This window comes from Glycine soja, chromosome 15 (assembly GCF_004193775.1).
Source record: "Glycine soja cultivar W05 chromosome 15, ASM419377v2, whole genome shotgun sequence".
NCBI classification, from domain to species: Eukaryota; Viridiplantae; Streptophyta; class Magnoliopsida; order Fabales; family Fabaceae; genus Glycine; species Glycine soja.
The window spans coordinates 10,230,213-10,302,301 of NC_041016.1; the positions used below are offsets into that span (position 1 = coordinate 10,230,213).

A 72,089-nucleotide genomic window follows, 5' to 3' on the forward strand; every position below is an offset into this window, starting at 1 on the left:
AAATGAAACGAAATAAGACTTATCTTTGAAAATGACAAAATATTAAAAAATGAACGAGCAGATACATAAAAACATAACTAGTTTAATTTCCTGACACAATCTACATTATAGTCACCTAATGGGTATAAGAATCTTTCTAGATCATAGGTCTAAAACTGATTAAACGATTAAACCAAACTAGGGATGGCAGAAAAGCTAGAAAAGCAGACAAGGAAGTGTAGGAAAAAAGTGAAGAAGAAAGAAAAAAATATTTGGCCGCAGCTGAATGTCGGTACGACCGTACAATGCATGGAAGAGCACTTTTTGGGAGAGGGTGTGTATAGGGAAAGGCAGAGAGAGAGAGAGAGAGAGAGAGGTAAGATGGCAGGCTCAGACCACATCTTTGTGAGAGGCCCTACCCAGATTTTCCCTCTGACCCTCACACTGCTTATGCTAGAGAGGGCAATTGCCTTGAGCAAGACGTGTCATGGCCTGCGTCATAGCGAATCTCATCCGCAACATTCATGTCCAAAATATCAAACAAAAACTTTTCGCCTGGATCATCATTCTAATTTGCTAGAATTATAAATTTGGCTTCCTTTATATCCTAGAATTTCATCTTACTCTTCTTATAATTTAATTTACAAATTGTTTTTCAATTTTTTTTATCTTGTTATTTCAAAATTAGATATTAAATGTTACTTGACAACGTTGACCATCATATGTCATATTTTTATTGAATGTTAACTTTCGTGTGTCATGTGTTTATTGAACGTTAATTCTATACACCTAATTAATATCAAATTCTAATAAACTCATGACATGTGATAGTCAACGTCTAATAAAAACGTGACATGTGAGATTAAGATAAACAATTAATTAACGTTTAATTTTGAGACCGGAGATTAAAATAATTGAATTGTAAAAAATTGGAGAATTAAAATTGTGAATTAAATGATAGAAGATCAAAATTAAATTCTGAAACAAATAAAAAATCAAATTTACAATTTTATCTTCTTATTTTCAAGTTTTTTTATCTATTAGATTTATATTGAAACTTGTATTCCAGCATTTAAAAATGTAAATCAAATTGTACTGACATCTTTTTATTAAATTAGATTAAAATAATTTTATTTAAATCAAATAAAATTATTATTATGTGATAAAATCTTTTTTTTACTATTTAGTGTAAGTGCACCGGGAGGATGTACGTTAAGGGCTATGGGAGCAATGGCTTCCATAAATTAATTTTTTTATTTGGATATATTAAATAATTATTATTTTTGTTCCATAAAAAATTAAGAATGCCCCCATAAAATATATTTTTAATGAAAAAATGTAAAAAATTATTAAAGTTAAAAGAAAAAATAAATTTATACTAATTTTATTTATTTTATCTTTTTAAATTTGTAAAAACTTGAGTATTTTAATTTTTTTTTAAAAACTTTATAATATTTTTTGTTTGTAAAAATAGTATAAGCTATTTTTGTGCTTCCACTAAAAAAGTTGTATTGATCCCTCACAGATTACATGTTTAAAACTCAAACTTAAAATAATTGACTAATCTGAATAATCCCGTCCAATTAATTTACTCGTGCAATGGTTAACAACTATTAACACCTTTTCTTTCTGTTTGTTTGGTGTTAGCTGGGAGATGGATCTTAATGCCACGAACCAAATTATTAGATTTGTGCGTAGAAAAAACAAGGATAACAAACGAAGAGTGAGAGATCGAGGAATCTAAGGTAACACTACTCCGGGTTTTGCATCAAATGTTTGGATTCTTACTCTCGGGAATAAAAAATAATACTATTACCCACCACTATGCACTAACTAATATGGATGAATCTAACTTATTTGTTTTCTTTTTTTCAGTTGTTCGCGTGTTGTTTTTTACAAATTACACAGTTTTAAATTAAATTATAATATTAAATATTAATAAAATTAAATATTAACACAAATTAAATAGACAATACCAGAACAGCTAAAAAAAAACACATCAGCGAAGCCAATTTCTATCTTCACAGCTTTCTTGATCGATTCATTGAAAATTGAAAGTACAAATTTCGTAGAGTAGATTAAAGGGTCATAACTCGTAAGAGATTTTAATGTTACAAGATTCACTCCATTAATTTATTTCTAGTACTAGTATATATGGCGCACGATCATAATTCTTTGTCTTGCAACTTGTTTCTGCACGTTCTCTCATTAATGCTTGTCTTCTTCTATTTATTTATTTATTTTTCATATGCCTAAATACTATTTTTCCAAAATGGGAGAAAGGATTTTCTCAGATTTAACATTTACAAATATAGTTTAATTTTATATATTATAAGTATAAATATTTTTACACCAATTAAAAATAATTTCATGTATGAATTTTATAATAATTTTACAAAAACCAACCATCTTATTCACAATTGATCATGTAAAAGTTTTATACATCATCGGTACATTCTAATTAAATTCTTACAAATATTTAAATTAGTACTATACTATTTATGAAAATAAATAACTATAACGCATTGGGGTTGGTCTCATTATGGAAAAAGTTGAATAATTTGCATTTGATTTTAAATTTAAATTTCACTATTGTCATTGTAAGAAAAGAAAAATAACTATGGATCTCACGCACAAAGATGTAAGATTTGATTAGAAAGAAGAGAAAAACTTTTCAAAATATTTTGTTTAGGTATTTGGAAAATGTCAGGAGTCAAAAACCCTATCCTTTATTTTTACTTTCTCTCTAATATTAGGAATTCAAAATTCCCCATAGCCTTAATGACCGTGTTATCTCAGAGTTTCCTCCGGACTTTTAGTTGTGAGACATTCACCTGAGAAAGCTCAGTATTATTGACAATTGAGTATTGAATCAAAAAAGGGAACAAGTGGAAGGCGTGTGTGTGTGCATGCTTAATTTGCTAAAACGTTTGCGTCACCAGAAGTTCATTCAAATTAAGGGTGTCACTATGCTTTGTTTTTGTGTACAATCATATTTTCACAAATTTCTGCAAGTCAATTCTATGCTCTAAATCATAGATATTTTCACAAATGTAACCACAACCCATCTACCACCTTTGTGTAATAATATTCTTTTAATATTATTTGCAGATCAAAAAGCGATTTTTAACGAATATCTCCAAACAATATTACTATATGCAAAATCAGTTCATTTAAAAACTAATTTTTAATTAAAATTAATTTTACAAATACACACCAATTACAACACACACTAGATCAGTGTCTTTGGCTTTGCTCCCATTATTTCATAACCAACAATTGGCTTTTGTACGTTCATGTTTGGTTGCGAAGAAGGACCTAATGCATTTAAAACTCGACGTCAAAAGCAGCGTTGATAACTTTTTGGGCCAATATTTTTTAAATACAATGACATTATTTAAAATCTTAAGTAAAATATTACTCAGAATTCTTCACCATTAAACAGAACTTGCTAATATTTTCACGCTTGAATGGTTTGGGATTATTCCAGTGAAAAATAAAAATTATATGCATAACAGCCTAAATTTAATTGGCTGCATCGGTAGTCGCGTTTTTCAATTGGAGATCAACCACATCAAAGATGATAGCAGCAGCTAGAGACTTGAAATTTTTTATTTTTTTTTTGCTTTTGAAGATTAGAGACTTGAAACTTGAAAGTTGAAACAATCCAAGAAAGGAAAACGTAGAAACGATGAACCAAGGAACACAGTGGCGGTACTACCTTGGGCTAGTAGCCGCCGCAAGGGACCTGGTGGCTAGAGTGTCCAAAATATGTCTACATACACACGTGTGAGCATGACTAATTGCGAAAACATTAGTACTTATCCCTTACATTAATGAATGAATTTTGTTTTTTTGTTTTGTTTTTTACTCAAATCTGTCTATAATCTCTAACAGCTTCGTTTGGTACAAGGAAAAGAACTAGATGATATATGAATATATCAAAATAGAGAAGCAAGAAATAGGTTAATGGCATGGGATTAAATAAGAATAGAGTAAATTTAAAACTAGATGATATATGAATATTATCATATTTTTTTTATTGATAGTGATATTTGATTTATGAAAGATAGAGATAGGGTGACAATTCTCGTTCTTCAAGAATAAAAATTATTCTTTTTGTATTATTTTTTACTTTTGGTGAAAAAGAATCAGTCTTTTTTATTTTCGTTCTTCAAAAATAATTTTTTTTTCTTTACTACTTTCTCACTTCCGATGAGAAAGAATTAATTTTTTATTCTCATCTTTTAAGAATGAAAAATTCTCCCCTTTTGTTTGTATTGTTTTCCCACTTTCGGTGAGAGAAAAAAAATCTTCAAAATTTGTTCTTTGGTAAGATCTTCAAAACTTTTTACAAAAATATTTTTAGAATTTCTTTATTTGATAGTGTCTTCAAGGTACATTATGTATAAATAAATTTTACATTTGTGTGAAAAATATAACTATACATATCATAATTATAAATAATATGATTGAGGAGGTCAAAAAAGTCTTATCTTGAAATGTGAATTCAAAATAATGATTTTCTCTTGTGCAATATTAAATTATAATAAAATTCATATGCCTCAATCATTATGGTATTATTTTTTTCTTTTCGAGTGAGAAAAATTATTCTTTTATTTTCACTTTTGCATTATTTTCTCGCGTCGGGTGAGAAAAATATTCTAAGAATTTCCTTCTATGATAGAGTTTTCAAGACTCTTAAATGGTTAAATTCACAATTACATAAATAAAACACAAATATTCTACCGAACTCATAGTATGAATAACAAAACTAGAGAAACGAAAAATCCAACCTTGATAATGAATTTAATAGAACAATTTTTTTCAATTGATTTTCTTACATGACTTTCCCTTGCAAGTTGCAATACCAATTGTTGATGACCCATGAAAGAAAAACAATTATGTTAATAACGCGTTAAATAACATATAACTTGAAGCGGAAAAGTAAAAAGAAAAGTAAATAAAAATATAATACAAGAGTTTAGAGATAATGAGAATTGTGTATATATTTTCCAATAAAAGTAACCTATTTATATGTTCAAAAGATAATTGGGGAATTTAAAAAAGATAAATATAAATAAGAAAAGATTATAAAATATAATGAAAGATATAGACAACTACAAATAGATTATTTATAATAATTATTAGTTTATTAATTTTTATTAGTGAAAGAAATTCAAACTCACCATCTTTCTCTCACCCCTTCTCCTTTCAACTACCAAACTAATCTTATAACTCTCAATAAAATGAGTAATGGGTTAAAGGAGAACAAATTTATATATTTTTAATGTTTTATATATATTTCTTTTATTTAATATTTTTAGGGAAATTTTGACGAGTCAATCCACCAACTTGTCATTTCATGACCCACGAATCCACCTTTTTATCTTTTGATGAGTTACACAACCCACCTCTAAACGAGACATATAGGAGTGAAAATAAGTTGAGTCGAGCTAGGCTTTACTAGGCGTGGATTTGACCTTAATTAAAAGTATACATGGTCTAAGTATGACTTGTTTGCATGTCAAAGACCTATTTTAGGGCTTGAGATAGACCTACTAGTTTGGCCGTCAAACCTGTTTAAGGGCCTAATTTATGACAATTTTTAATTTTTAATATCAAGACAGAAGTAAAAATATGCATGTCAAGTTTTATAAGAATTGAATCTAATTTACTTATATGATATAAACATATTTTAAGGTTTAATTTAACATTCATAATAATTTATTTTAAAATATATTTTGCGTTAATAAGCCATTTAAATAAGATATTAATTTATTTTTAATAAAATTAAATAAAATTTATAAATTGACTCTTTACATAGATCAACATGCTTAACATTTAAGAAGAGAATTAAATGTAAGATTTTAATGTATTATAAAAAATTTAATATAATAACAATGAATATTTATTTATGTTTTTTTTAAAATAGGTCAATCTTTTATACTTAGAAGACTTTTGGAATGACAAAGGGTTTGACCTGTTTAACTGAATAGGTTTCAATAAAAGCCTTTTCCTAACTTATTTTATGAAAATTTTTTGCTTGGTCTAGACCTTATGTAAATTAGGCTATGATCTTTATCAAACAGTCTAACTTATTTTCATCCCTTGAGGCAGGTTGTATTTTTTAACTCACTTTCCATTGATAGCCAGCTGATCCCACCCCACTCTAGACAAATTGATGGTGGGCCAAGTTGTCTTGTTTTGTCACTCCTAAATAGAGATGGGTCAATCTTAAATAATAATGAAATTAATGTAGTTGATGTGCTTTTATGTTATGAAGGGATTATAGAAATTAGGTCAAAACAAGTGACTTTAGAATTTTGAGTTCATCTAGTGATATATGATAAAAGTGGATGCGAGCTAGTAGCTCATACATATTATGTAGTTGATGATTAGGAATTGATGTAAAATCTATTATAAGTTGTGAAATTGATTATATATTTTTTCCATTTTTACATGGAAATAAATTCAATTAAGATACATCATTTTTAATTTATTTATTTCTACACCCTATTGTGTATATATTAAATGGACTCATTTTTGTCGCTCCCTCCTATCTCCATGCTACCAACTACCATGCCCCCTCTTTCCATTTCTTTGGCATTACTTCACCACCAAATACAGTATTTTTAAAATGATATAATGTTATGGTTCAATTTGGGTAGCCTTTTATTATAGATACCTATAAGAGAAGAAAAAGAATACATTGAACTTCATAAATTAAATTAATTTATGCACCTTAACTTTTGAAAAAAAAATGAAATTATTTCTATAAAAGTTTAAGTGTATACATTTATTTTAATTTATGAAAAAACTTAATAATTTTTCCTTCTTATTTTCTTTACTTATAAGTACTTGTGGAAGAGATTATATAAACCATCCTACCTGTGTCTAAATTAATAAGTCTAAGCATAAATGGTCACATAAAGTATAATTATTTAATGATTATCTAAAGAGAATTTTATTTGATTGTTAGTATATGAAAATTAATCTCATTCCACAGTTATTCATAAAAACTTCTCAAAATCGTTTTTTTTTATCAAAAGAAACTAATTACACTATATCTTTATTAAGAGTAATTAGATCAAATTCAACAAATGGTCATAATTCATAAACACCTACAAAATAGTAGTATTATTTATAATGATATTTTTAAAAACCTAGTGTGCCAAAACACTTTCATTTAAATAATGATAAACACAACACGATAGTTATCAAACATTAGAATAAGAAGAACAGAGTTCCGTAACTCCATGACATTCCCCCCACTAAGTTTTAAATTTTATAATCTGAATAAAGCAACAGCACGGAAGAAAAGGGTGCAACACACAAAAAGAAGAAAGAAGAAGGAGAGACTAACGAAAGAGAAAGACTCTACCCACCAACAAAATTTTAAATTCATACTATAAAGTCGTTGAATCGCAACTTTGTTTGTGGTCTCGTAATTTTACTTTCTTTTCAACGCCTCGCTTTTGTTTTCATTTTATTTTAAGTACCATCAGTTTCACCCATCTCAAATACAATTCCCTCCATCACTCCTTAACACCCCAAAATTCCACAATATTAAGAGGGAATTCAGCTACTTAAGTGTTTTTTTTTTTGTCTTCTTTAACTAGAATTAGAGTGTTGGTAATTAGCATAATATCTTTTTTTCGGTAGTGGTAATTTGCATGATATAAATTTGTGTTGAAAATTAATATAATTTACCCAAGTGTCAAGGATTCAAGATCACCTACAATTTAAAATGAACTGCAAAATCGTATATGCAGTTTTAAATCAAACGGTCGAATTTTTTTAAACTTACATTTCGCATTATAAAACTTAACGTATAAAATCTGTTTTTATGATTGGAAATCAAGCAGTTGAATTTTCAAATGCGGAAAAACACTGATGCTACAGAAGTGACACTCTAATTCAGGTTAAAAAGTAATACCGAAACCATCTAAACAATGGGTAAATAGTTCATGCAACATGCAAAATGTCATCCAATAACAAATTTGCCTTAAAAAAAGCAGTTTTCGAAATGATAAAATTATATAAATAATTCTTCACATATTCAATAATTTAAAGAGTTTTCGAATATTAAAAAATTACTTTAAAAAATATTTAATAAAAAAAAAACTTTTTTTGGTGAATAAAAATAACAATAATGCTTAAAACAAACATGAAATTTTTGGTGAATAAAAAATACTTTTACTGTAACTTTTTAAGTCCCATCAGTTTCATCCATCTCAAAAACAATTCCCTCCCTCACTCCTTCCCAATATTAAATTCAGAAGAAAAAGAAAAAGAAAAACACAAATCGCGTGGCGATTAATCGCCCACCATAGGAATGTTCTTGGATCACTCTCTTTCCTCACTATATAAACCCACTCTTCCACTCCTTTCTTCGTCATCACAATTCCTCAACAACACAACACACAAACACAAAATCCCCTTCAAAACCTTTCGCTTTCTCTCTCTCTCTAAAGCAAAAACAAAAAAGCTTCCCTCGAATTGCAGAAAATGGCAACAATGTCCGCATCTCCAATGAACCTCAACATGATTGACTCTAACTTCGAAGTCGACAAGCTCACCTACGAAATCTTCTCCATTCTCGAGAACAATTTCCTCTTCGGCTACGGCGACACCGAAAATCGCACCAATTCGATTAATTTTCCGCCGAGAGACGCGAAACCGGCGAAACACGCCGCCGGCAAGGTCCGCATCCTCTGCATTGACGGCGCCGGCGCCACTGACGGCATCCTCGCCGCGAAGTCCCTCGCGCACCTCGAGGCCTGCCTCCGCCGCAAGTCAGGCGACGCGAACGCGCGCGTCGCCGATTTCTTCGACGCCGCCGCCGGCTCCGGGGTCGGTGGCGTCCTCGCCGCGCTGCTTTTCACTCGCGGCAAGGACGGAAGGCCGCTGTGCAGCGCCGAGGGGGCGCTGCGGTTCCTCACCGACAACCGCCGCAGGATTTCGCGGCGGGCGGGGCTCCTCCGGCGAGTGCTCCGGCCTGCGGCAAAGGCGGAGAAGCTCTTCCGCAAGACGTTCGGGGAGTGCACGCTGAAGGACACGGTGAAGCCCGTGCTGATCCCCTGCTACGACCTCGTCACGCGCGCGCCGTTCGTTTTCTCGCGCGCCGACGCGCTTGAAGTGGACGGCTACGATTTCAAGATGCGCGATGTGTGCGCCGCCACGTCAGCGGACCCATCCTCTGCCCCCACAGAGATGCGGTCCGTCGACGGCAGGACCAGGATCATGGCCGTCGACGGAGGCGTCGCCATGAACAATCCAACGGCTGCCGCCATCACGCACGTGCTCAATAACAAACATGAGTTCCCGTTCTGTAACGGCGTTTCCGACCTCCTCGTACTCTCCCTCGGTAACGGAGAGTCAGACTTTAACGCCGTTAAGTCCTCCTCTGGCTTCGTAAGGATCGCCGGCGAAGGAGCTTCCGATATGGTAAGAAACCAAGAATTACCAAATTTAATTATTTTCATCTTTTATCTGCATTCTCATTTTATAAATTAAAATGCATAATTTGAGGTTTTTGTATTTTTTTTTTAATTATACTATGCATTACACATTACAATACATTATACATAATTTGTTTTTAAAATAAATATTAATATTTAAAAATAACATTATATGCTACTCTATTACCACAAGTAAGGTTTTAACTATCAATCAAATTTTTTGATAGAAAATTAATATAGACTTTTATTGATGATATTCTGTATCAATAATGCTATAAAAAAATATATGCTACAATACTGATTTTATTAAAATAGACTTGGTGGTAGTTAGGGTGTGAGTAAATTTGTTAACTACCTAACAAACCCATGCGATATATTTTACAATAAAAAAGAAATTGTATGAGTTTGTATACTTTAATGATTGGTATTGATATTGAGTCTAATGGGAATGAAAATAAAATAATGCAGGTGGATCAAGCCGTATCGATGGCATTTGGTGAGTGTCGGACGAGCAATTATGTGCGGATTCAGTCAAACGGGATCATGGCAAACAAGAGCACAGAGGCCAAGTCCTGCAAAACGGCGTCGGATTTGTTTGCCATGTCGGAGGAGATGTTGGCCCAGAAGAACGTTGAGTCCATTTTGTTCAGGGGGAAGAAGGTGGCGGAGAACACCAACATGGACAAGTTAGAGTTGTTTGGGGGAGAGTTAATTAAGGAGCAAGAGAGAAGAAAAACAAGCATTTTAGCAACGGTGGTGTTGAAGAACAATAATGCCTCACCCTCACCCAGCAGAACTTCCTCTGCCACTACCTTGTCCACTTTGTCCTCCAGTAGTTAAAACCAGAAACAGACAAGGGAGATTAGAGGGAAGAAATCCAAAGTTAGATTTTTCATTGTGGGGTTGAATTTTTATGCCAGTTTTTCTTTTTTATTTTAAGTTTGTGGTGTTGGGGTAGCTGCCGCTTGGGACCAAATTAAGGCAAATTGAGAGACTGAGCTGTGCAGAGCCGAATCCTTAATTACTACTATTACTATTACTACCTACATTATATTTATTTTTTTTATTTTTCTTTAGTTTTTTTGGGGGTATATATTACATTTTTATGTAATGATAGTGATTTGTGTATATGGTTATTGCCATGGCATGATTTTTGGTTTAATGTTAGAGCTGTGCTTGATTTGTGAGAATTGTACTGTTCGGTAAGAACATCATCATCTGATAGTTAAATAGTATTGTGACTGAATGCAGAACACTAATTCTGGAAATTGGCACATTTCATAGATGTTTTTGATCATTTGCAAATAATTATAATTACATATATTTGAGAAGAATCAGAAGTAGAATTCAAATCAAAGTTTGAAATGAAATGAAGCCGTTTCACTTCACCATTAATAATTATTATACCAATTTAAAGATTAGAGTTTCTATTATGACTCAATAATTTGGGAGGTTTTGATATTTTTAATTTTTTAACCAATTAAATTTTATATTATTTTTTTGTTTTTTCAAATTAGTTTGTGATTATTATTTTTTAAAATTTTAAAATTAGAAAATTTGATTAAAGATAACTCTAAAAGTCTGAATCCTAAAATTATTGTAGTTACTTTTAATACTTTTTATAAAATCTATGCTTAAGAAACAATAAAAAAAAAAATTAGACCCTAGATTCCAAAAGAATTTTTTATGAAAAGTGTTGAAAGTAACTAAAAAGTTTTAGAGTTCAGACTTTTAAAACTATTTTTAATCATATTTGTCTAATTTAAAAGAATTGTAATTTTAAAATTTTAAAAATAATAATCAAATGCTAATTTAAAAAATAAAAAATAATTAATGAGAAAATAACATATAATTCGATCAGCTAAAAAACTAACAATATCAAAATACCTAAAATTATTGGGTCACTGTAGAAAGTCATTAGAAACTTTTTTAGTTGTAGACTTGAAAGCATGAATATCGTAGCACGATTAAATATTAATACGTGCGCATGACACTAGTATTGACGTTTTGTGTAGGGCTTGTATCCCAAAAGAAGGCTCTAGTAGTAGTATGCTGAAATCAAGTGGTCACTAAGCACCACGTTAAAATTGAGTATGCTGTTATGCAAAGAAAAAAAATGAATGCTTGAAATTTACGAAAAGATTTTTCACTAGATTTTTCGTACAGGACCACCATTTGGTACGGGGCAAGCAGTACAAAAATAACAAATACCTCAGTTCTTATTTATTGTGTCGTTAAAAAAACCAATATTCATATCTTTTTACTTAAAAAAGTACATGTCTTAATTGTAAATTTACGACTGACATTAATTTCAACATCTAATTATATTCAATAATACGAAATTAATTTTATTAAAACTATTTACATTTAACTTAAATAATTAAAGGTTTACCTTAATTAAAAAACTTAAATAATTAAATAAATAAACCCTTCTTTTGCACAGTTTGGATGCATCATAGTACATGCATGGTGGGTTTGCAAGTGTCACATGAACTGTTTTGGTCGGTGGAGCCTATAAATGTTGAAAGGGTCATTGTGGGTGTTGTGGGGGTGCATTTGCACAAATTTTGTTGCTAGTTTGGCATAATAATGATATTTATAATGTAGAATAATCAAGCATACCTAGTAAAGGTAGCGATGGAGATATATTTATAGTGATGGGAATAGGTGATGTGTTTGGTGGTTTAATATCATCCTCTTGCCATGCCCGGTGAGGAGATCAATTCTGAATTATGTTAAACTGTCTTTAATATGCATGCATGTTTGTGTCAATGATGCTTGCATGATTTCAGAGATTGGACGCTAATTGACTACTGAATATGGTAAATGAACTTACGGTTGCAGTGTGCAGCACCCTTGTTTTATCATAATCCAAGGCACTCATACGATTCACTCTAATACAAGTCATATTGTGTGGAATCATATTCCTAGAGAGGCCAATGGCTAAGAATTCTCTGATGAAGGAGGAAGATTACCATTTGTTTGATTTTGTCCTAGATTTTATTTTATCTGATAGGGCTCTAGTTTGTTTCCCTAGAGGCTTCTGGTTGTCTTTTGGTCTTGATGTAATTAATCCACAAAAACAAAACAAGTTAGTATCGAAGAATCGATCTGATTGAATGGTCAGTCTTCAAGCAATGTTACTTAAGTGTGATACCATTTTAGAACAAAAATTTAAGATAATTTCCGATATAGTCTTGATACATATCTTTTATACTTTTTCGTCAAATATATGTTCATATCATTTACCATCATTTTGTCTTTTTATTTCCTTTTATATAAAACTTAGTCTGAAAGTATTTATTAATTTTTGTCTTTTAGTGTTTCTTAATAACATTTTTTTGTTATCAATAGTTACTGATCTTCCTGTAAATTCTCTTAATACTTCATAAAGAAAATATTAACTAAAAAAATAAAGTATTTAATGTCTTTAGAATATATAACATTTAGAGAGTAAAAAATTTTAAATTTGACCATTTAAAATTTATGAATTTAAGGTATGAATTTTATCCACTTTGAAACTTTAATTCTAGGAATTTAAAATTTTTCATTACAGGATATGTTTAATGAATAATATTAATGGAAAATACTTAGTTGGAATGGTTATTTTAATTAGATGATATAGATTAATCATTGATAAAATTAACATATACTTTATACAATGTCACGTAAAAAAATAATTAAGTTTTATATGATATTGAAATTGTAAGCCCATTATTTTATTCTTTAGATGTTATTATAGATGTTAAATAGACTTATTCTCAATCTTCTGAGGTTGAATTTGAGTTGTTTTTTCATTCCATGGCCCAAGTCACGCATACAACCCATTGTTTCTTCTGAATTATATGTTTCATTTTTTTTAATATATTAGAGAACGAGTATTTCGTTTGAATATATTACAGAATGAGTACTTCGAAAGTGTGATGTTTTGGTTACAAAATAGATGTTCTGAAAAAACAAAACCTATCCATAAGGTGTTTCAGAATATTTCTTCCATGATTATTTCTTAATGTATTAAAGAATAAGCATTATGGAAGTATCATATTTTGGTTAAGAAATATGTATTTCAGAAGACCAATACCTATTTTAAGGTGTTTTAAAAATAATCATTTTTGGATGTATTACATAATAGACATTTAAAAAATATGATATCTTGATTATGAAATAAGCGCGCGTTTGATGTTCTAGAAGAATAACAACCATAGGTGTTTTAGAACACCACTTTCATAACACATTTATACCGTTATCAAATACAAATTCCTACATTTATGTTTATCAAAATGTTTCATAATAAATAAATTGTTTATACTGAATCACATTGTGGTCATGTTTAATTATCATTGTTAAAATGAATTATTGTAAATGCAAAACAATAATAATGTTTGAAAGTATTTGATTGGAATAAATTTTTTCATAGCCGAAAATCATGATTTCTAAAAATTAAGAATAAAATTTATATGATTGGATATTAAGAATTTTTAGATAAATTTTTTAAAAATCAAAGAATTATGTCTATTTTTACTTAATATTTTAATTTTTTATCACATTATATAATTTAATAAAGAATAACATAACGTTTAAATTGTAGTAAAAGAAAAATTAAATTTAGAAAATTAAGATTTTCACCTCTTCGATGAAAAAGTTTTTGTGAGAAATTGATTAAAAAATATTTTCAGAAAACATTCTTTAGTTTTTTAAAATGCATGCTAAACATGAAAAACTAATACTCTGTTTGGGGTGATTTTTAGGTGAATTTTAAAAATAACAAACCAATTTTTAGTTTTAGTTTCAAAAAATTCAAAACCAAGTTTTAAATATATGATTAATTTCAAAATAAATTCATTTTTGAAAGTTTTATATTCTATTAAAATTATTTTAAGAGTGATTTTGTTTGGGTGATGATAACGGTGATAGATGTGGTGTCAGCAACGACGACAGTAAAAACACTAATGATGATTACATTAACAATGACGATAAAGATAATGATAGTGATGGTATCGATAGTGTTGGTGGTGGTGATGATAGAGATAATATTGGTGGTAGTTATAGTAATAATATCAGTGACATCGACCATGGTGATGATAGTGATAATAGTGACAATAACAAGATCGGTATTAACAATCAATAATGATGGTATCAGTGACATGGTGACAATGATAAGGACACTACAACGATGATTGTAGTGATATGGTAAGAACAATAAAATGTGCAATTATCAAATGTAAAAAATTGTATTTTTTTAAAACTAAACCAAATTTACAAACCTTTTTTCTTAGTTTTGAAAATGAGTGTGAATATGTTTAAAAAATGATTTAAAAATTATTTTAATTCTATTTTTGTCAAATACATTTTATTTTAAAAATTACATTTAAAAACTAAAAATAAAAAACTCACTACCATTCCAAATAGGTCCTAAGTTTGAAACTAACATAAAAGTATAAACTTTGACTCATTCTTTATATTTAAAAGGATAAACTATGACTATTTTTTATACTTAAAAAAAAAAAAGAAATTACAATGACAATATAAGTTTTTAATTAACCTTAAAAATACAAAAACTAAAATTTAATTTTCACCGACCTAAGTCTCATCTTTACCCTTGTTATTATTATTCCCTTGTAAACGCAACCAAAGATGCTTCCCGAAGAAGGAGTAGCGTAGAGGAAGAGTGCGAAAGAAAGATCGTTCTCGATGACAGAGGGGAACGGTGACAAAACTCTGCGAAAGATCGCAGACGCATTCAATGACCTTGCAAACGTTTTCACCGATTCTCAGAGCGCAGAAACAGAGGTCAAGGTTGCTCCCTTCTCTCATGCCTGCTCTCTCGTCTCCCCTCTCTTCGGTTGCTTGGGCGTCGCCTTCAAGTTCGCCGAAATGGATTACGTCGCCAAGGTATTCTAATCCTTTGAGCTTTTATAATTCAGTGGTAGAAATACTACTGAGAATCCTTGATTTATACTTGTTTTCAGTTTGTGCCGTTTGTTTATGAATATGATGATTTTGAAAATGGATCGTGGTTGATGTGGTGATGATGGTAGGTTCATGATCTGGCAGAGGCGTCCAAGTCTATTCAGAATCTGCAGTCTCTGATTGAGCTGGATGTGCAAGCTAACACTGTTAGGAAAGGAGGTAGCCATACGCGGAATCTGCTCAGAGTGAAGCGCGGACTTGACATGGTCAGAGTGCTCTTTGAGCAGATTCTAGTTACAGAGTATGTGCATCACTTACTGATTTACATTTTGCTTTGTGCTAAGTATATTCTTTTTATCTAAAATGTTGGTACATTATGATATGAATAATTTAACTAAGATACCAAAGAGCAAGGTTTTGAATTGTGATTGTTGATATTATCGAAAATTGTGCATGTGGTTGCAATTGTGGTTGTTGAGACCTCTAAGTGTGTGTTTGGATTACAGTTGAAAAAGTGGAGTTTGAGTTTCATTGAACTCAACTTTGTAAACTTAAGTTTAGTTAAAAAGTATGTTTAATGTAACTTGATTTATGTTTTGAATTTTCTACGTTCAACGAAAAAGCAAGAGAGGAGTAACTTTGGACTCAACCTTAGATTGGAAGAAAATCATGTTCAACCGAACTGGGAAAATGATTTGCCAAACATGCAGGCACAACTTTCTATGAGGATAAACCTTGCCAAAGACTGGAAAATGGAGATAGAGTGCAATCGAAGTATGAAACCGAAGGGATGGCTTCTGCCTTTCATCCATGGGAAAAGGGAGAGTGACAATTGAGGTCTTCCCCATTTGATTTATACGAAAGAAGCCATAAGGAATAAGAATTCCACCTTTACTACTTATTTTTAGTTACTTGTTTAGTTTGTGTTTGCGAATAATGGGATAGGGGAGGAAAGTAAGGGGCCTGCCTAGTGGTGAGTCGAACCTTCAACTTCATCACAACTTGATCTTAAAGGCTGGTGTTGGTGCCAATTTAGCTACTAGCTTGTTGGCATACTGCTTTATTGTTATTATAGCCTATGTGTTTTTCCCTTAAAACAAATCTAGTCGAACAATATGTTCATTTGTGGTTGTTCTTCATACCTTATCATTGTCAATGTTCATTCCATAAAAAAAAAATAAAAATAGGAACAATCTGTTATGGTTGGTGACTGCTCCAATTATCTTCCCTTCTTTGTTACCTTTATAACTAGCAACTAGTGACCAGTAAATGTAAGCCTACTCCAGTACTCATCAACCAATTGGCTTAGGTTCAATCTTCTGATCAGTTTCATGAAACAGAAAAATTAGTAGAAAATTGAAAACTGGAGAATATTCTCCTGTTTATTATTGTTTATGTCTCCAGCCTTATTGTGCTGAGGTGGGTTGCATTATTGATAAATATTAAAATTAACAAAGGTTTGTTTCTTATATTAAGCGATCTGCACAGCAAATACACCTATGTGTAAGAAATATATGGTGTTAGATCTGATAGTAAATGAGCTTAGTTACTGTATGTCTTTTTGGCAGGGGTAATTCCCTTAGGGATCCAGCTTCCAAAGCTTACGAACAGGTGTTTGCACCTCACCATGGCTGGGCGATCAGGAAGGCTGTTTCTGCGGGAATGTATGCCCTTCCTACAAAGGAACAGCTTCTGAAGAAACTCAATGAGGATGGTAAGTCTAGGATTAAGTTTGCTTGCACTTTTATTGAACTTTAAATCCTGAAAAAAGATTACTTGAAAGTATAGTTGGTTCTAGAGCTTGAGCAGGGTGGCAGACAGGGAGAGAGATGATTTATGTGAAACCTATTTATGATGAATGTGGAATGGTTAATACTTATCATTTTTCCTTACTTTTCTAAGTTAGCAGTTGCATCTCTGGTTTAACCTTGAAGTTTGGGGCATAGTAATGTTAATCTGCCACCCATATTTGATGATATAGCTTTTCCTCTTTAAGATCCCACATTTGAATCTATGTCTTTAACAGCTCGTAGAAGCATAAAACACTATGATATAAAATTCCTTGTCTGTGTCCTTTGCACACTGTTATAATAGAGAGAGAATATCAAATCTATTATGTTTAATCATATTGTTTCTTACTATTATCCCCCCCCCCCCCTTTTCTCAATGGTAAATCAAGACAGTGTAGAAGAATAGGAAAAGGGAAAGTTATTGACAGATTATTTTATTCAAATTTTGACAGATTATTTTATTCAAATTTGTCTCGAAAATTGAAGTTAATGTGATCATGATGTTCATTTTTCTTATCTTTTTTATTTGTTGTTGGCATCTTTGCTTCAGAGGCATCGGCAAAAGACCACATGCAAAGTTATGTCACTGCTTCCGCACCTCTAATCCAATACATTGACAAACTCTTTGTTTCTAGAGACTTGGGAATAGATTGGTGAAACCTTGGGTTGTATTTCAGATTGTACAATGTAATTTGCTATTATTAAATTTATATGACATAATTGATGCATTTATAATTAAGAAGTATTCATTTGTTATAGAATTTGCTTATATTGCAATAGATGTTAGTGCTAATTTACAGGCTATTGAGATGCTATGTGCAATGTGTTACTGAATGGTAATGATGGGTTAAGAGTAAGACTTTCTTGCAGTCTTTGGAGGATTACATATTTGCCAATTTTATCTTTCCACTTCAAACTTTTGGCGTAGTCTTTGAATCCTTTGATGTTTTATTTACTTGAGTCTAATGTGCAACAATACAACAACAATAAAGTCTTATCTACCCACTAGATAAGATCGACTACATGGATTAAACTATCTCAATCTACAGGTTGAAAACCATGGCTTCAGAAATATTAGATTTAAATACCAAGTGATTTTATTGTGCCCGATACCGTATTATACTGCATATTGTCCATGAAACAACATCAATGCATTGTGATAAACATGTGACGAAAGAGATAACGAACCTAAAATGCAATTTTGGGCGTGCATATCAATTTGGTGCATCCTTTGTGGGAAGTTTTGACGGTTCAATTGATAATATGGCATTTTCTTCAATTAAAGTAAATAAAAATATTAAGAGGAGTACATATTTTTTTAATACACTCCATTATTAGTTACGATTTATTGAAACTATAAAATCAATAAAGACTTGTTAAACGAGAAGTGAAATAAAAAAAAATTGTGATTTTTAATAAATTTTAATCTATCTTAAAGAATGTGTTTAAAGAATATAATAGAGTGTGTTGCTTTCAAATAATAAAGGTTTTTGTTAAAAAAAAAAGTAGATTTGTTTAAGGTTACGCGATAGTTAAAATCAAACTTGTTAATTTGATGCCACATGTATGCGTTTTTTAAAAAATGTGTCTAACTTCCGCTGACATCTAATAAAATATTTAAAAATTAGGTAAAATCTTATATATGGTGGTTGCAAAATAAATTATTTATTATTGACTAAAATTTATTAAAAAAAATTGTGCAAAAATATATATTACAAACACTTATTACATTGTACCTAAGCTACAACACAATTTGTATATAACTGAGTTCTTGTTAATAAGGATTGCATTCTCTGAGCGTAAACATGTTTACGTAAAAAATAAATAAATTAGTCTCATGACTAAATGCCGTTTCTTCAACAGTGTAAAATCTAAAATGAGTGATTTGATCGAATACACTGGCTCACTGCGTGTGAAAATTAAAGTCTTATATTTAAACCTAAAAACCAATAGAAAAAGAAAAGCCCAAGTGCCTCCTACAAAACCACGAACAAGCGAGTCCTTCTGTTTGGTCTCTGCAATTTGCGTTTATTCTTCCCCTCCGAATGCACCATATTCATATTTCCCCTTCAAATCCCTAATCCGCTTCCAATCCCAATGGAGGATTCCGAGGGAGTCCTCAGCTTCGATTTCGAGGGCGGCCTCGACGCCGCTCCCTCCTCCGCCGCCGCCGCCGTTCCCTCCGGCCCCCTCGTCCAGCACGACTCCTCCGCGGCAGCTTCCGCCGTGTCCAACGGAGGCCACGCCGCCCCCGCCCCGTCCACGGCGGACCCCGCCGGCGGCAACGTCCCGGGGCGGCGGAGCTTCCGGCAGACGGTTTGCCGGCACTGGCTGCGCAGCCTGTGCATGAAGGGCGACGCGTGCGGGTTCCTGCACCAGTACGACAAGGCGAGGATGCCGGTGTGCCGCTTCTTCAGGCTCTACGGAGAGTGCCGAGAACAGGATTGCGTCTATAAACACACCAATGAAGACATCAAGGAGTGTAACATGTAAGTGTGTGTATATATATGTATATGTTTGTCCCTGTTTAGATTTTGATGATTGATTTTCAGTCTTTTCGTTTTTTTTTGGTTGAGTTCGTACTTACATGTTGCTTGATATATGTACACTGCTACACTTGTAACTTTTGATTAGATGAATCGAGTGATGTTTTGTTATAGGTTTGATGGAGTATTGAAAAGTAGTGATTGTGCAAAGAGATTAAACTTTGAACAGACATTTTTAATTCTAGTTTCTACTTTCATTATGCATTGCATTCTAGCTGCTGGACTGTTTGTTTGGGATGATGACTTAAGCTTGTTTTCTGAGCGGTGTGTTGACTGGCCCATAATAGTTGGAGAAGCATTGTGACTTGACTGACTTCATTCAGGGGTTGTGAGGGAAGGAAGGGTGAGATTCTGTGGAGTTGTGTTGGGTGTTTGTGATATTTGGACTTTGGGAAATGAATTTTTTCAAAGAAGTTTCTACCTTATTTGTTATTGATGTAGCATTACTAATTACTTCTTGGCATCGTTGTTATGTTCGAGTAATGAAGTTTTACATGGAAGGATTTATTGGTTTGTTGTGCTTGGATTATGTGGGCAGTCCTCTATTCTGCCTTTCGGTGTTGTCTGGGAGGATTTGCTATTCTTTGGTTGTTTCATTTGTGTTATTAACCCCCCTCTTTTATCAAAGAAATTTTTTTCATTCTGATTATTTTGTAGTGTCTGACTTTAACTTCTTTACTCAAGTTAAGATTGTCAAATTGTATGCTTATAATTTTAAAACTTTTGCATCTGCAGGTACAAGTTGGGATTTTGTCCTAATGGACCTGATTGTCGATATAGGCATGCAAAATCTCCTGGACCTCCACCTCCTGTTGAAGAGGTTCTTCAAAAGATCCAACATTTATTTTCCTACAATTATAACTCATCCAACAAATTTTTCCAACAAAGAGGTGCTAGTTATAATCAACAAGCTGAAAAACCCCAGCTTCCTCAAGGAACTAATTCTACAAACCAAGGGGTGACTGGAAAACCATTACCAGCAGAGTCGGGAAATGCCCAGCCACAGCAACAAGTTCAGCAGTCCCAGCAGCAGGTTAACCAGAGCCAAATGCAAAATGTTGCTAATGGCCAGCCTAATCAAGCAAATAGAACTGCAACCCCTTTACCTCAAGGAATATCTAGGTGTGTTCAGGGTCCTGTGTTTTTCAATTGAGCTATGTAAAATCTGTTGAGTATGCTTACAGTTACATAAATACTATAAGCGAGGTACATATTTATGTATCTTTTGTTTGGGACATTATACCATTATTTGCCTCATGTTGCTAGTTTCTTTCAGTATTACTGCTACTTGACAGTCAACACATGCATTTCATGCTGTAAAATGTTGGCTGGTTACACACATATGCTTTAGTTTATTTCTTTCATTTTCTATTTTCTTTTACCACTGACTGACTTTGAACAATTTAAACTTAATTGGATGAATTTTACAAACTACTCATTCTATTTTCTAGTTCATCTTAGAAATATGATAACCAAACAGGCTAAGCATCAAGTTCTTCACTGCTGAATGTTAAAACTTTGCAGGCTACTAATTTTAATTACCTTTAAAAAAATTGATGGGCCGTTGACCCATCTATATATAACAAGAGAAAACATAAAGATGGGCCTAATAGTAGTGAAGGCTTGTGGTGTAAGAAAGTGAGGGTTGCATTTGAGACTTTTGGGGTTGTGAAGGTGGCCTTGGCTTGGAAGAGTGTGCCCTAGTATTCCTATTTTTCTCTTTGGTTCTATGTTGAAAAGAAGAGAAAGCAAGAGACATGACTGAAACTAAATCCGTGCATGTGGTGAGAGGGCTGAAGGGGACAAATAAGTTGGGATTAAAGGTGAGTTAGAAGTGTTTCCAACGGAGGTGGATTCTCTTGCGGGTTAGGTGACCCAATAAATATATCTGGTGGGGTATAGGCAATGTTGTCAAACTCGAGATTAGAAGGGAGGGGGGGTGTAAAAAGGTCACTACTCTGGGATTGTAACTCATCGTAAGATCCTCTCTAAAATGAAAAATTATATTTATGCACATATATACACATAAAAAGTAACAAATAAAATAACTCAACTCATAATATAAATCATAAAGATTAAGAACACAACATAGGAAATAGGCTAAAATAGAAGAAGAGCCAATAGGACAACACACACCAAACACCTGCCACACACCAGCCAACACCCAACGCGCACTAAAGTCCAAATAGCTCCAAGCACCTCAATGCGCAACAAATTAAAGGCCAAGTCTGTTGGTGTGAGCATGGATGACAACTAATGATGGCATCGACGACGACTGATGGCGATGGTAGTGTCGAGGGCAAACAATAGAGAGGAAGGGAGAGGCTGAAGAGGAAAGCACAAGTGTCTGTTTTGTGATTTCTTTGAACCCGATATGTATTTTTTTCTTTTTTGAACTAGGTCTACACACTGTTATTAAATAGAGGCCATGACGCCACCAGGAAGGAATGGCGTGGTGGATTTTTTTGCCAACCGCCATAGGCTATTTGTGAAGGGAGGCCTGCCATGGCGATGCCATAAGGCTCAATGGCAAGTTGATATGGCGAAATTTCGGCTTTTCACCATTGATAACACTGGGTCTAGATTGGCTAGACAAGAGAGAAGCTCGCTTTGCCAGACTCAAAGCTGATCGACAATCAAACAATTTTTTGCGGAAGCTTGCAATCCACAAACGATCTGCACAAGTAACGATCCCTTGTGTGAGTTAGCACGACAACCCACCAAAACTCGTAGTATTGAATGAGTTAGTGAGTTTACTCGTGATTTTGACAACATTGGGTATAGGTGACCGAAACAATAGAAGGAGGAAGGAAGGCAGCAATATACTCAGACTCCAAGGTGCAACTGAGAAAAGGAATAGACTTAAGTAAGGTAACATTCGTTGAGACTAGGTGATGACCAAGTGAAGGAGAATAACATTTATAACCCTTTTGAGACTAAGTAACCAAGGAAGACATACTTGTGAGAACGAATAGAAAGTTTATCAGGACTAGGACTAAGATTATGGACAAAACATGTTGACCCAAAGACACAAGGAGGTAAAGGGATTGGATAGGGAACCAAACAGGTTTGGGTTTGGGCTTAATATACACTATTTTGCCTATTTTACTAGTCAATGTGGGAACTCAAACATCTCTGCTCATGTCAAGAACTGGACATCAAAAGTCAGACTGATTTCAGCAAAGTTTTGGATAGGTTGCTTTTTCTACCGTTGATTTTGTGTTTGCAGAGAAGTTTTCTGTTGTAAGGAGCTGAACTTCATTCATTTTAGTTCAATACTGTCCAGATTTTTAGTCGTGACACCTTGAAGGTGAGAAGGAAGTTTTTTAATATATAAAAAGGTTTGACATGTTGAAAGGAAAATTTGTCAGAGCTCTCTGTTTTTTTACTTGTTTATTGAGTCGTGTCTATTACTGACATAAATATTTTTGGTGTTGGTTCTCTGTTTTTAGAGTGTAAACTAGCATTACCTGCTGCATGATTTTAATCAAGTGCCCATTACTAAACATGAGATTAATACAAATGTACTGGTCCAGAAGTTAAAAGATGGAGAAGTTTCCATGAGGTGTTTGGGTTCAAATTTTGAGTATTTAAACAAACCTATAAAGTATTGCTTCAGTTGAATCTCTATTTTCTCACCTGTATGAATTGCTCTAATATACTTCTCCACCAAAACATTAGGTATTTTATTGTTAAAAGTTGCAATCGTGAAAATTTGGAGTTATCTGTACAACAAGGAGTTTGGGCAACTCAAAGGAGCAATGAATCCAAACTAAATGAAGCATTTGACTCTGTGGAAAATGTGATATTAGTTTTCTCAGTCAACCGTACTAGACATTTCCAGGTATGTTTTGTATCAAGCCCCCCACTTGGCTAGGTTCTAAATTTTATGGATTTAGGCCAAGATCTCTTCACTATCCAATTGACTGTGGAAATGAAAATATTCAGCTTTACAGACTTACTACTGGCTCAATTCTTGGCTAAGAAATCCCTTGTCAATGTTAGTAACTAAAAAATAATCTTGAGAAGATTTCCTATTTAATATGGTGATTGAACCATGCTACCTGTCTGGCACTCATGTTTTAAATCTTCAATCCAGCCTCTTAATGTAAGTTACATCCATGAAAGTGTTGTTGGTACTGCTTTTAATGATTAGAAGCCTAAAAAATTTGATGTCAATCACAGGTAGTTTAATGTTGCATATTGTGCACTGTTTTTGGCCTTTTTATCTCTAAATTTTCAATGGCACATCAAGTTCTCTGCTGCTATCAATGCAATATACAAAAAGTATTGCCTTTTTGATTTGGAGACTTCTAGAAGTAGATCAATGATTGATTTTAGAAGCTGCTATGACCTATAATACTTTCTATATAAATCATGAGTATTTTGTTTAGCTTACAAACCAACAATAAAAATCACAGCTCTTCCTCTATCTAACAATTTTTTGTTTGTAGGTTTCTTTTGACATTTAATCAACCCCAATGTTCGTGTAGATGGTTTTTCTTATTTATCTATGCATTTGTTTATTTTTTAATGGAAACTTCTCATAACAGTCCTGTATAAGAATGCAAAGTAACTTGCTAACGTTGTCTTTAAATACCTGGGATAAGTTCATCGTACTGGATTAGTGGGAGAAACGGAGAGATAATTGATGCTTCTTCTTTGATTTTGTTGTGATGTTTAAATTTGATATTTTAGGCATGAAGAAATGCATTAACCCAACTAATTTTGTATTGTTGATTGATTTTTAATTGGTCTTCTGCTGACAATTTAATTCCACAAGAGGTATAGTCATATAATTTTCAAATCTGCATTATGTTTACCCTTTAGGTTACTTGAATTCATTAACATAATCAAATGCTGCCTGTCTGAACTTAACATTTTTTATTTATTATAAAATGAAAAAGAACCCTTAGATGGCTTTGCTGTGGTTGTGGCCAAGATCCTGAACTTGAAGGTATCTATGTTTTGGCAGGGTTGTGCAAAGATGACATCCAGAATTGGTGGTTCTGTTGCTGGGGGGAATTGGAAATATGCTCATGGAACTGCACATTATGGACGAAATTTCTCTGTTAAATGGTTGAAGGTATGAAATCTCTCCCAACAACTTCCATGAGTTTATTTATCTGACGGATAGTAATAGTGTCATAGGAGAAACCAAACACCCTGGAAGCAGACTTAAATAGGACCATAGCTAAAGGAAAACTAAAATTACAAACGTTGGAGAAATTTATTACCTTTTTGTGTTTTTAGTTACAATACAGTTTATAATATTTGGGACAGTCCCTTTGTCCTTTATGGTGAGCAGTTGCCCGTATAATTTGAGGAGAATCCTGATGACTCTTTTTAAAGTTAAGGGTGCAAGATGTTAGATTGTGTGGAGCAATGCCATCTATGTTGGAATGGAATTCGAGAGCTTACTTGAATCTGAATATTTTTATTGATGCAAGATGAATGATTTGAATACACACACACATGAGAATGGGATCAATAACAGAATCAATTCCTAATTGGATTTGAATCAACAAATTAAGGAAACTAGAAAGTAGGAACCTAGCAAAGAATAAATGAATATTTCATATTTACACTATTTGAATTTTGAATAATCCCTAAACTTATAGGGATTGGAGTCAACTAAGGAAAATAGGAAAAGATTAAAACATTATTACTCTTAGAATTTGTGCTTAGGGCCTAACTCAACCCCAAAAGTTAACTTAAGAGGTGTTGCCCCCCACTTATTTACACTATTTTGGGCATATCATTAGTTGATGTGGGATTTCCAATACACCCCTTCAGACTAATGATTGAACATTTTGAGTATGAAGTTTGCAAGACTTGACTAATACGAGTGGTCTGATAATGACCCAATAATGGGTGACTTGATAGGCCCAACAATAATTATTAGAATATGCTTTGATACCATCTTAGAATTTGAGCTTTTAGAATGTAACTCAGCCCCATAAAGTTGGCTTGTAAGGTGAGGATTGCCTAAGCTTTATAAGCACTTTGTGAGTTCCGTCAAAATTCCTTTACTTTTTCCTTTTTTATTTAACTGTTTATCCAATGAAAAGAAAACTATTGTTTTGTACATACTTTCGTAGAGAATAATTTTGTAACATATAGCATCACTCTTAGTTTAAACATTGATTTCAAAATAATTTTCTAAAGATGCTCACTGCTGTCACATCCTTGAAGAAGCTTTTCAATTGAGAAGCTGCTTCAATTATCTGTCTTCTAGCACCCATTGTTTTCATACTCTATCCAGATGCTGCAATTTAATTGTCCTAAGAGCTTTCAGATTTCTCCTCTTCCATTCCTCTTTCAAATGTTCAAACCTCCCATCAAATCAAGCATCCCATACCTAACCATTCTCTCGCTACAAATTGATCATCCATTGCCTTCCTTTATCAGTGAATATTATTGGACATCATTAATGGTTGTCCATTAGTTAGTTGGTTTGAGATTTTAGGATTGCTCAGTAGTTGAGAAGTAAGGTTCAACCTTTCTCCCAAAGTGAAGAAAAAGAAGTTTGGTGGGGTTATTCTGGTGGAAGTCAATTTTCTTATTTATTTTTCTTGGGTTGCTAAAGAGAAGGGAGAAAGAAGAAATCTTTCTCAAAATTTCAAATAACTCACTACACCTAAGCAGCCGTGAGCTGTCTAATTAACCAATAATATAATTTTCTTTTTCATTGTTTACTAGAGTTTCCTTTGTTAATGGTTTTGTGTCTTAGCTTCAGCTACTGGTAGAAATTTGTATACATGAACTAGCATTTGAAACTGCATAATGATATAAGGAAATCTTCTGTACATTAAATAATCTGTCTAATAACATTTCTTATTTGCAGTTATGTGAACTGTCATTCCACAAAACTCGCCATTTAAGGAATCCATACAATGAGAACTTACCAGTGAAGGTATTAAAGCTCGTTGATAGTTGTTTTCCTGCTTTACTCTTGACTTGGTACTCAACTCTTTTTCGAGTGGTTTTTATATAAAAGAAATTGTGTTTTGAAATCACTTCTTTCTTGAATATGTCATGGATTGAATCCATCTGGCTGTTGATGTGATCCTTTGTGAAAATGTTAGTTGGTCCACCTCTCCCTTAGCTATACTTTGAATTTTACCTTGTTTTCTTGTTTAAAATTTTTTATTTGCTACCTTGGTTCTTTTTAGTAGCCATTCTGCATCAACACTTATTAGGGAATCCTAGATCTACCAAACAGTTTTGTAAGGGAACTAGAGCAGGCTACCATGAGAGAGAAAATTTTCTTTCTAATATAAATAGGTGCAGTCTTATGTCACTTTTGACCATTGTAGGATATCATTATTAACTGCTTGGCATTTAACAAATGAGGGTTGATTTATATCTGGCCACAGCTGTCAGTCAGCAACATCATTCACCTTCCTAATGATGAGACACAATGTCTATTTCTTGCTACACTGGATGTATGCTGATTGTGGAAACTAAAATTAGGTATTAATCTTTAGGTTAAATTTTTATGGTGCTGTATTACAGAAAAGTGGTAATGATATATAACAAGACCAAGAAAAACCATTTTTTACAGGTCTTATGGCTGCTCAAGGCTATTTGAAGTTTTATTTTTGTGTAGATGTTGCATGTTCTGTATTGTGAAAATGGGATGTATTTTTAAATCATTGAGCCGTGTGTGCCCACATATTTTATCGCTATACATGTATTGGTTGTTTTTCTTGTTCTTTGTTATGTTTATTCACCAAATTGCACCTCTGATTCACTTTATGAGCTTTCACCTAACAGCTTAAGTTTGTTGGAGAGTTTGTTCGTGACAAGTACTAAATATTGTGCTTGTGCATGCAATTGCAGATAAGTAGAGATTGTCAGGAGCTGGAGCCCTCTATTGGAGAGCAGCTGGCATCCTTGCTTTATCTTGAGCCAGATAGTGAACTTATGGTATATTCTCCTTTGAGTCATCATCTTGCTTTGTGAATAAAAACTGATAAGCAATAATCATGATGTACAAATGGGAAAAAACCAAATTGTTCTGTTATGTTACTGTGAGAAATTGAGTGACTCTGGAATCTGGATTGATATGGTAATTGTTTTACTTGATATAAAATGGAACTTTCTTGCTAAGAAATTTTATACATGATTATTGGTTGGTCTCAACAAACTTATGTAGTTGAAAGTCCCTGAAAAGACACAGATATCATCATTAAGCTTGGTTCTAAGATGTTACAATAGTCACATGTTGTCTGAGCTGTCAACCTTCAGTATTGAACTGAGATGTTTTAAGAATTGGATTAATCCCAGCTCTCTTGTTTTTACAGGCTATCTCGGTTGCAGCCGAATCTAAACGGGAAGAAGAGAAAGCCAAGGGAGTGAATCCAGATAATGGAGGAGAAAATCCAGATATTGTACCATTTGAAGACAATGAAGAAGAGGAAGAAGAAGAGAGTGATGAAGAGGAGGAGAGCTTCAGTCATGGTGTAGGGCCAGCTGGCCAAGGCAGAGGTAGGGGAAGAGGTATGATGTGGCCGCCTCATATGCCTCTTGGGCGTGGAGCCCGACCCATGCCTGGAATGCAGGGCTTTAACCCTGTAATGATGGGTGATGGGTTATCGTATGGGCCTGTTGGTCCTGTTGGACCTGATGGCTTTGGTATGCCAGATCTTTTCGGTGTGGGACCCCGTGGTTTTGCTCCATATGGTCCTAGGTTCTCTGGTGATTTTGGAGGTCCCCCAGCAGCCATGATGTTTCGTGGGCGACCATCTCAACCTGGGATGTTTCCAAGTGGTGGGTTTGGGATGATGATGAATCCTGGACGTGGTCCTTTCATGGGTGGGATGGGGGTTGGAGGTGCAAATCCACCAAGAGGTGGTAGGCCAGTTAATATGCCTCCAATGTTTCCACCACCTCCACCGCTACCACAGAACGCAAACCGTGCTGCCAAAAGAGATCAAAGAACTGCTGATCGGAATGATAGGTTTGGTTCAGGATCCGAGCAGGGTAAGAGTCAAGACATGCTCAGTCAAAGTGGCGGACCTGATGATGACGCACAGTATCAACAAGGATACAAAGGGAACCAAGATGATCATCCTGCTGTGAACAACTTCAGGAATGATGATAGTGAAAGTGAGGACGAGGCACCTAGGAGGTCAAGACATGGAGAGGGGAAAAAGAAACACAAACTATAATCATTAGCTAGTTAATGCTTTCACCAAGCACGACATATTGATGATCAACTAACCTGGATGCCAGTTTCCAATGCTTTTTATTTTTGACAGATTTCTTTGTATGAGTTCTTTTCTCCCCCCCTCTCAAGAGACCCGGGGGCTGGGTTGCTTCAGAAAAGATTTAAAACTCTGTTCATCGATCATATAATTGTTACATATTGTTCATTGGACATTTAATGTTAATGTATCAGGATCAAAACGGTAATTTAGTATGCTCGGTAAATGTACACCTATGTATTTGTAAAGGGATCGTAACATTTGAGTTCTGAATGAAAAAGGTGGGATGATTCATACCTTGCAAGTTACAAAGCACGAAGTTTATGGCACCGGGTCACTGGTTAAGATTCAATGTGTCTGGATAAAGCAGTTGTCAACTGTTTTACCTCTTTAATTAAACCTAAATTTGATCGAGTCTTTAAATATCCTAACAGGGCTTTGTGGAAATTTCTCTAAAATCATACGAGAAGAATTTGAGATAAAAAAGAAAACCAATATGTCAACACAAGATATGCATGTGCTTGACCAACAAATCCTTTGTATGGTATTGAATTTGGTCTCTCTAAGTGAAGTCTGAGTTTTGATTCTTATACATAAAAAATTATAATTAGGAGAAATGATTCCTTAATGATTGTCATTAATAATAATAATAATAATAATAAATAAATAAATAAATGTAAATAAATAACGTGTGCTTGTGAATTAAAAAATGTAACTAGAAAAAAAAGGTTTAATATAATAGTTCAAAAACTTGGCTCAAAATAACTTAAAACAAAAAATTTCTCCTTGACGATGATAATAAATAAATAATCAAACAGTATTTATGTTCCTGTATCTCTCAAATAAATATGCATCCCCTCATCGCCTATTCTCCTGTACCACTACACAAACAAACAATGTATTTGAGTGAGTTCAAAACATTAAAAAATAAGAATAATAATATACTCGAGTAAGTTATCAATCTCTCGGGCAAAGGAAATTGTGGGCTCTTGTGTATGTTTGAAATTTTGGTGAATGAAATCTTTAAAACTAAGTTGTTCGTTGGCAATGCACCCACCTACCTGTCTTCTCCTATTCCTCGTTTTATCTACTATTTTCATTACAAGTAGATTGGATCAAATCAATTTAATTAGTATTTCTTTTACATGTACAATCGGAATCTAATGTGAAGCAAACTAGTGAACTTATTGGTTAAGTTCTTACACGTACAAGAGGTGGTATCCCCAAAACATAAATTGTACTTTTCTTCCAGGCATATAACTTTAAATTTATGTTAGCTAAAATTATCCCCCATTAATATTTTGTTTGTTTTATAAGATATCCACTTAAAGTAGTTCAATTTATCTATTAATTTACAGTTCCATTAGGAAGAAGGGATAGCTTAACAGCAAACCGAACTCTTGCAAATCAAAATCTTCCAGCACCCTTCTTCACATTGGATAAACTCAAAGCTGCCTTTGCTGTTCAAGGTCTCAACACCCTTGATTTAGTTACACTCTCAGGTATACATATATAGTCAAATTCATATTTACTAATATAGGCATATATAGATAAATTTCACCATAAAAATTTATAATAAATGAAATAAGAAGATAAAATGAATTAATTAAGCTTCTCATATAAACTAATTTAAGGTGCATCAATGGATTTCATCTTATGAATTAATTTAAGAAGAGGTAAAATAAATTGAACTTCTCGCATCAACTTATGTACTTAAATTTTATATATAGAAGCTCTTTGCATTCGACTTCTACAAAAATCAAGGCGCATCGATCAATGTAGAGGTTTATCTGATCTAAAGAGAAAAATGTACAATTACACAACATGTAGTAAGCCTAATTTCAAACTATGTTTGACATATATACAGGTGGTCATACGTTTGGAAGAGCTCGTTGCAGTACATTCATTAACCGATTATACAACTTCAACAACACTGGAAACCCTGGTCCAACTCTGAACACAACTTACTTAGAACTATTGCGTGCGAGATGCCCCCAGAATGCAACTGAGAATAACCTCACCAGTTTGGACCTGACCACACCTGATCAATTTGACAACAGATACTACTCCAATCTTCAGCAGCTAAATGGCTTGCTTCAGAGTGACCAAGAACTTTTCTCCACTCCTGGTGCTGATACTATTCCCATTGTCAACAGCTTCATCAGTAACCAGAATACTTTCTTTGCCAACTTTAGAGTTTCAATGATAAAAATGGGTAATATTGGAGTTCTGACTGGGGATGAAGGAGAAATTCGCTCGCAATGTAATTTTGTGAATTACTGATGCTAATATGTGAAAGGAGTTATTATAGTACTACATCTTGTTCCATTTTGTTTCCTTTTATGGTGGGTTTTTTGCTTATGGCGTTAGCGTCTGGTGTTTCTTGTTGATGTGGGCCAGCCTTTTTTTCATTTCTTCTACTACCTGTGTTGACTCTTTGTGTTGGTGCTGAACTTTTGCATTCATTCTTTGTTCTTTGGTTTATCGGCATTTACTTTCTTTCTGCTCCTCCAATTTTACTTTCTGCACTTTTTTAAGCTTCCAAAACACTTAATTCAAGAAAGACATTTCCAGAATGTAAAAATTTATATTCTGGAAAGACATTTTCGAAATGTAATTTTACATTTCAGATTAAGTGTAAGGAAGTGTTGGAAGTATTCCCTAGTTTACTGGCATGTCTATCTTTTATATCATGAAATCACTATTAAAGTTTCCACTTTTGACAGTGTATGAGCGAAAATTATAATATATAACACTTAAATGGAGTATCAAAATAGTATACATATTTTCTATTATTAAATAAATCATATATATCATAAAACCAAACTATCAACTTATTTTAAAATGTAGGAACCCAAAGATTATGTTAAATTTGGAGGATCAAAAGTGTAATTAAGTCATTTTTTAATTATACTAATAATTAAATGAACACATTTCTGACAAACGTGTTTTGAATGTAATCTAAAACTTTTCAAATTTTCAAAAAATATTAGTTGAAAATAATGAACAAAACATGTTTGAGAGACGACTTAGAGGTTAGCAAACTTCCTCTTGTGTATAAGTTGGCACCACGATGGATGAAGGGGGAAGAAGATTCTCACCATTTTTTTAAAAAAAATGGATGAAATCTCAGCTCTTGTTTAATTTTAATATATAAAATATTGGAAAAATATGTATGAATTGTAAGATATTTAATCTGGACACTCCACTTTATTTATTTTTTCTTAAAGTGGAAAGGATCCGTGATGGAAGAAAGTAAAACGAATTTTAAAAATCAGAACTCAAACAAGACTTTGGCTTAATTTGTAAGTCCTTTAGCATATAGTATATGTTGCAGCTGAATTGCATGTCTATTTAAAAACAAGTAGAATACATGAGGGATCTATAATTTTAAAAATGAGAGACAGAGAGAGAGAGCAATCAGAGAGATCAGAGGGATAATACCCAAGAAAAAAGAAAGAAAGAAAAGTATTCAACATTAGTTAACATTGAATGGGTTATATTAATTAACTTGAATTTAAATTCTGTTAGAAGTAACAATGACTTATAGTACAAACTGATTAGGGTAGTAGCATTAAATTGAGAGTAATCAACTAAAGCTTATAGTGGTAGTAACAAAAAAGTTTAATGCATGTATACATTCTCATTCTAAGAGGATTTTATATTAACATACGAAATAATTTTTTATCATATTATTATTTATTATGATAATTTTTTTATTAATTAAAATTTAAATAATAAATAACTATAGTAGCATAAAAAACTATTATAATATTATAAAATATCAATATAAAACATGCACGGTCAACTCCAAGTAATTAAGTTCTAAACCAAATCCTTGCTTCGTGCTAAGTGCTACGTGTTAGATCAAAGCTGCCCGTATGCTAAATAAAAGGGCTTAGTTAAAGAAAGCCTCATAAATAATAATGTTAAAGAATTAAAATTAAAATATATAGCTTGGATCGTTTCTCTTGTCGTTTCACTAATTTCCTATTGTAATATTAATTGTTTCCCATTTTTTTAACATGTCATAAGGAAATCTGTATAATAAACGTGGGGTGCAACAATCTTAATATGTTGTTATTAGCGCAGTGTTCCACACATATTACAGAATTTTACGTGTAATCTACTAGCAGTATTGGATTAATACTACTTTTAGTACTTTCTACTCTATCTTACACGGATCTTGTCTTAGATCATCGTGCTTCCCATCGCGCTAACCAGAGAATCTGTACATATAAATCCCAGACATAGACAAATATGGCTTGAAATTCTATACAGAAATGCAATATATAATAAATGGTTAATCTTGTTTTTTTCCCTCATTTTTTTCGAGTTTTTACTTTTAATTCCTAAACAAAAAATTAATGAATATTCCTAATCCCTGAAATTTATGCTCGTTAACATTTTTTGTCTATCCCGTTAAGTGTTGTCATTAATGAAAGACGTGACTGTAACTATGAGTGTTACGTGTTAATTTTTTGTCACGGTTTATTTTGTGGCAGTTTAACCACTAGAAAATTTTAGTGGACAAGTTTGAAAAACATTTAACATTTTTTTTGTCATTAAAAATTGTCAAAAATTACTTCACCAGAAATTTAACAAGAAATAGACCATTAAAATAGGTGAGCGAGTCACCTGACCCGTTCAAATTAATAAAAAAATGCAACAAAAAAAAAAACGATTTACATCGGGTCAATAAAAAAATGCTTAATATAACATCGATCATTTTCTTCTTTTTTTTCTTAAAAAAGTAAGAAAAAACCTAAATTATTTGCCATGTTCTTTTTTGTTCCAAATATAAACTTGTTATTATTAATCAATGTTTATGTATATTGTTAAAACTTCAACTTAAGTATTACAACATATTTTATTTGAACGTTTATATGTACTCTAGATGCTAATTAGAACCTATAGACTACGTTATGTTTTTAACTTTTAGTATTATAAGGTTATAATATGATGTTTTATAAATATTATTTTATATATTATTTGATTGTTATCGGTATTTTATTAAAACCAATTTGATACTGGTTGAATCATTGAATTTTAAATTATTGTTTTGACTGGTTTAATGATAAGTGTAATTTCGAAAACATTTGTAGTTTTTTACTAATAAAAAATTTAGTGTCAAGAAGTACGGTACTTATTTCATTTATAATTAATTTGCATGATGTTATATTATTCAACATTTACTATTTGTTTAAAATTCATTAAACTTTATTGTTAATTTTGTATGGCGTTATCAAATTTAAATAGTGAAATTTTTTCTCATATTTTAATAATTATTTTAATGAACATTTTATTTAAAATTGAACCTTCCATATCTTATGTGGATTAGTCTAATCCAACGTCAATAAGACGTTAATTACATTCTCAGTAAAATTTTAGAAACAAGATTGAAGTTGTCTCATATATATATATATATTATGTAACTACTTATCGACAACTCCCTTTTTTTATTATTAATCCATACTCTCATTTTTTTATACAAAAAAAAACATAAAACAAACATTTACTTAAAAATGTTAAAAGTTGTTAAAGAGATGTAGTGAAAAAAACCAATCCAAATACAACCGACAATTAGTTTTTTAAATATAGAAGTTTCCTATTTATAATTAATGTGTCAACTATTTTTTTTTTTAATGGAAAGAAGCAGCCAAAGCCGCCATGTATCAACTTATAATTTAGAGTTGTTTTCTCTTGTCCTTTCGATACCTCATCTGTTGTTTACCACAACATATAATAGTTAGACTTTTATAATTATATGGTCACTAGGATATACATATAGTCACTACCGGAAAATAGTGCTACTATCATGGTTATTTTAAGTGATTTTTGATCGTCAGTTGTATCTAACGTTATAAAATCTATTTTCATTTTTATGATAATTCTAAAAAACTGTATTAGAAAGTTATCCTTTTAATATTTAAAATGATATTCTTTTAAGACGATTTTATTTTAAAAATCGTTTTAAAATGTGTTTTCTTTTTATTTTAAGATAGTTTTTTAAAAAATTGCATCTTAAAAAATTGACTTTTTAAGATGATTTTTGGAAAATCATATTTGAATTCTCGTTTTTTAAAAAAAATAAAAAAATTTAAAGATTCTAAAATGATTTTTCAAATAACTATCTTAAAATCTACACTTTCTAAGACGATTTTTCAAATGAAAATCTTAAAATGTCTTTTTAAAAAAAAGTTAAAAAAGTTAAAAATATTATTTTTGTTATAGATATAATAAAAGTAATATTATTAAAAAATATATAGATATAATAAAATATCAAAAATATTATTTTCTTTATATTTTTAAACAATAAATAAAATAAAAAAAGATTATTATAAGAAAAAATTAATAAAACAAATAAAAGCATGATCAGGTGAAGTAAAAAGAGAAAAAAAATGAATTAACTTCCCTCTTCCATTTTGTTTTTTCAGCTCATTATGTTATTTCCAAAATTGCATTCATGTTTTTATAAATAAAAATATTTCTTCTCATGTTTAAGATAGTGATAAATACAATATTTATTTATTGGAAAGGTTATTAAATTAAAAAATTTTCCATTAATAAAATAATCTTATAAAAAATATAAATATATTTTCTTTTAATTATAAATAAATTGTTTTCATATTTACTTTACTTTATTTTTACGTATGTCCTGAAGGAAGTAAATTTAAATCATGGCAACTTCTATCTAAAAGAAAAACTCAAATAAGGGAAAGTTTAAAAAGTAGAATAAATAGTTAGACAGAAGATGTTCCACTAAGTAAACAGTTAGACAAAAGATAAGAAGCATATGCTTGTTCTATTAGAAATCCAGCTAAACCAATAAGATGCAAATTAGCCGATTGATCAGTCTAATGCTGATAACTACTACAGGACCCCACCTGAGTTAAGAAATAATTAAGTTGCAAAACATTCTAATGCTGACTTCAACATTCACTAATAAGCATAAAAAATTATTAATTTCTTTTAATTATAAAATTGTCACATTGTCGTTAGGAGGATTTCTGGTAAAAAATGAATTTTTTAATAATGAATAAAGCAATTATGCTATTATTAATTATTATTGGAGAGGGGGAGGGCTCTAATCCAAATCAACACAGACATTATAATAAAGTATAAAAACCTTAAATGTGTTACCGATTTATGAATATAGTGAAGATATCTTTGCTTTACATATGGTATCAAGCAGAACAGCTAGCTCTATTTTTTTGGCATATTCTCTCGTGCACTAGAGAATATACATGGTTGCGTACGTTGGCATATATAACAAATTTGTCGTGGACAAACGACTGAATAGTCATTTCAGTATGTATTAAACGACTGATTAATTTATATTTGTATGTTTTTATCATAAAAATAAGTTAAAAATAAAATTTAGTATATTTTTTTTATCTAATGCATAAGTTATCTAAAATTGTTTCAATTCAGAATTAGTTTTAGACTAATAATTAATTATGAACTATTCTTCCATGTGAAATTAAGCATCTCAAAAATAATCTAAAATCAATTTTCTAACCTAAAATCAATTACTTAGATATATTCTAATTTACTATTAACGTTTACTTTTATTACACTTGTAACTTTTAAAGAAATATTTTTTTTAATAATTTAATAAAATATTATTTAGATTAAAATATGCCCGGTAATATATTAAAAAAATTTATTTTATCAATTGAAGAAAATTAATTTCTAAAGAAATTGAATAGTTGATTTTGTATGGAAAGGATTTTTTTTAAAACATATTCCATATTATTAATAATGTGTTTTTTTTGTCTAAAATCTTAAGTACTTTTTAGCCGAACTTCGCTATCAATAGGGGTGGCAAAGGGACAAGTTAGGCCTCTTCTTAAAATGAATCCAACTAAATTTAGTCCATTTCTATAAATTAAGAGTAAATTCGGTTGGATTAAAAAGTTTTCCTTTTAAAATAAATAAATAAAAATTTGTGTTTACTGTAACCCATTATTATTTTTGTAGTTTCTTTTAAAAATAAGTTAAAGTTTAATGTTTCTGATATTTGCTTTTAAAGTCAATTGTGGATGCATTTGATATTTTAAGCGTTGAATGTTTTGATAGATTAATCAATATATAATTGTTATAATTATGTTTTTATAATTAAATTCATGTTTTTTCTTTCTAATTTTGTTTATTTTTTTGGTCAACTCATGGATCATTCTTTTAAGTTTTTTTTTCTTAAAAAGTTTCGACAAGCTAACCTAATTTAACCCGCAATTCACCTATATAGGATTATTGAGTTGGGAAAATCCTAATTTATTATCAAAATGAGTTTAATCTAACTTAACAAAATATTTTGACAAGTTAAAAAATGTTGAATTAGTCTATTTAACTACCATATCAGCATGTGGTAGGAGCATTACAATATTGAATATTACATGACTATTTCTTCAATTCATATATCAAAAAAGAAGTCTCAGTTGTCCAAGTTATCTGTATGAAGCAAGCAACTTACCACGTGATGTCCTTTTCTGCAGACAAAAGTCAGCTCTTGTACGAACTGCCTAGAGTTAATATCCATATCTCTACGATGAGAAAGTTAAATTGTATTCATCGGCTACATTTATAGAGCATATGCTCTAAATATTGTTTTGATTTTTAAAAAATCACCAATTTTATTTAAATTTAGTAAAAAAATTAAAGAAAAAACAAAGAAATAATATTTGTCAATTAGGTATTCATACTTTTCTCTTGGTTCATGACTTGCAAATGTTTTATTTAGTTATAAAATATATCATGGTTACTACTTAATTTAAATAATCATTCTATTAAACAAAATATTTTTTTTTGGGTGCAAATAGCATTTATCCTTTTTTAAAGATAATTTTGCTCAAATCAAATACTTACATGTCAATTGATTTACCCATTGGATGGTAAACAGAACAATAATTTTGATGGCCACTTGCATAGAATATATAAAACTTGCTAAACCCAATCTACCTTCCAAATTTGACTCTTCAACGTTCACGTTCTTTGATAAAATGAGTTAACTTTGAGATATATTAATTTTAAGTAAAAAGTAAAGATCGACAAGCTTATTTTTTATTTCATACCACATGTTTTACTTTATATTGTTATAAATGGCTTCACCTGATGTTTAAAGTTGGCAATAATGACTATACCAGAAAGTAAGCAGCGGTTGAACAAATAATGCAAGAGAAGACCAAGAGAAATCCATGGAAAAAACATCGAAATAAATGGGTGGAAAAATTTGAAAACTCCATAGACTAAACCATAACTGGTTATTATTAGAGCTTGCAAAGCACGACTTACTTTATATACAACACTACTAATGCTTTGTTGAATAACATACTCCCACCATGCCATTTGGAGCAAATAATTAATGACGTAAATGCCAAGAAAATTTAGATTGTGAAAACAAATCCTGGTCGTGCCGCCCACGTGTCACCTCATCAGGACCACTTGATTTTATTATATTATTAATTCATATACGAATATATATATATATATATATATATATATATATATATATATATATATATATATATATATATAGGAATACTAAACTTTATTCGATTTTGTGCCAATCAGCAATAGCGGGCTTCGCTTTTATAGGGTCCACACATGACACTAGCACTAGCTACGCACTGCAACAGACTTGGTAATATTTTAAGGAAAATTGTTATATTCATAAAATATTTTTATTAGATGGACTTTGTTTTTATTAAATACCAGTATACGACTTACTGATTATTTTTAAATTAGTGAAATTCAGAAAATATTAATTAATAAAAAATACTATTAGTGTTGAATATATTATTAGCACCTACACTCCTCGAATTTTCCATTAAAAAAAACACTCCTCAAATTTCAAACCAAAATTAATAATCAATAATACACAATTTTTATTAAAAACAATGTATTATATTGTATATAAAATATTTTTTCTATTTATAAATACATACAAATATAAAATATTACATGTAAATAAATATTTTTATAAAAAAAATTGAAATTTCGTTAGCTTTAATGCTTAAAAAAGTTAAAATTTAGGAACTGAAAGAGTTTTAAGGAAAATTGTTATATTCATAAAATATTTTTATTAGATGGACTTTGTTTTTATTAAAAATCATGTAATATATATATTCTCGTGTCTTTTGTAGCTTTCGTTGAATATGTTTAAATTACTTTAGCCCATTTTTTGTTATCTTTTTCTCATGGAGTGTTTTATTAATCTCTTCTTGTACAAGAGAGAGGAGAAAAATATATATAAAAGAAAAATGATAGATGTAAATAAAAAGAAAACTAAACGAGATAAAGACAATACGAAAGAGAGAGTGAAGCATCGTTTCAAATTATTCGTCCGTAGCCGACGGGAACATGCAATATCCATTATGGTGAATTGGGTCTATAAATAAAGGCTGGTCAAGTGTGGCAAAAACAAAGAACAAGGCAGAGAGAGAGAAAAATGAAGTCTTTCCATCTCACAGTGACAGCTTTGTGCTGTGTAGTGGTTGTGCTTGGAGTGCTTCCACTCTCCCTAGATGCACAACTAGATCCCTCCTTTTACAGAGACACTTGTCCCAGGGTTCACTCCATTGTTCGTGAAGTCGTCAGGAACGTTTCAAAGAAAGATCCCCGTATGCTTGCTAGTCTCATTAGACTTCACTTTCATGACTGCTTTGTTCAAGTACGTTTACTCATCATCATTTTTAACTAAGTTTCAAGTGACTTCTTCACTTTTATTATTTCTTTTAAGTTTTATCTGCTAATCATATAATATGTATGTGTATTTGTCTATCCCTTGCAAGTAATTTTCAAGGGAATAAACAACAAAAATATCTATATCAATGGGTCATACATAACTAAATTTGACCGTGCACTTTAGCCACATGTCTTTGTTTTAGCAAGATATACGTGAAAATCATACACTATAAGATATCAGAAAATACCACCATTTCCCTGATCTTAAAGGACAGGTCTTTTGGAGGCCTCCACTCACCACTTCTAATAAATAATAGTATTATGCATGATGCAATGCATGATGCATGGGACCACTTTCATTCTCAACCATTGGTGCTTTGAAGGGTTTAATTTATGGAGGGAGTACTGGTGGGCTATGTTATATAACCTCCTTTTCCGTATGATTCAATCTCATCTCATTATGACCTCCTTTTTTTTCATGATTCTTAAGAATATTTATAACGTTTGATTCCCGGGCATTCATAGAGAGAAAAACAAAGATAAACGTAATAAGTGAAATGATAGGATTAAAAAAATAACATAAGAGAAGAATAAAGTATGAAAAAGTGTCAGATGAGATTTTCATAATGGACAAGCTAGTTTCCAAAATTAAAAGCTCCAAATTTTTTCTTTTTTTACTTTTCCTCACTAATTTTATAATATTTTTTTTACAATATTTCTTTCTCTGTCTTACTTCACTGTATCATTTATTTTATATTCCACTTTTCTTCTTTTCGATCCATATTGTGAAAATTATTAAGAATTACATCACTTATTCTTTACCTATATATTATTTTGAACCCTCTGTCATTGTTTTGTTTTTTTTTTTGTTTGAATAAATATAGTTAAAGAAAAAAGAGTGATGTACTATCAGTGTAAAAAGTCTTCAAGTAATTAAAGCAGTAATTTATGGTTGAATAATATATAAATATTAAACTCATAGTTGAAAATTAAAATAGTAAAATTCAATTATCTTCACGTCAAGGAATGTCATCTTCTGTGAGAACATGTTCCCTTTTTCAATCACTCTAAAATCTGATCAATCAGAAGTTGATTTACCAATTGATGTCGATCGATCATATATGTAGTTGTTGAGAATGAACAAGAAATATGAATTGATTATGTTATTGATTTTTGTGGCATGCTACAGGGATGTGATGCATCAGTTTTGTTGAACAACACTGCCACCATAGAGAGCGAGCAACAAGCTCTGCCAAACAACAACTCACTAAGAGGTTTGGATGTTGTGAACGACATTAAGACAGCAGTGGAAAAGGCTTGTCCCGGCGTGGTTTCTTGTGCTGATATTCTTACCCTTGCATCCGAAATATCTTCTGTTCTGGTATAAATTAATGCTATCTCTTATTCATTTTGCTTCTGTGCTGAGAATAAAATCACATTATATATATGTTTCAATGTTTGACAAATATTTAATTTCGAGAGTAGAGTTTAGATAGAATCATTATCATAAAGTATACTAACCAAAAGGTTGCAATCAATTAGAAATGATATGTCTAAGGTGGTTTCTGAGTTACTCCTTCTAATCATATTTAAATGCCATCATGATCTTTTTCTAACATTGATTATTACATAGCTCAAAGTCTATATTATTATTAGTCATGTTCAATTAAGAACACCTTTTACTTTATTGGTCTTAAAATGATACTATATCTTACAAGTATGTATTAATATAGGGTGGTGGTCCTGATTGGAAAGTTCCATTGGGAAGAAGAGATAGTTTAACAGCAAACCGAAACCTTGCAAATCAAAACCTTCCAGCTCCATTCTTCAACCTATCTCGACTTAAATCTGCCTTTGCTGTTCAAGGTCTTGACACCACTGATCTAGTTGCACTCTCAGGTAAGAATTTTTTTCCCAATTAAATTCATCCTATATGTTGCAACAATTAAAATAATAAGAATAATAAATAAGGAATTTCTTGAAATTCAGGGTAAGGTAATATATTAGATTCAAAGGGATATATTATTAATGAAACCATAAATTAACATTACTCTAGGAAAAAGAAAGTCCATGATGGATTGATTAGTATATGATTCACACAAGATTCAATTTCAGGTGCTCATACATTCGGCAGAGCTCACTGCAATTTCATTCTTGACCGATTGTACAATTTCAGTGGAACTGGCAAACCTGATCCAACTCTTGACACAACTTACTTACAACAATTGCGCCAAATATGCCCCAATGGTGGACCTAACAACCTTGTCAATTTTGACCCTGTCACTCCTGATAAAATTGACAGGGTCTACTTCTCCAATCTTCAGGTTAAGAAGGGCTTGCTTCAGAGTGATCAAGAGCTGTTCTCGACACCTGGTGCCGATACCATCCCCATTGTCAACAGGTTCAGCAGTGACCAGAAAGTTTTCTTTGACGCCTTTGAGGCTTCAATGATTAAGATGGGTAACATTGGTGTGCTCACTGGGAAGAAAGGAGAAATCAGAAAACATTGTAACTTTGTTAACAAGAAATCTGTTGAAGTTGATATTGCTAGTGTGGCCTCAGAAGAATCATCAACAGAGGGTATGGTTACCTCAATCTAAATGGATTAGGATGAATAGTTTTCACTTAAAATGGTGTGATTAGAGACCACAAATAAAGAAGCTATAGGCACATTCATGCCATGTGCCCGCCACTACTTGTTGTGTACTGTGTTTGTGTTACACTTTCTTTTTTTAATTTTGAATCATGCAGTGTTCATAACCAATTTCTTACTGAGCCCCAAGTTTTGAAAAAGATCCTGAGACTAAAATATTATCAATCATGTGTATATTAATGTGGCATAACTAAAAAGGTAAGCTATTGAAAAAGTAGCAGGCAATATTTTATTTATAATGAACCATTATTAATTTATGATTAATTAGTTAAGTGTTTCATTAACTATAAATTATATTTTTCCATTAATTGGGCTTATATATAGACCAGATTGTCATGCATCTAATAGTGATACCAGCTTAAAAGAAATCTTCATAGGTGGACCTACATTTTCTTTTTCTTTATATAAGAGAAATGACCGAAATATTTCATCTGGATTTTTTCAAAAAAATAATAATTAACTGTTAGTTCGCATTTAATCCAAAATGTTTCCTTGACCATTCACTTCATGTGTAAAAAAGAAGAATAAGCTATTGTTAAGTTTAGTTCACTAATTATATACTTCGAATTTTATAATTATTATAATTAAAAATAAATCTCAACAAGAAATAATCCTTTGATATATATATATATATATATATATATATATATATATATATATATAGATATAATCCGTAAAAATCAAAGATAAGATACTAAAGAGTTTAAAATAATTTATCTCTATGTTCAACCTATTTGGTATATATAATCATTTGAAGCTCTTCTTTTGTATTATTTATATAAAGAAAGGTGGGTAAGGATGATATTTATATTTCACAAGGACGTCTTTTAATCTCACTACCCATGTAGTCACTTTATTAGTGAACAATCCGTAAGAACTACTGTAAGTATTCGTGGAGCCTTAAGATATATCTTATTCCTAATGAACACTTAGTCATAATATTATTATAGGTATTTTTATTACAACATTTTATTGGTTTGAGTGAAATTGAGTTAAAATATTTAAGTATATGATTTGAAGTTTATATCTTATAAATGAAAAAGTATGATTAAAAAGAAAGATTTTATTAAGGATAATTAGTCAAATTTTATTTATGATTGATAAAATCGATAAATTTTCATATCTATATCAAGGTAAAAATAAAGAAAAAAAGAAATTATAAGTGACTTTACCTTTTAAAGGCGCCAATAATAGTGTACAAGAAAGTAAGCAAGACAAAATTAAAAGGAAGATAAGTCCAAGCCACAAACAGCAAAATGAATAATGGGTGGAAAAATTGAAAAGTCTTTAGACTAACCCCACACAACTTGCCAACACGGTGTTAGGGCTTGCAAAGCACCACTTACTTCAATACAACATAATTGTTGATAACAGTCCACCATGTTTTCTAATGACGTAAATGGCAATGAAATTTATATAAACAAATCCTGGTCGTGTGCCGCCCACGTGTCATTTCAGCAGGACCACTTGAATTTTTAATATAACATACGAACATTAATTTCAATTGGTGGCAATCAGCAATTTTGGCCTTTGCTTTTGCGGGTTCCACACATCACACTAGCCACTGTGAACATTAATTTCAATTGGTGAAAACTGACAACTTACAACTATTAACTCGGTAATATTTTAAGGATTTTTTTTACATGAAGGAAAAATGTTACATTTTTCAATATTTATTCTTTTATAAAATTTATCTTATTAGATGAAATTTATGTGATTTCCATTAAATGTATGAGTTATTTTTTTATATTTTTAAATTAATGAAACTTGGTAAATTTTAATTCATAATTTTGATTTTGTATTTTTTTTTTAATTTTGATTCTTCTATTTTTTTTTTAAATTATTATTTTGATTTAATTTTTAATTTTGGGGTAATTCCTTTGGGAACAACACATTTCCAAGGCTGAAACCTTTGAAAACAGAGCTAAATATTGGCAGCCCTCAATCTGATGAATTTGTCACCTATTAGCCGTGGTAGTCTCCATTCCTTTGGCATAGACCTTGTTAGCAACTCAAGAAAATTTGTGTCTATTTCATTTCAACTATTTGGTGCAGTCATTCAGACAGAAAAACCTGTTGAAAATGGGTTGCAAGGTAATGCTTGCACTTGCACAGGAGATAAATGCCAATGCAAAGAGCCTCGACAGATGAGGATTCTTACTTGTGAAAGTATCTGTGCCTATGTGTTGTACAGGTATGCTTATATTTGAGAAACTTGATTTTTTCACTAGAATTAAATCAATTACAAAAGAGTAAATTACACCCTCATTCCTTACTTTTTTTTCAAATTACATTCGATATTTTTTTTTCTTTTTTTACATTACTTTTATCATCTTTCTATTAATGTTGTTAACTAACATCAATTGAAATATATGAGCAGACAAAATTGGTCCAACTCTTTGTTACACTCGCATCTCTTGTGTTTTTCTCGAATTACATTCAATACCCCTCCCTTTTTTACATTACTTTTGTTCTCATTTTATTAATATCGTTAACTAATGTCAATTGAAATGTATAAGCAGATGAAATTGTCCTAACATCTTTGTTAAATACTTAATAATAAATTAATTAACCCTGTGAATGGACCTTTCTTAAGACAATAACAATTTTTTCTTTAATATTTGACTCTTACTTCACGTTGCTAACACTTGAAGAAGATGTTATTCTTGATTGAGATATTATATCAAACACCTAGTTATCAAAAATAAATATCTCAAAGAAAGGAGTTAAAAACACAAATATATGAGCAAAATACTAAAATTTGAAGCAAATGATCATATTCAATCAATAAGCATTACTGAGAATACGTCCAACAAAAACATAACAACCAAACAACCTATCATGCACAAAAAAAGTTAAACTAAAAAAAGAAGAAGAAGAAAGGATGTTAACACATGCATACCAACAAGGTGAGTTCACGTCCAACAATAAGTTGAATTCACATCCAAATAGAGAAAAAAGAAAAAGAAGGAGGAATGTTAAAATATTTTCAAGTTGAAAATGGTGTCATGTCTTTTAAGGAGTTAAGAGGAAGAAAATGATAATATTTTAGACATAAATTTTCATTAAAAGTCATGTGACCAACATGTACTTTCTGTTAGATTATTAAACAATATTTAGGAGGAAGAGGGTTTGAATGTAATGTGAACCAAACAATTAAGGAATTTTTTGTAAGGTACTAAAAAGGAAGGATGTGAGGTGCAATTTGAAAAGACACATAGATGCCAGTGTGAGGAAAAAGATGAAAGTATTTTTAACATGAGTTTTCATTAAAAGTCATATAACCAGTATGTGATTATTTTTTGTTAAATTATTAAAAGGTGTTTAAAAGAAAGAAAGTCTGAATATAATATGAGCTAAATAATTAAGAAATTTTTTGTAGGATGAAAAAGAAAAAAAATATCAAATGTAATTTAAAAAAAACATAGAAGGTACGAATGTAATTTACTCATTATAAAATCAGGTATTGATGCTTTATTAGCCAATTTTATTCTGAAAAGACGGTAATGTTAGATAAATTAAATTTAGTGCTCTATATAATAAGTGTGATACATTTATGGTTTTAATTACTATTTCTAGTGTATTTTGATTGACTTTAAATATGTTTTTTGTTATCACTTCGCATTTAGCATATTCATGATATTGAACATGGACTCAAGTAACATCCACACCAAATGTACAAAGCTAAAATCATAATTCATGCTTTATTTGTGATACAATAAAGTGGAAAATCATAATGTGAATTCTGTCTTCCTTATTTAGATCACGGCATTACATGATAATCAGATGTCATTGCATCATGAGCCATGTCAGGCCAGTGAGTGATTTAAATTCCCAAACATTCTTGAGCATGTTCATTGTTGACCTATTAGCTGGTTGTCTGTGTTGAAAAGAAACTTTTAATCCATGTTAAAGTTAAGATTGACTTTGTAAATCATTTATAAGAATAATACATCTCACAACCAAAATTAGTATACATTGTTGTTCTTTTACCTTTTCCTCTCGACAACAAAATTTGCTTTTATATGGGTTTTAAGAGAAACTGATGTCAAACTATATTTCCTACGCATTGATTTAATAAAAATTGATGTAATAAATGCTCTTTAATTTTGACACATGCATTTCTTACATCAGTTAAAATTACCAGTTAAAATTACAACCAATGTAAAAATGATTTCCACGCCATCTATCAACGGAAGTTAAAAAAGTTTTTTTTAGTGAGGAAAGCTTAGTATATGAAATAAACTTATACTCTAGAATGAGATTGTTGGAATAAAATATAAATAAGTTGGGTTTTTCGTTAAGAAGTATGAATAAGATCATTAACATACGATTATGTATTTTTTCCTTCTAATTAAGGCATGCCTTGCACGGTACACAAGCTAACACTAGTAAGTTGAATATGCAACAATTAATATATAAGGAAAATCAATTTTTAGATGGTTGTTGCTCTTTTGTCTTTTTATCATGTTTCAAATTTCTTTGTTGAAGTGATTCATAATATTTTTATATTATCCAATTGATTGTTGAATTGCGGGAGGTATTATATGGTTCAGGGGTAATGGCCAAATCTTGATCTAATCTGGGTACGTATATGTGTTATATATATACATACTAACATATCAAGTTAAAACTTTGATTATTTTGGTAAATAAAAAATAAATATGACTGTAAATTATATTTAAATGTTTAAAAAATGAAATTATTTTTTAAGTGGTTATATAACAATTTATTAAGCGAGTATGTAATATAATTAATTTTTAATTTCGACTATACATATATTATTATATAATTAGGATTTATAATTTTCACATTTTTAAAATAAAGAGTCACCTCATACGTTTGTGTGTGCAATAATTTAATTAAGACAGAGCTGATTAAAGTGGTCTGTTCATCAGGAATATTTATACTTTTATTTAACCATAAAATTATAATAAAAATAAAAATAAAAAAATTTAACTTTTACAATAGTTTCTTTAAAATTTACATATATAATTATTTGTAATTAGTTAATAATATAAAAATTTTAATATATCAAAATTAAACTCTAGTACCGCAAGCTCCTCTTAAAATTTATGATAACGAATCTTTCTATCCAAAAAAAAAGAAAAGAGAAGAAATTTATAGAAAGTTAACTAATGATCGAGTAGTATTAGAAGTGAAGATTTTTCTTTTAGAAACGGTTTTTTTTCAAACTCTTTTTTGACATTCAAAAATAAAACTTCATGTCAGATTGGACACGTACGTACACTTGGTTTAGTATTAGACAATGGAGTAAGATATTAGCAACCGAGGCACTAAAAGTCTATAGGTTTAGATCGGTTCCTAACGGAAACTTTGAAACAATGTGATAAATTATTATAGTGGGTTATGTCACATATGGTTCTAGATATTCTTCCCACCAATAAAAGTTTAGCAGTCCAAGTTAGATGCATGTGTCTGCCTCAAGCACATTTTTACCACACCATGTTCTTTCTCTGTGCAAAAAGTTCAGCAATATGCTGGGCAGACAAACAAGACCGACAAAAGTAGGTTTTATTTCTTCCCCGAAGATCTCGAAACTCGGATTCTTTTCGTATTTACATAAACATAAGTAATGTCAAACATATATGTATACATTTTTTTAAAGTATTTTCTGTTAACGTGTAATTTTGTTCGAGACATACTTAAATATTAAATGTAAAATCTATTTTAGTAGTGATCAAATTTCAAATCTTGATTTATTATATTGTGATATAGACTATTTTTTTTTGTTAGACCAAAGGAGTTGCTATATACCCGTACATTATGTTTGATTTTGTTAAAAAAAATATTATGTTTTATTTACGAGCCTTTTACCTTCTTATTTAAGTTTTTTTTTAAAATAAATAACTATATAATAAAACTTAGTGTAAGTCAATGCCTCACATTCATTAGAAATTATTGGAAGCAAGAGTTTCAAGGAGGTGCAAGCTTCCCCAATTGGTCTCTCGTCATTTATGTTTGACACGTTACTTAGCTGTATTCATTGTTGATTTGTTCATGTCCTACTGATACATATATGCACTAGTTGTTGCCTTGAACGGTAAAGAAAATCTTTAAATTAATAAGAATTGAAAATAAATATGTTAAAATTTATTTTTTAAACGAGATCAAATATAATTATTATATCTATTTTCCGTTTTATTCATAAAAAATATATGTTTGATTTCCATGTTTTCAGTAATATTTTTTATACTATTTATTTATTGATAAATATTAACTATTAATTTATTAAAAAAAGATTCTAACCCACAATATCTTCCTTTAATCACTAAACCAATCTTATAATTCCACATTTTTATACTATTAATTAAGTAAAAATATTAACAATATATTTTCAAAATTAATTATTATAAGAATTAAAAATTTTGTTATACATAATAATTTATAATTAGATAATAATATAAAATTTTATACTATTAATATATTAAAATTAAATCCAAATATTATACAGCAAAATATATAAATAAAGTTCAAAATAAATATTACACATAACTCAAAGACAATATAACTTTTTTTAATCTTTATTTGAAATATTAATTTTTAATTTTGTTTATATAATTCACAGCATTTTAATTCCAATAATAATAATAATAATAAGTAAGGTTTAATCATTCGAGTTGGTCAGATTTTACTTATGTTTTGATTAAATTGAATTTTAAATTAGTCAAAATCTTTTTTTAAGAGGATTAAGAAAAAAAAATTCTAAAAATGTGTCCCTTAAACATCAAGCCATCTTGATTTTGCCTACTTTTAATACATTTGTCTTCTTGCTCACATAAACTTTTTTTTTATGCGTTTTTTCTCATAAACTCAAGAAATTAAACTGGCATAAGAAGATATAGATGCTAATAAAACAAACTAGAGATCCCCGAACGTACTCCAGCTATTCAAGATTCATGTGTGTCAGGTTTATAATTAGCAAACCACGGTTTGACTTAATAAAAAATATTGTTTATACTTTTATTTAAATTATGATTTGAAATCATTATTTTGTTAGAATTGACCAAATGCCCACCTCTAATTATACCCAAGACCTGTCAATGTCATCCTCAAGATATTATAAAATCGAAAAATTTAAATAGATAATTTTTTTGGAAGAATAATAATTATAAATTCATATAAGTTATCATTGAATTGTGTTTCTTCTGTGATAATTTCCCCCGTTATCTATCTTCAATCAATTATCACGTTTGTACCTTTGAGTTTATAAAAAATGAATTACTTGGCCAGGCTTATATTCAATGCCTATAATTTAGATGGGCTGATTTAATTTGTGACACATCCTATTTAATTTTAAAATGATATGATTTTGACTTTCCGTTTAACTTTTATATAAATATTTTACATTTAACTTCTCTAAAAGGTAGATATAATAGTTGATTTTAATTTATAAATAAATTATTCATTTATTTCTATAAATATTTATAGAAAGAATTATCTAAATAGGAACTGAGAAAGTATTTTTTGGAAAGCATTTATTTATAAAGTGTGTGTTTGGTTTAAGTTAATTCGAAAGAATATATATTTTCAAGTATGTTTTGTAAGAAATATAAATTCATAACTTTTGATTCAATTCTTTTTTCTCTAACAATAAACCAAACACACTTGTAAGACTTTAAACCCATTATGATGGAGAAATGGCTCCTGCTCTGTTTTCTAGTTTTAAAAATTAAAATGTTTAACGGAAGTAACTTTTGCAAATAATGGATCGACAAGAACCCAAAAAAACGCGTGGAAAATTAAAAAAGAAGTCTGTTCCATCTCAAAAAGAAAACAAACTTTAGTCTCTATAAAAAAACAAGGATCCATCTCATTTGCTTTTATATATACAACAAAAAAGAAAATCTAATTTGCCCTTTTGTTTCTAACTTAAAAGTGAGTAAGGTATATTTAAGAAAATAAAATTATGACAAAAAAATTAAAATTTAATAATTTTAAAATTTATTCTCTATATTATAATTATGATTATTAAAATTTTTAATCCATAACTATAATTGTGTTTTATTCTCTAAAAATTACCTCTCACTTTATGGATAAAGATGGCTTTACTGCTTGATTTAAGACATACTGCATCTTTAGTTGAATACAATGTTTTCTTCAATTTTAAAACAATAATTATTTAAAACATTCTTATGGTTTTTTTAAAAGGCGTTTAAATCTTTCTATTTAATCGTAAAAAAAAAAAACTTACATTTCAAGTTTTAATGCTATAAATTTATTTAGTTACAGCTGTTATGCTGTTATCTTATTTTTTTTCTTATTTAGTACAAATGTTAATATAAAAAATTAAATTATTTGTTAATGTTGTTAATTTCTTGATAATTTATTTAATGATTTTAATTATAGTTATTTTAAAATGACAAGAATAATATTTGGGTATTTTCTTTCTTTTAAAATATAAAATAATTATAAAATTAACAATGTTAACCTCAATAAAAATTAAAATATTTTCTGATACTAATATAATAATTTTACAAATAAAAATATTAAATAATTTTATGCTTTTAAAACATTATGCACACATTTATTTTTAATTAATATTTTTATAAGGTATTAAGAAAAAGAGTTTTCAGCATTTGTTTCATTAATTACTCAAATTAATATTTGTTCCCTTGTTTTAGATAGTAAGTGTGTGTTTGCGAAAACGTTGAATGGAACGTAAGGGACCTCATTTTAGAGCTTCCCTCACATAGCATTGTCTCGGAAAGCATTGAAATGCCATTGAATGTCCGTTTGGAGGGTTTTGACGTTAAAACAAACATAGCCTAAAACTTTGTGATTTTAGCTGAGGTACTGTGTAGTTATAGAGTTTAGTTTATGAGATTTTAAAAAAAAATTATATCAGTTCTTGATTTCATAAAAAGACATTTATTTTAGTTTTTTTTCACTTTATTTCTTATAGTCACCTTGCACATTATTAAAATCAAATGTGGCTTTATTAAGAAATTGAATTGAAACTTCTATTAAACTTTTTTTTTACATTATCATAAATGGTTATACAAAAAAATTCACATTTTAAAATAAAACTTTAAAAGAAATCAAACTGATTAGGACTATATGTAAAAATGAAAGTCATGGTAAAGTCAAGTTTTTAAAATATATACCAGGGCTTAAAATGCTCAACAACTGATGTAATTTCGAGAAGCAATTTGAAAGTATAGCCAAAATTTAACCTTTCACATACACATGAAATCCCCTCCAGATCTTTCTGACGACTTTACACGTTTTCCTCTCAAGTGGCATGATTGAAAATTATTTGAATCACTGAAGTACGAAATGCATGGAGGACATTGCATTCATTTAGGGACCATGTGTCTCTATAAATAGATGCTCCTCATCAACAGCTTCAGCACAGTATTTAGAACAAATTACTGATAGAAAAAATGAAAGTAACAGTTGTGTGTTGTGTATTGGTTGTGCTAGTTGGTGCACTACCATTCTCTTCAGATGCACAACTAGACCCCTCCTTTTATAGGGACACATGTCCCACAGTGCATTCTATTGTACGTGAAGTTGTTAGAAACGTTTCTAAATCAGACCCCCGAATGCTTGCTAGTCTCATAAGGCTCCACTTTCATGACTGCTTTGTTCAAGTATGTTTCATGTTTGTTCATCACTTTTCCAAAGTTTTGTGTGATTGTTAACTCTATTTTGTTACACATACATACGTTGATCAGTTTTCACTTTAAGCTAATTAAGCTTTTTCTACTTAATTTTAAAAGTACAACTCATTTTCAATCAGCACAAGATTGAAAATGTATCACAAATTCTTCTGCCAATTAGTGTGTTATTTAGTCTTAAGTTTAAGTCATATGTTAACAGGTAATAATAAGTTGATGATGTTTCTCATGCTTGTGGCATGCAGGGCTGTGATGCATCAATTTTGTTGAACAACACTGCCACAATAGAAAGTGAGCAACAAGCTTTTCCAAACAACAACTCAATAAGAGGTTTGGATGTTGTGAACCAGATCAAGACTGCGGTGGAAAATGCTTGTCCTGGTGTTGTTTCTTGTGCTGATATTCTTGCCCTTGCTGCTGAGATATCTTCTGTTCTGGTATATATGTCTCATTCTATTTTTAAATAAATTTCTTCTGAAATGTTTGATGCCATTAGTACTTTCCACTTTATAAGATTAGACCTTCTCCATGTTTAGTGTGTGTTTTCTTAATGTGCATATTATCAAAATTGTATGCCTAATATTTTAACTTTTCATTCTTTTAGTTTCTAGAATGTGTCAATTTTAATTCTTAACTGACATAAGAAAGGAGGTTTCACTTCTTAAAATCACTTTCCTTTGATTTCATTAGCAATCTTTTCTAAGATTCTCCTTAATATTTCATATATTTTAAGATCAATTTTATGGTCTCCCATAAACATATGCTCATAAATTAACTGACCATTTAAGTAGACAGAGAAAATGAAAGTGAGTTGATGAATTAGTTAAAACAAATTATTAGTAAGGAAAGTCCACTCGCAGCCGACATTGAAAATTACATACTACAACATTCTTAATATACTAAAGTGTTAAATCAAAGTCTAAGTTAACAGGTATGACTTTTGCTTTTACTTTATTATCCCTTCTTATATTTACAACCATCCACAGGCTCATGGTCCTGATTGGAAAGTTCCATTGGGTAGAAGGGACAGTTTAACAGCAAACAGAACACTTGCAAATCAAAATCTTCCAGCTCCATTCTTCAATCTTACTCAACTCAAAGATGCCTTTGCTGTTCAAGGTCTCAACACTACTGATCTAGTAGCACTCTCAGGTACATTTGAACATTTTCACACTACAGAAAATTCATCTCTATAGTTTTAAAAAAATGTCAGCACATTTTGACCCTTCACTTTTCAGGTGCTCATACAATTGGCAAAGCTCAGTGCAGATTTTTCGTCGACCGATTATACAATTTCAGCAACACTGGCAACCCTGATCCAACTCTTAACACAACCTACTTGCAAACACTTAGTGCAATATGCCCCAATGGTGGACCTGGCACTAACCTCACCAATTTTGACCCAACCACACCTGACACATTGGACAAGAACTACTACTCCAATCTTCAGGTTCACAAGGGCTTGCTTCAGAGTGATCAAGAGCTGTTTTCCACAACCGGTGCCGATACCATATCCATTGTCAATAGCTTCAGCAGTAACCAAACTCTTTTCTTTGAGAACTTCAAGGCTTCAATGATAAAAATGGGTAACATTGGAGTGCTAACGGGATCTCAAGGAGAAATCAGACAACAATGTAATTTTGTTAATGGGAATTCTGCTGGACTGGCCACTCTGGCCACCAAAGAATCATCAGAATATGGCATGGTTAGCTCAATCTAAATAACTTAACAAAAACAAAAGTTAGTGTATGCTTCAAAATGCAGAGATTAAAAGGTACCTAATAAAGAGTTCAATAGGCACGTACATGGCTCGTGCCTGCGGTGGACCATGATATATATGTCTGTACTTTTGTGCACTGCGTCACCTATGCTATCACTTTATTTGTAAGATCTGGTCAATATATATATTATGAGAATTCTAAGTCATATCATGCAGATAAACATGTGAAAAGATAGCATAGTAGAGGCTGGGGTATTTGTTGATGAACTACTGAATCTTGTTACCAAGTATTATTATCTATGCTGCTTTTAATCTTCTACCTGTATTAATTGGATTAAAATTATTATTTTAACAACAAATGAATGTAAAGTTACAATAATATGTTGATATGCACCCTAGTATAGTTAAAAATCTGAAAAAGTTAGTGCACACAATTTGCTTGTACCCTCGTGGTTCCAACACACATGTTGAACATTTTGCCAGTTGTAACTAAAGTTTGGATTCAAACATGCAATTGAGTGAGGACAGAGAATTAGGATGGTCCAATTTAACTAGATAAAGTCGTATGATTCGTGAATAGTGAAGAAAACTTCATAACCTAAGAGAGGAGACACAATTCAAGAGAGATACGTAAACTCATTATAAAAGTTTTAATTCAACACAAAATTAATTCTGAATCTATATATAGTCAATTTTTCAACACAGAACCAACCATGTGAACATTAACATAAAATTAGATTAGGTGATTTTTCAACTTAATTTTGAAACATGAAATCAAATACATAACTTTTACTTACACTTGAAATCCTCGAGATCTTTCTGCTCAATTTTCTCGTTCTTCCTTTATGTGGCATGATTGAAAATTATTTGAAATACTTGCTCACAATTACAGGTTCAGTATACTTAAATTAACTCGAAAAAATGAGTCTCCTCTGTGAGCAAGTAATAGCTGTGTTGTGTGTTGTGCATTGGTTGTGCTAGGAGCACTACCATTCTCTTCATATGCACAACTAGACCCCTCATTTTACAAGGAAAGATGTCCAAGAGTGCATCCTATTGTACATCAAGTCATTAGAAATGTCTCTAATTCAGACCCCCGTATGCATGCTAGCCTCCTAAGGCTCCACCAGCATGACTGCTTCGTTCAAGTACGTTTAATTTCATCGAGTTTTTGGTGTCATTAATTATCAACTCCTTTTCTAATTTTTACATATACAACTCATTTTCCATCAAGCCAAAGATTGAAAAACGCATTTTGGTGTGTTGTAAAAGTTAAATAAAAGCTACAAATTCTTACATTTTGGCCTTTGCTAAGAAAGGGATCCAACACCATTTTGATTAAGAAATGATAAGCTATACAATTTACTCTTTTTAGTGTATTATTTATTTAGTCTTCCTTTTAAATCATGTGTAGTTGTTGAGAATGATCACAAGAAATAATGAAGAGCATTGATTATGTTGGTAGTGCCTGTGGCATGCAGGGGTGTGACGGACCCATTTAAGTATAAACTGGATTGTTACGTTTCTCCCAGTACGTAACCGGTTCTTTCTCATTAGTTAAGTAAGCCATGTCTATGATATTGCTCTCTAATTTTTTTTTGGGCCAAATGGTAACAGTGTCCTTAGTATTAATTAAAAAACTAAAAGAAAAAAGATGTGATGCGTAAAACTATGATGTTGATGACTTCTTTTATATTGTCATTATGATCTTTATCATAAATATTTTTTACTTTTAGTTTTTTAACCAATGTCTAGGGCACTGGTTAGCGAAAATCCTTTATTTTTTATATATATTAAATTGTATTTTTTTTAACGTTAGACGATTACATTAAAAGACCCCTTTTGTTTGTTGCTCGGACATACATGAATACTCTATTTATTCCTGAAAAAATTATCTGGATCAACCTTACGAGGCTCTGGAAATTGTTATTGAAGTATTTGGCCCCATAAACCTCTCCTTGAAAGCTATTCTCACCAAAGCTGTTAACTCCAATATCAAGGTCCCTATAATTCAAAAAACCACTTCTGGGATTCTTTGACACAAAAGGGGTCATGTAACTGTACAGCTTCTTAGCCGCACCAAGTGAAGGATCAAAGCAGTTCACAAAGTACTGAATCTTGAACAAGTTCCCCTTACGGTGAGGAAACGGCGTCGCATCAGAAGAAATCTCAGCAATTTTCCCTCCATAAGGGTTGAAAGCAAGCCCTATTTCCCCAACTTAATAATCCTTTTAAATATACACTCCAACCCTTCTCATGGAATAGCTCTCTGAACATAATCAAATTTTCTTGTAAGTAAAAAAGCAGTGTTTACATGCCGTTTGTTAGTATAGAGCAATAAAATAAGATAAAGAAATAAAGGGAAGAAAGAAAAAGACACAAAATTTAACGTGATTCAGCACACAATGTATATACCTACGTCCACGGCTACACTAGGAGAACTTTTTATTACTTGCACATAAAAACTTGTGTCTCATTAGTGTTATATATAGAGACACCTTGTAAGCTTTTATGTGCAAGTAATAAAAAGTTTTCCTAGTATAGCCGTGGACATAGACACATACATTGTGTGCTGAACCACCCAATAGGGTTTCAATCCATCTCATCTCAGTGTAATTCTCCTTCTTTTCAGACATCTGTGCAGGGGTGTGACGGATCCAAGAGCTGTTATCCACGTCTGATGGCTGATGCTTATACCATTGACATGCAATTGTCGATATATATATATATAGAGAGAGAGAGAGGTTCAGTCGTAACCAAACTCTTTTCTTTGAGAGCTTTTAAGTCTGCAATGATAAAATTGGGTAGCATTTGGAGTGCTCACGGGGTCTCAAGGAGAAATCAGAAAACACTGTAATTTTGTTAATAGGTAGGAATCAATTCTGCTGCCACAAAAATCATCGGAAGATGGCATGGTTAATAATTAGCACTTCCTCAATCTAAATAAATTGACATAAACAAAGTTAGTGTGCCTATCATAAAACAAGTTAGTGTGTATCCTTGAGCTTCAGAATGTGATTTCATAGAGTTTGTAAGATGTGATTTCCTATGCTATGAGAATTCTAAGTTGTCATGTTGATTTGATAATCATGTGAAAAGGCTGTGGCTGGGGTATTTCTTATGAGATGAAAATGATAATTGATGAATCTTTTTTTGTCCATACTAATGAAGATGGACCAAGTGTTTATATATATATATATATATATATATATATATATAGCATTATACATTCTCATACATGATCTCTAGCATTTTAAGAGTTAGAAACAAGCTATGTTGTGGTATATATACTTGCAATATTGAAGCAATTGAAAGACAAACAACGTAACTAATTGTAGAGATTCTAAATTTTCTTGTAAAATTCTTCTGTTAATCTTCTTACTTGTTCTAAATATGAAATATATTTTTATTTTTGAAACATTAAATACATTTATTTTTTTATAAAATTTTAAAAGGATTTATATGAAAATATAACACTACTGCTCCTTCAAATAATCCCATATATATTACATTTTATAAGGCATTACAGCATAAAAACGGAATGAATTGAATCAAATCAAATGTTAATTACAAATGTACACAATATTCAAGCAAACAACGGCATGAACTTATACGGAAATAAATCCGGATTTGGGTACATGCTGAGACTATATACATTTTAATTGTTTTGTTAAGACAATTTTGAATACTACCTTGAGTTAAAACAGGACAGTTGATTTGATTTTATGCAAAAAAAAAAGGTAAGATATGTGCAACCAGGCCCCAAAATTCAAATTTCTACATGTTTAGGTTGGAACCTAACTGAAAGTTGGAGAAAAGCAGTAATAATAATCAAATCATAGTTCTGTCAAAAAAAAAAATCAAATCATAGTGGCATGTGGTTCTAGATAATCTTCATATTCAAAGAATTTTAGCTGTCAAATTTAGATGAATGAAGGGAAAATTCTACACCGCGCACGTCAATTACACGATGTCCTATTATCTCGCCAAAGGTCACACCAACTTTGCGGACAAACAAGACCGACAAAACTCGAGTTGATAAATCACCATCACCCGAACACATCGAGTCTTTTTTCAACCATAGTAATTAAAGAAATTTGACTCCCCGTGAAATTCTCGTTATTTTTATAAGTTTTGATTCTTAGATCAGATATGTCACACATCTTACATTAATTATTACTTTTCTTCAAGAGTTATTCCATAGATTTATGTTGCATTATCAACTAAATTACACATTGGGTTAAGATATCAAATCTGAGTTAATATATTAAATTTTGGAAATGATAAATGTTACAAAAAGTTAAATTAATGTTATAAAAAAGTTAAATAAATTTTTTAATTAATATTAAATATCATATTATATGCTTCATAAATTTGAAAATTTATTATAAATAACTAAATAATAGTAATAAATATATATAAATATTACATGTAAACTTTTCTTTTTAAAAAATATTATAATAATTTTTTTTAAAAATATAGGTTACAGACTGTCTCTTTATATGCTGTTTTAAAGTACTCCAAGGAAGCAACGTTGTAGAGAACGCTGAGTTAGAAAAGTTTTTTTTTTATCAGAGAAATTACTTATCATTAATCATTAATATATACAAATATGATACTCAAATCATTTCCCCAAATTGGTTATATAATATTTATGTACCGCTATACATAAATACACAATAACCAATTGATTACAAATCTCCCCCAATAAAATAGAAGTGGACGAAAAATGAATTATCTTTCTTTATTTGATCTAGTTCTAGTAACCATGAACCAAGTCCGAAAAGTAGTCAATACTCGAACATCAACACGTGGAAAATTAAAAAAGAAGTGCATGCAATCCCATTCCAAAGGCAATATATTACTGTTTCACTTGGATACTGGGACGGTAAACGTGTTCTTGGGGTTCAATTTTTTTTCTTCATTTTATATCAGCTTTTCCTCAGAAATAGTTAATAGTATATTATTTTGAACTTAAACCATTTATTAATGGCCTGTTTTCTCTTTGGCTATTTTAATTAAAACTTTCTAACTCTACAATTCCCGTTTAAAAGTTTTCATTAAAAAATTCAATCTTTTTCTCTTTGGCTATTAACAGTTGTGTTTAAAGAAATTCGTTCTTTTTATCTGATTTGAATAAAATTGTGTAATATATTATTTGTGCTTTACTAAAAAAAAATTCATCCCTAAGTATTATACATGCTATGTTTGTATATATAACCTTTATTATATAACATTGTACTCTGGCACTGCTTGTGTTTTCCAGTAATATATTATGTTTGCTTATTTAAAAATAAATGTGCATGTCCACATGCATATGTGACGTCATGCATTTGATATTATGGTGACGAATTTGCACCATAGTACCATTAATTTCTTATTAAAAAATACTAAAAAGTGAGAATATATAATATCCACGAGATGAGTTAATTTACATGTTCCTTTAGTTTTAAATGAAAGAGTGATGATTGCCCTTTTATTTTGCATAGAAAAAATGGTTCTTATATTTAACCGAATTTTACAAGCTACTCCATTTAATAAACTGTATGAAATTTTTTTCTTACAGCAACAGAATGAAATAAAATTCAAACCACCTCCCATGCCAGTTTATTCGGATACTTAATTAATTAAAAAAATAAAAATATATGAAAGCATATTAAATATAAATAATTTTTATTTTGACAAATTTTGTCTTCCCAACTTAAAAAATGGATTAATTAGGAAGACTAATTAATGTTTTAAAGTCAAATACCAATATAAAATCAAATTTTATTTAACCTCGACCAAATTAAGTGAAATTTTGTATTTAGACAATCAAAATAATATATTGTTTTTAACTTTATAAATATTTTTGTTAGAGTTCAAGTATGAAATCTCATATTTTGAATAGAAATGAGAAAGTTGTATAATATATAAATGAGAAAGATTTACAAACATGATATTCTGAGATTTTAGGTTAAATTGTAATATTAAATTTATTTGTGTGCTATACTTGTGATGTATTGATAAAGATATTTTTATGTTTTATTATCCTTGGTTTTCACAACATTTTTTTATTAATAAATCAAATTAAGTACTAAATTTTTAAAGTACAGCAATGTTATATATGTTAGGAAAAAAAATCTTTAAGAAATATATGAATTAAATGAAATACGTGTTTTAGTAAAATTCAAAATTAATATATAGACACACCTTAATTAATTACAATCATTCATATATATATATATATATATATATATATATATATATATATATATCTTATTTTTCTTATTATATATACTATAGCATTTATTATATTTATATTTCTTCTCCGATGACTCTTTCTCTCTTAATATATCAAATAACAATGAGGTGTTCATATATTATTATTCTTTTCATTTAACTTGTACAAGTGCTATAAAAAATGGTTTTCATGGCATACGGCAGTGTTGTGCTTAAAGTAATACCATCCCGAGCATTATACATATTCTCATATTTGTATAACTTATTATTTAACTGCTATCCATTACATATAACTCAATCCACTTGTATATGTCATGAGGTTATCCATTTCGCAATAAGGTGACGAAGTGCACCAAAATACGTAGACCATTGATTTCTTTTTTTTTTTTTTTAATAAAAGATACCAACAGCCATGATAATATTCACATGATGAGTTGACAAGTTCCTTTATTTTTAATGAATCAAAGATATTTTTCAATTCTTAAATGAATTTTATTTGTCTCGCCAAAATTTTCCATTAACATGACTAGGGAATCGTATATCACCCAACATGTTTAAAGAACCTATCTGCATTAAACTTTGATATGTTTTTTGAATGATGATTACTTCTTTATGACATGTGATAGACATATAATAATTTGTACAAGATTTTATCATTAAGACATATAATAAATGATGTAAAAGGAAGAGATAGACACACATAAAATATTAATAAACAAAAGGAATACTACTAATATTCTTTCTGACATTTTCTTTGTGATTATTTAAAAAAATTTAAAATTAATAATAACTTTAGTAAATCTCATATCTAAATTAAAAAAAAAAGAATCATTAAATGATAGGTGTAAGTTATCAAAATTAATAATTTTAATACATTTTAGTCAATAAAAAAAAGATATTAAAAAAAGAATGTTAGAGAAAGTGTTTGACATTTTTTGAATATACAAATTATTTTATTATTTTATGAATGGTTGTACATGTAACATTTCTCTTATTTTATTTACAATAATTGTTCTTAAATTCAACCGAATTTAAAAACACTCCATCTAATACACGTACTTTACTACAATTTTCCTTACGAAAACAATATGAAATAAAATTCAGACCACCAACATGGAACCATGAAACACGGACAATGCATTCACTTGCAAGTTGACTCTCTTTATAAATAGAAACACCAAATCTGTGTGTTCTTGCACCAACAACAACGACAGCAAACTCATAATTGCAAACACCAGAAAGAGAAAAAAAAATGAATTCCCTTCGTCTCACTTTATGCTGTGTGGTGGTAGTGCTTGGAGCACTACCCTACTTCTCATATGCACAACTAGATCCCTCGTTTTACGATAGCACATGTTCAAATTTGAGTTCAATCGTACGTGAGGTGCTCACAAATGCTTCCCTGTCTGATCCCCGCATGCCTGCCAGTCTCATCAGGCTCCACTTTCACGGTTGTTTTGTACAAGTAACTACCTATATTCTTCATATCTTAACTCCATAATGTGATATGTAGTTTTTTTTTTCTTTTTATTTTAAACTAAATCCTTTCCTGGCTACTTCTGTTACCCCGAGAATAACTCATTCATAAACTTTTTTTTTATATTACATAGTTAAAATGTATATATGTGGATTCATGAACGGAGGAAAGCCTCAAACCACTTCTATAGAAATTTTACTATTTTAAAGAGTAGATGTGTTTGAGTTCTATTTTTAAAACTGATTTTAGTTTCAACCTAAATAAGACTGCTCATACTACAGTTGGTAAAGGCTGGTTCACGATATACCACATAGGTCAAAGTGTAAAATTGAAAGAGCAGTTGAATAAGATAAAATCAAAAACATGAAGATGAGAAAATTAAATACCTCCTAGCTATTTTTTCTTTTGGTTTTTAAGACACTTATTTTAGAAACAATTTAAAATTTATTAGATTTAATTAATAATTAATGAGTGATGTAAAATCGTTTTAGAAAATAATTTTTTAAATGAAACAATGAGAAGGGGATCAATCAAACATGTCTTTGGTCCCCTCCATCAATTTTATGCGTAAAAGGAAACGCAGTTTGAAATGTCAAGCTTTCCTTATGGGCACTGATAAATCAAGAGTTAATTAAATAAGAGAAAGAGTGTTTTGTTTTAATATGACTCAAATTTCTTGTTGCTGAGAATTGAAGTGAATTATATATGTTTCCAGGGGTGTGACGCATCAATTCTATTGAACCAAACGGATGAGATCGATAGTGAGCAAACTGCTTTTCCAAATGACAACTCTATAAGAGGGTTGGATGTTGTGAACAAGATAAAGACCAGGTTGGAAAATGCTTGTCCTGGCATAGTTTCTTGTGCTGATACTCTTGCCCTAGCAGCTGAAGTATCTTCTGAGCTGGTATATATATGCATTTTAATTAATTTGTTTAATAAATCTCTAGTTTAATTTATAGAAAATCAAAATATTGAGTATTATTATGAAAAGGGAAAAATATATATGTTTTTAGTCTCTCTAAAAAATATTAAATTTAATTTTTTTTCTCTAAAAAAATTGTTCTATTTTTATATCCTCAACTTTTACTCTTTAAACTAGTTATAATTAATATTTTATGACGGTTTGTAACTGTATTGTCAAAAAATATACTTTTGAGGCTAAAAATAGAATATTTACATGTTAGAGAACAAAAATAAGGAAAAAAATTGGACGGCCAAAGCCGATTTTAAGAAAATTTAGAAATATCAAAAATATATTTTATTCGTATAAAAATAAGAAAAACCAATGTTCCATACAGTTTTAGTTTGATTTCCTTTACAGTTTTGGTTTGAAAAATCTGATTTTTAAACTAATTATTTGATCCAACTCAATAATTAATTTCTAATCCAAAATCTATTCAATTTAAAGATATTTTTTAAAAAAGTGTTTTAAAAACTAAAAAAAAACATAAATATATGAGAAATTAATGTTTTCTCAACAGTTTCTTTTTCTTATTCTATAGGATATGGATCATATGAAGTGATATTGCATGTGGTGAGGTATGAACTTGGTATTGATTTTTGTTTTCTTTCTTTAAAAAATCAAAAATAGAAATCAAACGCGCCTTGAAGTTTCAAAATATTGTTTGGAAATTCAATGGAAACCTATATATAAAACTAGAGACAATAATTAACTTGATATGTGATAGGATTTTTTTTTTCTAAATGGCCTAAGAAAGAAACACCTCAGACACAAATTAATTAATACTCAACTGATATGTGATAGGAATATAAATAAGATGAGTTGTTTATAAACTATTTGTTTTATAGGTTAGTTATTTATTCAACTTTAATAATTTTTTAAATAAATTAATAATCTCAAATTTATAGTTAGATTTAACTATTTTAAATAAGTGAAATCTAAGTTTTGTAGGCTTGACATTAATATTTCATGAATGATATATATATATATATATATATATATATATATATATATATATATATATATATATAATTTTTATATAATTATTTAATTACAAATTACTATGATATGTTACACGCACAAATAATGACTATATATTTTATTATAATTTCACTTTATTTTAGCACAAAGATATCAATTATATACTAAATTAATAAAAATAAAAGATTTATATAAAAATAAAATTAATAAAGAAAAAATAATCAAGACACCTTAATAAGTTAATAACTCAACCTCAAGTTTTTTCACTTGGTTCAACTCATTTACATCGTGAAATTTGATAAAAACAAAGAAAGTTATAAGTTAGTGAGTTTGAAGGACGCGAGGTTAGAAATTAAAGAATGAAAATTCTAAAGAAATTATTTTTATGTAAAATTTGATGTTTTAGTTAGTGAGTATGAGTAAAAGAAAATTTAAAATAATTTAACTGATTCAATTTGTTAAATTTTTAAGTAGAAAATGAGAATTTGAAGATTTTAGGTAGAAGAATTATTTTTTTTAAGAAATCTAGAAGAAAGCTGGAATGATCAATTTTGCTTAATATTCAAAATAAAACTGATTTGAACATAATTTTAAAAAATCAAAATCAGAAATAATATAAATTAAAGAGATCACAGGTATAATTAGCTTCTTTTTTAATTTATATTCGCAATGAAATTGGACTTCTCGCTTTTTTTGTTCGTGATTCATGCAAAGGTTAATTTCTTTGATTTAATTTATTTGTCCATTTCGAATTTTAAGATAATATTTACTACTTTTTTTAATAATACTTTTATTCTCACGTTATCATTAAATATTTTACAGTCTTATCTTAAATAAAAAATAATATTAAAAATTATTATAAAAAAGGAAAAACAATTTTAACATAAATAAAAAATATTAATTATATTTCTTAATATATATGAGTATATATTATCCTCCTAAATAAACATATAAAAAGAAACAATTGTACTAGCTATACTATTTCCTCTTTCCATGCAAATGGAGAAGCGGACTCTAGTTTATATATATAAATTATCCAGGTGTTGACACATGTCAATTTTCAGTGTAATTTTTTCTAGTCTTACTTATTTTATCGTTTTCTATTTGCAATAATAATTTTACTGCTTTGATTTTCTTCTGTGTCGAGCACGGGATTATTGATCTAATAGTTATATAAATCTGTCTAAAGAAAAAGAAAGAAGTAGAGGAATTTTCTCTATGTATTTTTATGGTGCTTTTAGAATTTATGCAGAGCAGTTGTGAAAAAATTGATTTATTAAAAAATTGATTGCCCTTCATTTTGTTTTAACTTTAATCTTAATATAATCTTATTAAGAAAACAATATATTTGTTTTTAGGATTTTTGGTGGTCTACTTTAAATTATGAGTATGCTCACATATTGGGTCATTATTTAACAAGAATAAAGAAAATAAGAATGGAGAGGCGGAATTGATTCAAACAAATCATTGCCAAAGATATAACTAAATTTCTTGGTGGAATTTTAATCTTAATTGAAACCATAAGTTCTCAACAACAAAAAAATTCACCTTTTGCATTCTATTTTGTCCACCTTTTGTACTGTTTGGCAGGCTTGTGGTCCTGTTTGGGAAGTTCCATTAAGAAGAAGGGATGGTTTCTCAGCAAATCAGACCCTTGCTAATGAAAATCTTCCAGCTCCTTCTCTTTGCATTGATCAACTTATATCCGCATTTGCTAATCAAGGCCTCAACATTACACTGATTTAGTTGCACTTTCAGGTATGAAATTTCTTACATTTAATAAATAAATAAAAGGTTTTATAGTGTGTGATTACAAGCACAGTATATTCAATATATCTTGTCAAATGCTTTAAATTGTTTAAATAAGTAATGATTAAACGTCATGAGTTTTTTATATAGCCGTACATACATCCATTTTGCTACTCTTGTTTTTATTACTTAACCAATAATTTAGATACATTTTATCAAATTTCTTTTTGGTAATCTATGCTCTTGTATATAATCAAATTTAATTAGACAAGAGTAGAAATGCATATAATTAAATGACAATATCAATGAAGTGCAACTCAATTGATATATTGAGCATGGCATATGAATTTTTATAAATCTCTAATATTTTTTTTCGATTCTCACATACAAAAAAAAAATATTTCGAAGAATGTTCTTGTAGCCAAAAAAGCAATGAAATTAAACCCTTTAATAAGAATGGTATTATTTTGTTGTATTACTTATTGAAAATGTCTCATTTTTAGGTGCTCATACTATTGGTAGAGCTCAATGCAAGTTTATTGTTGATCGATTGTACGATTTCAATGGCACTGGCAATCCAGATCCTACTCTCAACACAACTTAATTAGAATCATTGCAAGTAATATGTTCCAATGGTGGACCTGAGTCTGATCTTACCAATTTGGACTTAACCACTCCTGGCACGTTGGACTCGAGTTACTATTCCAATCTTCAACTTCAAAAGGGCTTGCTTCAGAGTGACCAAGAGCTTCTTAGTGCAAATGGTACCGATATTGTTGCCATTGTTAACAGTCTCACTAGTAACCAAACTTTTTTCTTTGAAAACTTTGCAGCATCAATGATTAAAATGGCCAACATTGGAGTGCTAACGGGATCAGATGGAGAAATTCGAACACAATGTAATTTTGTGAACGGAAATTCTTCTGCCCTTACCACCAAAGAATCATCACAAGATGGCATGGTTAGATGGGCAAAGGTTATGCTGGAAAATGCTGGGATTAAAGGAGGTGTCAATAAAGAGTTTTGTGTGTGCATGTGGTGAACCGTTATAAACTTTGTACTTTGTATTCTATACACTACACCTAGCTCTGTATTCTATATACTACTAAATAATTGCTGTCACAAGCAATCATGACCTCCGTTGCCTTAAATTTCAATATGTATTAATGAAGTTGAGTTAAGAGTATTACTTCAATTAATTAGACCCAAACTTGGTTCATAATACAAACATTGTCTTTAGATAAAAAAAAAATTAAAAAAAAGTAAGAGATTACGGCCGGACAAAGCACAAAGTGCAATAAATTTGACAAATAGTATTGCGAGAGGTGATGAGCAAAAAGACTATAAATTTACTATAGAAGGCATTGGTAAAAAAAATTAATCTGTACAGATATTGTCAAACCAACTTTATCATAGAAAGCAATTGCAGACATTTATATATTCTGGAAGAAAAACCTAACTGGAGACCACATTGACAACTTCAATGGGAAGATCGCCAATGAGTAAGCAACTAGAATAACTTTTAAAGATATTTTAAAAGAGAAAACAGAAACAGATTTTAATTAATAACATATATTCACATAATGAACTTTTAAGTTGTTTATATTTTTTAAAGGACATCTTTCAATGATACTTTATTCTGTGTTCTGTAACTTTATGTAAATGTAAATAACCTCTTTCTTCTTGGGTAAATTAAACAAAAGAAAAAATATAACGAGCTAAGTGTGGGAAATGGGAATATGCTCTTTAGAAAGAGAGGGGGAAAAAAAGCAGGTTTTGATGGGAGACTTTCATAATTCATAATTCTAGGTTACAGACTGTCTGTTTATTTGTAGTAGTTTAAAAGAACTCCAAGTAACGTTGGAGGGAACACTGAAATTAGAAAAGTAGAAGTGGATGAAAAAGGAATTTTCTTTCTTTATATTTCTTCTAGTAACTATGAACCAAGTCCAGAAAGTAGTCAATACTCGAACATGAACGCGTGGAAAATTAAAAAAGAAGTGCATGCACAAAGTTTCACATTACTTTTTCACTTAATACGATAGAAGTTAAGTATGTCCTCGCATATCGTAGCCAAGTTAGGAAGTATTTACTTGGAGACTGGGACGTTAAACGTCCGGTTCAATTTTTTTTCTTCATTTTCTATTAACGTTTTTTACAAAATAGAGTAGTTATTAGTGGTGTATTTTTTTCTTTGACTGTTATAATTAAAATTGTCTAAGTGTATGTTTGATTCTGCATTTAAATTGTTATCACACAAATTTTGAAACAAATCCAACTGATGCAAAATTAACATAACAAAGAGAATCCTGATCGGTTAACAAAATTATATTTATCCTCACTAAACGTTTAGCAAACATGCTCTATATATAACAATCTATCCTCGTTTAAAAGCTTTCAATAAAAAAATTCAATGCTTTGTTTTTTTTTCATGCTTTAGTGAAAAATTCTCAAACATTACCTTAACAGCGACACATCTCCTATATTTTAATAATTTAATCAAAATAATATATGATTTTATATACATTCTACCAACTAAAGAAGCTTGGTATGTGCGGCTTTTGCTTTAAACTTCTAAAAGCAGAACTCATCTGTGATTGAATACGATATATGTCCCCACCTCATAACTCAAATGTAGAGAGTTTTCCTTTTCTATAAATTTAAATGAATCAAGATAAACACAAATAAACTTATATTCTCACCAAAAAGTACATATTTATATTGCATATGTAATCATTTAGATGCTTTTAAATTTTAATAAAAAGTATATTGCAAAATAACAAACTTAAATTGATGAATTTACAAATAAATACCATCCCCAGGTGCGATAGCCGTTATCATATTTGTATAACTTTTATCACTTAAGTACTACTATCGATTTACATGTAACTTGATCCCCTTGTATATGTGAGGTATATATATGCTTTTGGTAATAAGGTGATGAAGTGCACGAAAGTACTACCCTTTTATTTTTACATAGAATAATGGTTCTTAAATTTATCCTAATTTTACAAACTACTCCATTTAATACACCGTACTAAAAAAATTGCTTATTACAACAGTATGAAATAAAATTCAAACCACCAACAAGAAAGTAATTAACCCTGAAACAAGGATATTGCATTCATTGATCATTTTTCTCTCTATATAAAAAGCACCCGGTTCTGCGTGTTCTTGCAACAACAACAACACCCTCATAATTGCAAACATCAGAAAGAAAAAATGAATTCCCTTCGTCTCACTATATGTTGTGTGGTGGCAGTGCTTGGAGCACTACCACACTTCTCATTTGCACAGCTAGATCCTTCATTTTACGATAGCACTTGTTCAAATGTAAGTTCAATTGTACGTGAGGTGCTCTCAAATGTTTCTCAATCTGATCCCCGCATACTTGCAAGTCTCATCAGGCTCCATTTTCACGACTGTTTTGTTCAGGTAACTATAATTACTCTTCATATCATAACTCCATTCATAGTTTCTTGCTACTGCAGCTAACTCTTTTGCACGTCTTTTGTTTTTAAAGCAAATCCTTTCCTAGCTACTTCTATTACGTACCCCGAGCAAAACTCGTTTATCAAATCAGTAATAATTTTTTCTTTTATATTAGATGGTTAAAATGCAAGAGTTCGTGAAAACATTTCTATAGAAATTTTAATGTTTTTAAATTAAGTGTTTTTTATTGAGAAGTAATTTAAATGAATGTATTTCATTAATCTATTATATGAAATACATCAAATACATAAGAAAATATAGAAGAAGTGGTTGTATAATAGAAATAGAATAGGATAACAACCTACTATATAGTAACAACTATTTGAAATATAAATTAAAGATAAAATCAAATAGATAAAAATTATTTAAAATACAAATTGAAGATAATATCAACTAATAATTAAAACATAAATTCAAATTAAGAGATAACTATAATATATAGGTTTTAGCTTTAAGTTTCAACTAAATAAGACTGTTGTATAGGATATATATATAGAGAGAGAGAGAGAACATGCATGTCTAAGTCGTTTCTATTTTTTTGCTTTTAAAATACTTATTTTAGAAATAATTTTAAAAAATTAATAGATTTTCATAATTTCTGAGTAATGTTTAAGATCATGTTAGAAAATAATTTCATAAAAAAATGAGAACGGAATCAATCATGCATCTGGTCTCCATCTGAAATTTTTTTCCGCTCAAAGTTATGAACTGGGGCCTCTGGCTCAACCACTCCTTATAATGTTATGTGTAAAGGAAAACGTGGTTGGAAATGTCAAGGTTTCCTTATCATATGGGCACTGATAAAAGTACGTTGAATAAAAGAGAGGAAAATAAAGTGTTGCTTTATTTTTTTTGTTGCTGAGAATTGAATTAATTATATATCCGCGGATATGATATGACAGGGGTGTGACGCATCAATTCTGTTGAACGACACGGATACGATCGTGAGCGAGCAAAGTGCAGCGCCAAACAACAACTCCATAAGAGGTTTGGATGTTGTGAACCAGATCAAAACAGCAGTGGAAAATGCTTGTCCCGGCACAGTTTCTTGTGCTGATATTCTTGCTCTTGCAGCTCAAATATCTTCTGATCTGGTATATATATGAAGAATTGGTTAAAACAAATCATCATCAAGAATATAACTAACTAAATTTCTTCGTGGAATTTTAATCTTAATATTGAAACCATAAGTTCGCAACAATTTTTGTTCACCTTTTGCATTCTATTTTGTCCAACTTATAGAGTTTTAGTACAACTATATATTTGGCAGGCTAGTGGTCCTGTTTGGGAAGTTCCATTGGGAAGAAGGGATAGTTTGACAGCAAATCAAACCCTTGCTAATCAAAATCTTCCAGCTCCTACTTTTACCATTGATCAACTTATCAACTCATTTGGTAATCAAAGCCTCAACATTACTGATCTAGTTGCACTTTCAGGTATGAATTTTTTTACATATAATAAATAAAAGGTTTTATAATGTGTGTTTACAAATATATATAGCAGGATTTTTTGGATTTTGTGTGAAATATTTATTAATTTTATCAAATAATTAATATTTTTGAAAAATTTAATTAATTTTTTCAAGTGTTTTTTCAAATAAAATATTCAAATGAGACCTAAATCAGATATTTAAATCTAATTTCATTCGAACTAATAAGATAATATTAAATATACCTTGTTAAATGCATTAAATTATTTAAATAAGCAAACATTTAATGGCATGAGTTTTTTGTGTGTGTCCATATTGCTACTCTTATTTTATTATTTAAACTAATAGTTTAGATAAATTTTATGAAATTTGATTTAGGCAATGATGCTAGTTCTCTTTTGATATAAATACATTATTTATTTATAAAATTTTATTGTATATTTAGTATCACGTGTACAGATTAGAAAACCTTTTAATTGCATTAATTATTGAAAATGTTTCTTTTTTTAGGTGCTCATACAATTGGTAGAGCTCAATGTAGATTTTTTGTTGATCGATTATACAATTTCAGCAACACCGGCAACCCAGATCCTACTCTAAACACAACTCTCTTGCAATCATTGCAAGGAATATGTCCTAATGGTGGACCTGGCACTAATCTCACTAATTTGGACTTAACCACTCCAGACACATTTGACTCCAACTACTACTCCAATCTTCAACTTCAAAATGGCTTGCTTCAGAGTGATCAAGAGCTGCTTAGCGCAAATAATACGGATATCGTTGCCATTGTCAACAATTTCATTATGAACCAAACTCTTTTCTTTGAAAACTTTAAGGCGTCAATGAGAAAAATGGGCAACATTGGAGTGCTAACGGGATCACAAGGAGAAATTCGATCACAATGTAATTCTGTGAATGGAAATTCTTCTGGACTCACTACTACTGCCACCAAAGAATCATCACAAGATAGCGTGGTTAGCTCAATGTAATAAATTGGCAAAGGTTGTGCTGAAAAATGCAGAGATTGAAGGTACTAGCTAATAAAAAGTTTTGTATTTGCACATATATGGCATGTGCATGGAAACAGATGCGATTGAAGAGCGAACAACTGAGCTTCAGAGAAGTCAGACTTTGGGCTTGCTTACTGGCTTTCTTTCAGTGGATGATTGGTATGCTTGATTTATAAATCTACTATAGCATTGTGAAGGTAAAAACTGTTATTATGACAAGCTGTGTGTTTTTTTTTTTTTTCTCTTTTGGCTTGCTTTATTTATTGGTGTCTCCACAAAAAATGGATGAGGCTTCCACCTTTCCTCTTAATGATAAAACTGCTTTGGATACTATGCAAAAAATAAAGAATATATTAATCTATTTAGATATATAACGGGTTTTACTTTCTTAACAATAAAAACTGGTTCCATTGTGTGTGGAGATATTTGTCATTCTTCCATGAATTCACACACTTATTATTTACATGGTGACTTAGTCGATGGACTGATGGTTCTCAAACTTTATGGATTTTTGCTGAAGATTTTATTCCTTCACATTAAGTGCTATCATTTATTTCCTTTCCTACGTGCCGTGCCAATTTTATTCCCGCAATTTGATTGACGTTACCGCCAATTTCTGAGGAGGTCTGAATTAAATCTAGGCTAGTTGATAATAGGTGACACTGTTCATTCTCGTCAGTTTTTTATTCTCTTCTTACAAACTATTGCAAAGAAGTTTCTATAGTACAAGGGAAGAAAAACGTTAAACTTTTCATCTAACAATGAGAAAAATGTGAAGTTAGTCGTGATGCTTGGAATTATGGAGTGTTATGTCAAGGAAAGTATTTTAAGTTATTTTCTATTTCCTTTAATTATGTATATAAAAAAGTTTTTTTGACATAATTATATGTCTATGTTTATATATATATGATAAGTTGATAACATTTTATTAGAATTCATATAAAAATTTTGTAATTATAATTTTCTATTATTTTATTAGAATTTTTATTATTATTTTATTAGAATTTTTAATTTTTTTTAAAAAAAATATATTCTAAAACGATTATTTAAAAAATCATCTTAAAATCTTTAAATTCTTTTTAAAAAAATTCTAAAATAGTTTTCTAAAAAAAAGAATTTTTAAGATTATTTTCTGAAAAATCGTCTTAAAATTCTCTT

General features: G+C 30.3%; 6 protein-coding genes and 1 pseudogene across 6 annotated transcripts; all 7 read left to right on the forward strand.

Annotated features, from left to right (window-relative positions):
• The first annotated feature begins 8,370 nt into the window (after window positions 1-8,370).
• LOC114386762 (patatin-like protein 7) lies at window positions 8,371-10,633 on the forward strand. The gene is made up of 2 exons (XM_028346804.1): window positions 8,371-9,429; window positions 9,912-10,633. Exons 1-2 carry the CDS (start codon window positions 8,491-8,493, stop codon window positions 10,281-10,283), a joined length of 1,311 nt encoding a protein of 436 aa, XP_028202605.1. The 5' UTR covers window positions 8,371-8,490; the 3' UTR covers window positions 10,284-10,633.
• Window positions 10,634-15,057: 4,424 nt separating this feature from the next.
• Window positions 15,058-18,000, forward strand: LOC114386322 (accelerated cell death 11-like). The gene is made up of 4 exons (XM_028346295.1): window positions 15,058-15,335; window positions 15,482-15,654; window positions 16,922-17,067; window positions 17,694-18,000. The coding sequence occupies exons 1-4, from the start codon at window positions 15,135-15,137 to the stop codon at window positions 17,798-17,800; spliced, it is 627 nt and encodes a 208-aa protein (XP_028202096.1). The 5' UTR covers window positions 15,058-15,134; the 3' UTR covers window positions 17,801-18,000.
• A 1,079-nt stretch (window positions 18,001-19,079) lies between these two features.
• LOC114387963 (30-kDa cleavage and polyadenylation specificity factor 30-like) lies at window positions 19,080-29,209 on the forward strand. Its single transcript, XM_028348267.1, has 7 exons — window positions 19,080-19,632; window positions 20,425-20,811; window positions 23,371-23,533; window positions 24,665-24,775; window positions 26,537-26,605; window positions 27,535-27,621; window positions 27,999-29,209. The coding sequence occupies exons 1-7, from the start codon at window positions 19,241-19,243 to the stop codon at window positions 28,863-28,865; spliced, it is 2,076 nt and encodes a 691-aa protein (XP_028204068.1). The 5' UTR covers window positions 19,080-19,240; the 3' UTR covers window positions 28,866-29,209.
• On the forward strand, window positions 29,087-31,184 carry LOC114388170 (peroxidase 54-like). Its single transcript, XM_028348503.1, has 3 exons — window positions 29,087-29,105; window positions 30,260-30,403; window positions 30,769-31,184. The coding sequence occupies exons 1-3, from the start codon at window positions 29,087-29,089 to the stop codon at window positions 31,182-31,184; spliced, it is 579 nt and encodes a 192-aa protein (XP_028204304.1).
• Window positions 31,185-39,249: 8,065 nt separating this feature from the next.
• LOC114388171 lies at window positions 39,250-53,810 on the forward strand. The gene is made up of 8 exons (XM_028348504.1): window positions 39,250-39,573; window positions 40,777-40,968; window positions 41,321-41,486; window positions 41,703-42,184; window positions 51,627-51,857; window positions 52,130-52,321; window positions 52,871-53,036; window positions 53,123-53,810. Exons 1-8 carry the CDS (start codon window positions 39,352-39,354, stop codon window positions 53,602-53,604), a joined length of 2,133 nt encoding a protein of 710 aa, XP_028204305.1. The 5' UTR covers window positions 39,250-39,351; the 3' UTR covers window positions 53,605-53,810.
• Window positions 53,811-61,037: 7,227 nt separating this feature from the next.
• On the forward strand, window positions 61,038-66,039 carry LOC114388172 (annotated as a pseudogene).
• A 2,072-nt stretch (window positions 66,040-68,111) lies between these two features.
• On the forward strand, window positions 68,112-71,167 carry LOC114387223 (peroxidase A2-like). Its single transcript, XM_028347365.1, has 4 exons — window positions 68,112-68,432; window positions 69,392-69,583; window positions 69,760-69,925; window positions 70,429-71,167. The coding sequence occupies exons 1-4, from the start codon at window positions 68,220-68,222 to the stop codon at window positions 70,908-70,910; spliced, it is 1,053 nt and encodes a 350-aa protein (XP_028203166.1). The 5' UTR covers window positions 68,112-68,219; the 3' UTR covers window positions 70,911-71,167.
• The last annotated feature ends 922 nt before the right edge of the window (window positions 71,168-72,089 follow it).

Bases quoted from the DNA above. Each gene is read 5' to 3' on its own strand.
- LOC114387963 (XM_028348267.1), top strand. From the start codon at position 19,241: ATGGAGGATTCCGAGGGAGTCCTCAGCTTCGATTTCGAGGGCGGCCTC. The intron at 20,812-23,370 runs GTGTGTTCAGGG...CCAAAACATTAG, and splicing joins TTACCTCAAGGAATATCTAG to GTATTTTATTGTTAAAAGTT. The intron at 24,776-26,536 runs GTATGAAATCTC...TCTTATTTGCAG, and splicing joins TCTCTGTTAAATGGTTGAAG to TTATGTGAACTGTCATTCCA.
- LOC114387223 (XM_028347365.1), top strand. From the start codon at position 68,220: ATGAATTCCCTTCGTCTCACTATATGTTGTGTGGTGGCAGTGCTTGGA. The intron at 68,433-69,391 runs GTAACTATAATT...ATGATATGACAG, and splicing joins TTCACGACTGTTTTGTTCAG to GGGTGTGACGCATCAATTCT. The intron at 69,584-69,759 runs GTATATATATGA...TATATTTGGCAG, and splicing joins CTCAAATATCTTCTGATCTG to GCTAGTGGTCCTGTTTGGGA.
- LOC114388170 (XM_028348503.1), top strand. The intron at 30,404-30,768 runs GTATACATATAT...ACATATATACAG, and splicing joins TGATTTAGTTACACTCTCAG to GTGGTCATACGTTTGGAAGA.
- LOC114386762 (XM_028346804.1), top strand. From the start codon at position 8,491: ATGGCAACAATGTCCGCATCTCCAATGAACCTCAACATGATTGACTCT. The intron at 9,430-9,911 runs GTAAGAAACCAA...AAAATAATGCAG, and splicing joins GCGAAGGAGCTTCCGATATG to GTGGATCAAGCCGTATCGAT.
- LOC114388171 (XM_028348504.1), top strand. From the start codon at position 39,352: ATGAAGTCTTTCCATCTCACAGTGACAGCTTTGTGCTGTGTAGTGGTT. The intron at 42,185-51,626 runs TAAATGGATTAG...CACAGTATTTAG, and splicing joins AGGGTATGGTTACCTCAATC to AACAAATTACTGATAGAAAA. The intron at 51,858-52,129 runs GTATGTTTCATG...TGTGGCATGCAG, and splicing joins TTCATGACTGCTTTGTTCAA to GGCTGTGATGCATCAATTTT.
- LOC114386322 (XM_028346295.1), top strand. From the start codon at position 15,135: ATGACAGAGGGGAACGGTGACAAAACTCTGCGAAAGATCGCAGACGCA. The intron at 15,336-15,481 runs GTATTCTAATCC...TGATGATGGTAG, and splicing joins AAATGGATTACGTCGCCAAG to GTTCATGATCTGGCAGAGGC. The intron at 17,068-17,693 runs GTAAGTCTAGGA...TCTTTGCTTCAG, and splicing joins GAAGAAACTCAATGAGGATG to AGGCATCGGCAAAAGACCAC.